Source organism: Larus michahellis, chromosome 4 (genome assembly GCF_964199755.1).
Source record: "Larus michahellis chromosome 4, bLarMic1.1, whole genome shotgun sequence".
NCBI lineage: Eukaryota > Metazoa > Chordata > Aves > Charadriiformes > Laridae > Larus > Larus michahellis.
In genome coordinates this window covers 16745719-16817807 of record NC_133899.1, presented here as the reverse complement: position 1 = coordinate 16817807, position 72089 = coordinate 16745719, and the positions used below count along the sequence as shown (strand labels likewise).

Below are 72089 nucleotides of genomic sequence, written 5' to 3'. Positions count from 1 at the left end.
AGTTAAGAGAGTTGATACAGAAGATATCTAGGCGGTGGCTAGAATATTCCCCTGAGATCTGCAAGTGGGGAGAATGCTGCTACGTCCATGTGTCTGATTAGCCCAGGTTGGACGCCTACTTTTTCACTCAAACCTTACACATTTTTCTTCTGTTCTTGTGCAGGTATAAGGGCAGAACTGGTTGGATTGGGACTCAGGGGATAAGAAGTAGGTGCCGCTCGATTCTGCTTTTTTTAACAGTATCCTAATTGTAAGTACCTTCAAGAGTTGTTATTTCTTGTAATTTTAATATATCAAGTAGCCTTATCTTGTTATGTAATATCACTGCTACAAGAGGGATTGCTTTTTCTTAGGGGTGAACACTCTGGATATAATCCAGATTGCTTAACAGAACACTTTCATTAATGGAAATGGCACATACGAGCCACACTTGAAGTCAAGTTTGTACGTGTTTTCATTATTGTAGCTCTCAAAACGCTTCATGTTTATTCAGGATTCATTCTTTCCCAGTGATACTGGAAGTAGCATGGTTCCCCAAAACACATTTTAGCATTTCTCTTCTGAGTATCTATGAAACACTGAAAACACTGAAATGATAGGTTTTGTATCTCATAGGCCCTGATCCCTCAACTGAAATATTTAATAGGCAGATTTCTGGGAGTGGTGTTTTTTTTAAAAAAGTATTAATGAAGTGTATATCGTCTAGAATGAAGTGTACTATCTCCAGATTCAGTAGGAATCCCAGTGTGACCTGGGGCGCTTTAGCAAAAATTGCAATATAAAGCACTCGGAGAGTAAGGACAAGCTTAAAGTGGATTAAGGTACGCCCATCCCCTGAGGTAAAACCTGTTCATAAATGTTTTTGTTTCCCTTGATGCAAAGAGAAATGCAATATACTTTCCATTGCCATCTGATAGTGAACCATCTTCTGGAACACACCGACAGTTTGATTGTGGGACATTTAGTCCAGGTGGAATTTCTCCAACTTGCTGGAGTTAAATTGTTGCCAGGATTGTGTCCCATATATAAATAGAGGAAAGAGATAGTCCTTCTGGAGACTTGATCCTCAAAAAGCGTTTTTAAACAAATGGCATTTCTGAGAAATTGAACAAAATGTTTCAAGATAAAAGAATGTTAAATATAGCTAGAAATAAGAGAGCCATATGTTCAAAGCACATCAGCTTTGAAACCATGCACTTAACCCTGGGACTCAACAAGATTTCACATTTTAAATAAAAATTTTAACTTCCTGAAAAGATAAAGCTCATTCATCTTGAGGGTAGCCTAGAAAGAAAAGAAGGAAAATATAATCTGTGGAGAAGCCTTTCACTAAGATAAGCATCTTTGACATTAGAAAAAAAGAATATAACATGTAAAAATAAGATGGGTCATATCCCTTCTTAAAGAAGTCTGTTGTTACATTTGTACATCAAAGTAGGAGTAAGGTTATTTTCTGAATGGATTTTTTGGCTAGCAAGTACATTATCTTCCAAAACTGTTGCCAGATTCATAAAATCTTAGTTCAATGGGATAGAAATGCACCGGTTTAGCACTGCTATTTGAAACATTATACAGAGCGCAGGCTGTTCTAAGTTGGATGCAAATGTTACACAAATATACCCATTAGAAATTTGGTCCACTAGAAGGAGTTTATTTGGTTGCTTCTATAAATGGTGCTGATAAATGTCAGCCTTTGTGTGTAACACAGTAGACACGTGTTTGTGCAACAGTCATTTCTGTTAAATTGAATTGATTTTATTTCTTACACAAACTGAGCTTTCATCCTGGAATAAGTTTTCCAGTAACACAAGGGCAGATCAGGAAATGTGTAAAATGGATCAGTGCCCAAAACACTAAGTTATACATCTATTCTTGGAAAAACATGAGAACATATTGTCTTAAAAAGAAAAGTATAAATTACAGAAGAACACAAGTTCATTTGAACTTGCATATTGAGCTCCCCCATCTATACAAATCCTCATTACATTACTAACTGTAGCATGTAGGTTCTTTGTTGAAGGTAGCTACCTAAATATACAGACACGGACACAATTGAATTTCACTTAGTTATCTGAACATATGGGCATATTTATTTTACTATTAAGTCAGCTTTGGCTTTTTGTAATATCCTATTTGTATATTAACGTATAGTTATATTGCCCCACAAGTCAAAAACAGGAATGTGAAATCAAGTGAATTTTTTTTTTAGCTTTGTTTCAAATACATTGAAATGAAGCTTTGGAAAGTCTAAAATACTACACAACCTGATAATTTTCCAGATAGAACTTACTCAAAATTATGTCAGATGAAAGGCATCTGTGAAAAAAGTTTCAACTTACTGAACGACTGTTGTCTTGAATATAAAGTAGACTGCCGTGACTGTATTAATGTGTATCGCAGAATATATGAGGATCTAGTTGAATGGTAAATTTTACCAATGCTCCTTTTGCACTTCTCCATCATTGCACTGTGTCAAACAGACTTTTAGATTTTTTTCTACAGGTAAAAAGTACAATCAGCAATCTCATTAAAAATACAATGCAAAAATAGAAAGTGAGAGAATACGTAACCCTATACTCAATTAAGTGACAAAATAACAATTGAAAAACCAATGGCAATTCTGCAGAGCCATTGAGACTGTATATCAGAAGAAAAACACCCAGACCAAATCCAGAGCATCAAGAACCTGGACACACTCTTTCTGCAGGAGTGTTCCCCTTTGTGTGTAGACATAGCAGAGACCGTTTGCCAGAGAGACATAGAATGAGATGGTAAATAAAAATAGACTATCAGAAAGTTTTCAAACTTTTAGTGCTTATTTAAACTGAGGAACTGCTTCTTTATATAAGCAAAATAGACAAAAGGTTTCAGATGGAACTCTTACATTTGTAAACTGGATTATTTAACATAATTGCCACCAATAGCAATGGACCGGGCTCTTTGCGGAGCAAGTACCTTGTGGTGCTGTGTCTCAAGCCCTGGGTTCCTGTGAATCCTGTTGAGTCCATTTGGGTTCCAGCCATGTCTGCTTCCATCTCCAGCCCTTGAAGACTCTCAGCTTCTCTGCATCCCTGAAGACCTTTCAGGGCCAGTGTGTGCCATTGGAATAGAATAACCATAAAGTGATCATCTTCGCTAGGGATTTTATTGATTTTCACGGAGACCTCAATTAATAGTGTCATAGGTCTCAATGGGTTCACAGAATAGGGTGTTCCTTCTTCAGTGGAGCTTTCTTGCATTCAAGAGGCATCAGTTCTTGTCATTTTGGACTATTCACATAGATAAATGCTTTCCAAGTTGAAGTCAAGCAAGTCTCATTGACTGTGTCTGAACTTGAAAGCCAGTGCCCCCATGATGTACCTTAAAGTCCTGGCCTGTTGACCACACAGGCTGTGATAGCACCACAGCTCTCTCTGCTCAAATGCTTAGGTCACCTTCTAGAGGGAACGCTGGAAGGATGTGTAGCCAGATTCAGACCATGAGAAATGCTTTTGGTTTCCAGCCCTTTAGATGTACCCAGGTAAAACCTGTTGAATTTACATGCCTTATTTCAAAGAACGTTAACAGCCAAGCTCTTGTCATCTTAACTGTGCTTGCATACAAGCTAGTCTGACCTCCTTTTAGAAATCAAGTTTACCTTTTCCCTTTTGTACTTGACGCTTCATAAACCCTGGTAAAATTGCAGTCACAGTGGAGAAACTGCACACGGCGCCATTGATAACGGTCTCTGAGAAATGAGGAAATTAAGGGTACAACAATCCCCAATAAAACCTGCCCAGCTACTTAGTGTCACAAATGTGCCATGATCATTATATACATTAGAAGAGGTGAACACGTTTTGTTTTTCTTAAGAGCAACAGTAGTGTTTTTCAATAATGTACTAAGGCATCGGTTTCAAACTGTTGGATTATCACTGTTTGAATAAATACAATGTGTTTACGTGATGAATGCTTTCTCTAGAGGTTGCCCTACCTTCTGTTGATTGAGTCTAACCCTGTTTAACTACTTTGACAAGATTCTTGCCTGCAGTAACATTTTTAATTAGCATTCTTGTTTGTTTATGTCTAGAGATTAAGGGGGAAAATAACTAAAAGCTTTGGAACAACTATTGAGTCTGCACTTGCTCTAAGATGGAAGAAAATAATTTTTGGTATATGTTTAAAATTATATAACGCGTTTCAGATGTTGGTTCAGATTACTGTTGAAATGGCATTCAAATCTGGGAGTGTTTCTTGCTGGTTTTGTCCTTTTAAAAATTTCCACTGTGCTTTTTTTCATCTTTAATTAAATTTCAATTCATTTTATAATACTAATTAAAGTATTTACAGCAAGAAATTCTATCCATTTGCAAAACTACAATAAATTGTAACGTTTTCACAAACAAGCAAACTTTTTAGAAGTTTTGCAAAATCTTTATCCTGTGTTTGTAAGACATTGAAGCGTAGATCATCAGCTGGTATAAGTCACCGTTATTCACTGGAGTCAGAAGAGCAATTTTGATTTACAACAGTTTAGAATTTGGCCAATAATCTAATTAATATAATCAAAACCATGTACAGACACCAGAATAAACAATACCAAACAGTAAGGCACGTAACCTATCTTACAATGAAAATAAAATGAATGTCCCAGGCTTCTTAAATCACTGTTTCATTACATAGCTTTGCTTTCTATCAGCTTTGATCTCCTTCATTTCATTACAGCAAACTTCTCATTAGAGGCATGAATTTCTTCCTATGAAATTGATCTCACTTTCAGCACTGATATCTAGTGACTTTTTCCAGTTTCAGCTTTAGTCTTTTTATACAGCACTTTAAAAAAAAATCCAAACACAAATTATTACATCATAAGTAGAAGAACATATGGCATGTCCACAAGTGAGTACACAATAAATATGTTTCTAATAAATACTTTGGTGCTGAGTAAATTACAGAAGAGAGAAGACAATAAACTACCATTCTGCTATTAATTCCTTTTCTTAGCATGGTAGCAGTTATTAAATTAGTTTAATCATAGCCAAGCGGTTGAGGTGCAGTAGCCCTGCTTATTACACTAGCCATTATCATCTCACTGTTACCTTGGGCTTTCCTCATCTGTTTTGTATTCACCTTATCTCTCAGATGCATAGCTTGTAGGCTTTCTTCTTTTATATAAAAAATGGGTGTATTTTTCATGTCGGAACTGGGCGTTGATATATGATTCTGGCCTTCAAGTTTTGTCAAAAATAAATACTGATTACAATAATTTCAGAGCAATGGACAAAACTCATTTAGCCTCAGGACAGAACCTTGTGCAAAAATTTCACTTTGTTCAGCTTGCATTGGTTCATAGCTGTATAGAGAAACAGCAGAGGTAGAACTTCGAAGAGTATGCCCACTATGTACCAATTTTGGCCATTGTTGTGCCCAAAGTTAATTCTACAAAGTTAGTGCATTTTTTTCATGAAGTATACGGGTTTATTTTTGGTATTAATGTGTTCTGACTATTTGGACAAATCAGGATATTTTCAGTGGGCTTCCTTGCATGTAATAAAAGTAATGGAAGGCCTGCTTTTTGGCATCTGACAAACTCGGTGTTTAGGGGGGAATTCTTATATCTGTAGGCTGGACAAGCGGGGCTTCTGCAAATACACTGTCCCATTACAGCTTTCTAATTAAAGATCAGCTGCAGGAAACAGTAAATTTAAAATAGTGATGACAATATTAAAACTTCCTGAGGAAGAAGGAGACTATTGAAGATAAGGAGGCAAATATCCTATTAGAAGAAATAGAACGAAATGCTCTGTGGTGACTCTAAAGCATTGTGCAAGTATTCACAGTGGGCTATAGATGAGAATATGAAAAAGATGAGTGTTATAACATCAAGGGGTATGAATGACAAACAGATGCTAAACAGACAAATGAGCTATGGCTGAAGGAGGCCAGTGCTGTTGTATGCTGAGGGAAGAGAGAGGAGAGGAAGAGGTGGATAAAAAAAAAATATAGCCCCAGAGAAAACTGAAAACCATGCTGAGAAGTAGTCTGGAGAAGATCACAGGAAACAGCTTATGGAATTAAAAACATTTGGGAAATTACAGCACTTAGGAGGAATTAAATATAAGAAAGTAATGGTCATCTATGAAAATAGAAACTTCAAAAAGGGAAGGGACTGCAGCACAGAACCTGGAGGAGAAGAGCTAGAAAATCAGTAGATATGATCTCAGCATGAATAGAGAGATGTGTTAAGGACCCCATGCAACATATCAGTCTCTAGGAAGACCTTTTATGAACAGTTAACGATAGACTTTGGCAACAGAGAGCAAGGAAATGTCTCAGAGAGAGAAATATCTGACTGAAGTGATGGTCTTACATCAGTCCCATTATGACTGGGAAGAATGTGTATCAGATATAAATAGCATCTTAACTTAGTTCAAGTGGATATAACTTGCTTTTCACTGATACTCCTTACTGTTAATTTGTTAAAGATGCTGAGATTATATAGATAAATATTAGCATTATTTACAAAGTAATGTAAAATTTCATTGGAAGCCGAAGCACTGAAATAGTGCAAATGTATTTTTTATTTTCCTAATGAAGTAACCATATTGAAAGTATTATTTTCAGGCTTTGATTATCCATGTAAGCTGGTGGAAATATTTGTCAAGTATTCAGATTTAAGAAATGGACCCAAGCATAGATAAGAAAATGAGTTCATAGTGAGAACAGATGCTACAGAGACAAAAGATATCTTCAAAAACTGTATATGGCCTAATCCCATAGCCATTTTCTGTACGTATTCAGAGTCTAACTTTTAAAAGTATTTAACAGTTGTTCTGCTCAGCAGTGTAATTGTGGCTTATGCATACTTAATGCTTACCTCCCTGCTTATGCCAGTCAGGTGTTGTCTTCTGTGTGCTTGCCAAGTCATTTCTGTACCCAAGATGACATGAAGTTGCATGGGAGCCCAAGTTTCATCTCATTTCCTTTGTGTAAATATTTCTGAGCTGCAGACTGTAGGAATTAAAAACTGAAATCTCATTGAATTGAAGAGGAATTAGGCACCTTGGTACCTCCATAGATCTTGGCCTAGCCCATAAACAGGGCTTAGCTCCGTCATTGTTTAATACAGCGCCTTTACCACCATCGATATGGTACCCAGTTTTAAGTGCCTTGATCTTGCTTGTTAATTTGTTAAAAGATCTGTGAGTCGTAATACCAGAGCTGGCTAGGCTAACGTACGGTAGCCTCAGTAGAAGACAATTTTTCCTTCCAAAATTATCCAGAAGGTGGGAAAAGTAGGTTAAAATGACTTCAGGAATGGGTTCCAGCTCCGTCATATGCTGGGCAAAAGAGGTGCAACCCATCAGGGGAAAGGAGGAGTGACCAGCTGTGCTTGGAGGTGCAAGTTTATTCAAACTGTGGGGGTGTAGGGAAAAGAATGCTTTAATTGTGGACTCTGTGAATGATGGTCCAAGTGTGCCCAAGAGCAGAACCTCACATTTCTAGTGGAAATTTTTGTTGAGCCAGTGTGTTTGATCTTCTACATGCTTCTGAGATTGGTTGCCAAGAGAGAACTTTTGAACTTTCAGGTTTGTACTTTCTTACCCGAGACTATGTATAGGTCTTACCATAACATCTTGTTTCAAAGTTACAAAAATCATTAAATGCTTCTGTAATCATCATCATGGTCATATTTTTAGGTGGTATTGCAAAATGGCTTTGTAAACTGAGAATCAGTGTGAAACACGTGAATGAATTCCAGAAATGTAGCAAATGGCACAGTAATGAGAAAATTTGTGGAAAAAAAGAAAATCACATGAGCCACAGAGTTTGGAAATGTGTATTAAATGCAGTTGACAAGTGGAAATTGTAGGGTCAGAATATGAAAGAAGAAACCAGTCAAAGGCTACTCTAAATTCCACATGGCAGCAACAAGTGCAAGGCAAGCTAAGCTTATCTTGCACAACAGTCTCAAGTGTAGAATGCCACGTTAGAGCTAAAAAATAACATTTCTTCCTCATCCACTTTAGCAGAAGTTTAATAACTGTGCAGCTGGAGAAACAAAAGAGCAAAATTTCTCAGAAAAATTTCAAAATAGGATACGTGCGTGCTGATCAGCCAATGTTTATATCCTCCCCCTTTACTTTTCCCTGACCACTTTCCCAAACGAGAAGGATACCCAGCTCTCTCCTAATTCCCCTTCAGGGTTCTGGTAGCAGCAGTACTCAAAGGAAAGGTATAACTGCTTCTACCTACCCTAAGGAAGCTGAAGGTTATTTTACTCCGAGAACACGCTGTTCCACCCTGTGTTTGTTCAGTATTTTTCTTAAACCATTATTACTTGCAACTTTACTTCTGGGTAATAAGAGCTCATTATAGCACTTTTGCCCTGATAATTCAGAAACCTGAAATTAAGATAACTCACACTCTAGCATTTCTACTAGTTGTGCTGTGCTTGCGGTTCTTTTTTCATTCTTAAAGATGTCCTTGAGTCAGCAATACTTAACTAAAATACTCTATGTGTTCCAGTATTGGGAGACCTAAAAGTCATCTTGACCTAGAGCTCTAGAACTGTGAACGCTCTTACCTCTAGTTAACCTGCAAAAATATCAGATATTTCTAGGCAGAGAATACAAGGCCACATGGGCCAGTAACGTGACAAATGGTAAAATATGTTAATTGCATCAGCATAAAACAGTACCATTTTGTTCCTAGGTAGCCTTTTTCATTCTGAGTGCCTCAAGATGTACTCCAAATTTTTATGCAACCTACAGCTTAATTGATAATATTGAAAGCATTGTTTTTACAAATTTTACAGAAAGGTTCACATGTTCTAAACACTTAAGCGCTGTTAAGTAGAAAAGAGGTAAAGGACGAGGATTTCTAAGCTTTTCAAATGAAGCTTGTTTTGATAACTGCATCTAGTTGTGATACTGTTCTGTATGGATTTCATATTATTTAAATACTCCATGGTGATGGATTCTGTGCATGTGATACAGTAATGCTTCTAAAAGTAGTTGTCATTGTGATCCATTAAAGTATGGCGAATGCAATATCTATCCTATAAACTCTGGGATTCATAAGACTACAAAATAATTAAGATAATAATGTAAAAAATGGGCAAAACCACATAATATAACATTAGCTTTGATAAATTTTGTTCCATAAAATTAGTTTTTGAAGTAGAAATTTACTAGGTTGGTCTTATAAGTATCTGTCCTGCAAAAAGTATATTTTCTCAAATTAAAAAATGTCTTTCTTACAGAATTGGCTACAAGTGCCTTTTCTTATCTTTCATGGTTTCCAGTACTATGTAAATTCATAGCTCAGAGGAATGTTGTAACCTCACATAATGAGTTGCGTGATATATTGAGGCAGTTTTAATGTATTTTAGTTTGAGAGAGGATTATATTACTTTTCCCAAATATTATTTTGTTTCTTCAACATTGTCATAAAACCTCATTCAGATAACATTAAATATCTTCTTTAAAGCTTACAGAGGCACCAGGCTGAGGGGATATGGACACAATGCAATCCTTAACTCACCCCTATTGTGCGGGAACAGAGCAGGAGCTTCCAAGCTGCTGGGGGTCTTACATATCTCATATGTGCTGCAACAATGAAACAAATTATGAACAGGGCTTAAGGCTCAACTCTGAATTCTTGCCTTTGTGAGTTCGTGTCTCATGCCTGGAGAGCATGGTGCTCGGAGACGTGGCCTGTCTGTCTGTGAATAGGAGCAGATGGATTATTTTCTGAAGTTTGACATTCAGACAGAGATATCTCCTTTTTTGGTCTGGCGTTTCTATTAAGTTTGCACAAGGAGATTGAGTACTATTAGGGGTTTTCATATATGAATTAATTAATTTCAGTAATAATGTATTGATACTGATAAAAAGGTAGTTGTTAGTCTGACAGAATGCAATGCCATTCTGTTCCGCTTTAAAATATGCTGGTATAGAAAAAGCAGTTTTGTTAATGTGCAGAATCTACCCCCGCTCTAGGCTGTACTGAAGAACCGATCGTGAGGTCAAAGATGCATATTCAAAGCTGTTTCACAAAGAACGTCTGAAGCGGTAGCCAGTTTTGCAAAATGTTTCAAATGTACTGAATTGGCTGGCAAAAGGAATTATTTCACATGACAAGAAACGTGTGAGTTTTCACAGCGCCAGCACTGCAGTCCCGCTAGTCGTATGCAGCCAGGTTACGCTTGCTGCCATTGAGTTGAATCTGCTTTTGGATAACCTCCATGGGTTTACTCCGAGAGGAGAATACCATTCAGTGGAAGAAGCTAAACCTTTAGCTGTTCAGAAAACAAATGCTGTTTTAAGTTTAATTATTTCAGCCGCCTACTGATGATCTGAAAAAAATCTTTTAACAAACCAAGTATTCTTAGCTAGGCTGCTGCCTTGGCTATATGATCTTTCACTGTATAGCTGCGTGGAAGTGCGGTGATCAGAGCTTAAATCCTTCATTCTTTAGGCAGGTAATGAAACATAGAAGCAATTTCTCTTTACCCTCCCACCTTAAATTTTGATTTGGTGACATTATCAGATTTCTAGAGATGAGCTGAATCTGTCTCTGCCAATACAGAGAAGTGAACAGAGGGAGAAGATGGCATTACAAGCAAAAAAGGTCAATAATTATGGACCAAATCCTGCTTTGACTGAAGTGGCACAAATGGCATGAACAGTTGCAAATCACCGATGGTAAAGCCTAATAAAATGTCCTTTGTATTCATAAGGTTGTTCCCAGTTAATATTTGGATTCTGTAAAGCAAACTTGAAAAATCTTTAGAATATAAATATATAAATATAATTTTATAGGAATGGCACACTTTTCAGACTAGAGTGAAGGAAAACATGGTATATGTAAAAGAACAACTGTTGGCATTTCATTAGGTATGTATGTCACACAGGAATATGCATCTTAGCATAAGCATCGACAACTGGATGTTGTTCTTGTAAAAGTCAGTGGAAACCTTATCCCTGATTCATGGTTCTGAGACTTTGAAATGCAAATTTCTTAGAGGGTAAAAAATCAGTGTGGGTGACTTAACCCCTCCTCTTTCTGAACTAGAAAGACTGAGCATCATGAGTTTGATCCTTGAAATGTAGTAAGCATCAATCTTAAAGATACCACAACAGTTCTCCTAAGAAGTAGGTGCAGGACATACCAGCTTATACCTTACTGGGCCGTGCTTTGCTGCCTTTCTGGCCATTCTTCCCGTTAGGGCACATATGTGGAACTCACTTAGAACCTTTCAGAATGTGGGATGTTATTAACTAAATAATCAAATTATTTTCAATATTTAGTATAACTACCGCATTTCAGAAAAACAGAGGAAAGCTTTTAGATTTGCTATAATTACAGCTACGTAGCAACGTTTTCTCAACTTGTTAATAGCGCTCTGCTTGCTTTTTTTTTTTTTTCTTCTTACAAGTGAAACAAAATCACTGGCCTTTTCACAGAAAAAAATTCCTTGGTCTCGAGGCTTTTGTATTCAATAGGGAGGTTGGACTGTGCTCCAACAAACAGAATTATTCAGCAAGTCATTGCCTTCAAGAAGTAATGTGTAACACCTTGTTTTGTTCCTTGGTTCAAAAGGCACTGTCACTGTTGTACACCAGTGTTTTTAAAAAAAAGACTATAATTCATATGCAAACTAAGGGGGGATTCATGATTTCATAATAAAATGTTGAAACGCTTTGATCATGAGCTGGAAGGAGGTGTGAAACACTGCTTCAGAAACAGACAGATATTTGTGTAATCAGCCTTTATGTATTGCCAGTTCAGAATAATAACATATAAAAAGCCCCAACTTACCTCATCTGCCTGGTACAGCCAAGGCATAAATAAAAGAGAACAATGGAATTACTATTACTCACTCACTGAGCCCCAGCTACATCACTGTATTCTTTATAATTGCTGGCAAGAAGATTAATGTTTTGTTAAATATCAGAGTAAGGTCACAAGGGGGCTTGCAGGGCTGTCTAAACATCTAGGCTTTAAACTCCTTCCTTCCTTCCTCCTTCTTTTCCTTTTTTGATATTTTTTTTAAATTCAATTTCACGGAAATGAACTTGTAGCAATTCCTTTAATTACGGTGACTTTTACATTTTTGCATTTGAAAGGCAGCTTCCATTTTTGACAATGCAAAAAATAAACAAAGGCAACAATTGTCGTATGGCTGATAAAGCTTAATCACCATGTTGATAGGAAGATGGTAGGGGTTTTGTGTGTTAGAAATAGACCCCGGTTCCATTTCGTCTGTCATATTTCTGTTCCTTCATGTCTGTTAGTTCTGTATTAAAATTTGGAATTTTTTCTAATCATAGTAATGTCAGTTATCCTAAGTAGTCATATATTCAGTTTAAAAACAGTTTTTGTAAATGTTTATTAACTTACAGCTCATGAACACTAGGACAATAACAGTTCAGGAGAAAACCTCACGAGGAGATTTGTACATCATGTACCTTCAGAGTGTGCGTACCACCAGACTGAGTTTACTAGCTCTGATTTCATATCTTTTGCAGCAAAAAAAATACTGACATTTCTTTGTATAGATAAAACCTTACAGTCATCAGTCTTGCCCATCATTCTTGGCCTAAGTGGGCTAGAGAAATAGTCAAAGAAATAGTCCATTATAAATTAACTTTTTCTTTTAGGGAAACTAAACCAGCTGATACATAGGGTAGAACAGTTTCACTTGGGAATGAATGCTAATGTAGATTTCTGGTAAATATAAACACAGTTGTTTCTGGTGAAGGAGCAAAGAAATTATATAGTCATCTTAATCTCTTGTTTAGACTACTGCCAGTTAGTTGCAAAATGCAAATATCTTCTTCATTTGGCTAAGATTACCCTCCAAATTATACAGTAGCAGTCTGGGCAGCAGCAACCAGTCTCATACAAAATTGGTAAGTATGTTTTACAGGTCCCTATATGTTTTCACTTTTTAGAGGTGACTAGCCCCAGATCCGTCTAGTGTATCTGTACTTTATAGAAGGATTCTCTGAGAAGGTGCTCAGTGTGTGGGCCAACATGACGAGCGCCACAGGAATACGATATGGTCCCTCTTTCCCTCTGCTGGTGCTCAATAAGTTCCCTGAGCAGTCGCTTCTGTGAACGCTGGGTTGGGCATTAATGGGACCAATAAAGCAGAGAAGAGTTTGTATTAAAGAATACTCATTTCTTGGTCTCATTTGCACACTGAAACACCCTTAAGTCAAGAATTGAGAGGGCTTCTTAACAAAATGGTGTCATTAGGATTCCGTTAATGTCTTTTAGTGGAACAGGTCTTTTCTTGAAGACGGGTAGTTTGATGTGGTATTACTGACTTTTATGAACATTATCTTCAGTTATCTAATATTAAACAAAACTAAGGACTTCAAAGAACAACGTATGGACAGCAGTGGTGAAAGTCATACATTTAAATTCTACCATTTTGCATAGAAATAGTAGAGCTGCAGAAGAGCAACGGGTTTATAAGCAGCCCACAATACCTGGGCAGCTCTGAATGGTTTCAGAAAAAAAAGGTTAGTGATCTGCATTAAAGGAGGTAAGAGTTTCAAGAACACCTGTTCTTGATCCAGTTTATGCTATAACTCTTGGAGGAAGTTTTTATTCTGTCTTTACTCAGTTTGCCTCTTAGAAATGAAAAATAATGAAAAATCCATTCCTGTTTTCCTAGAGGTCTGTTGCGAAAATACTGTGTCAGTAGTTACATACCAACAGGTGTTAAAGTGTTGTTATAAGAATCCTATTCTTGACATTCTTGGATGTGGAACTGTGAAAATTGGCTATAGAAAATATGATTTGAGACCTAGATTGACTCATCCTGAAAATATCCTTCAATTTCATCATTTCTTGTTATCGCCATTAAGTGTAGAAGTGGTATTACCACACCACAATCACTGAGTAAGTGCTGGAGTTTTCCCTTATGGTTACAATCCACTAGAGTCCTAAGGAGCAGGAAAGGAGTCTGGAAGGAGTGGGAGTGAATGGGATTTGTTAACATTGAAATTAAAAAAAAAAAAAAAAAGTAAAACCACTTGCAGTTTACTTAGTTTGTAAGAATTCTTTATGAACCATCATAATATTGTGAATGAATTACTCCGTAATTTCAGTTTGTACATGAATACTGGAGACATGAATGCTTTTCCCGTTTATATCAGCTAAGGAGCTGGTGCTGGTGCAGTGTTGTGAAAGGTATGGACGGGAGGACTTGGCAGTCTTGCACCTATGTTTGCAATAGAAAAATTACTAAATATCAATCAATAAATGTTAAACAAAAATCTGTCCCCTCTGACATTGCAGCGTCAGCAGGGCTTGCAAAAAGCCGGAATATCCAATCAGAGAATGTTTTGAGTTTTAACACTGAGGCTTGGTTGATTACTTGGTTCTCTTCACAGAGAACATCTACAGGTTTGCACACTCTGATGTTGCTATTACATATTAGCCCATCTGTTCTCGATATGCTTTATCTAGAGAGTGGAGCTGAAGCCCAAGCCTCTGCAGGGAAAATAAATGAAGTAGGAAAACAGCAGGGGGAATAGTTTTAGGGAGCAGGTCCAGTTCTTTACTTCTTTCTTAGTACTGGAAATGAAGACCTTGCCAAGATTTTCAGTCTACTTTCAGAATGTTCAACTCAGCATCATAAATCTTCTCAAATATGGAGTTTCTTACAGCTTCCTCTCTCAGAGATACCAGGGAGGTTTACTTACCAGCTTTTGTCAGTCCAGGTCACATAAGTCTTAAAACTCCCCATTATTACTTGCACATGCTTGATCATGAAGCTCATCTGTCAAAAGCCCTTTACCTTTCCTCACATTTTCTTCCTTGTGCATGCTTCTTTGGTGATGTTTCTCTAAGAATCATGTCTCTGGAATTGTTAATGAGATTTAAATGAAGAGACAGAACCTAGGTTTTGCCAAAAGTCAGAGTGGTTTTGGGCTAAGCCAACCCCCTGGACAATCAGCTGAGACCTACAATCTGGAGTTATTGCAGTTCTTTTAGTCCTGGCTCTCGTCCAGCTAAATCCTTAACCCAAGCCCTAGAAAACACGCTTCTTAACCATCCTCAATGGCTCTTTTCCATTGTGTGGATAAATTTCTTTTTCACTTCCTCTGGGGTGGCAGGAGGCAAGCCAAGCTGCCGCTGTAATGTGACCGCGCTGAGGGTCCCTGACGGGCAACTTCAGTCCCTCATACAGTGTATCAGAATTAAATATTAAGAAACTTTGAAGGCAAAGGTTTAGCCTGGGTTTTGTTTCATATGGTCAAGATCAGAAAGGAAGCTGGTGGCAAAATCAAGGATGGGAGTTATTTTTCCAGACTCTTGTTTCTCGGCTCTAAACATGGTACATAACAAAACAAAAAACAAACAAACAAACAAAATTTTCTTCATTGTACATGTTACAATGAAAGGAAAGATTATTGTCATTTAGTTGTGAGCATTTTTACATTGTTTTTACAAAACAAGAGAGTTGGTTAAAACTATTGATACATGATCGGTGAATGGAAGTATTAATCAGTGAAATTAAAAAAAAAAAAAAGTAGAACATCTTTCATATAGACAGTCCTTAATAATTTATAGACACAGGCACAGCATTTGTAATAACTGTAAATATGTAGAAGTACATACGGTGTGAATAGGAGAGAAATAAGGTGGAAGAAACAACCCTAGCAGTTATTTATTAAAGACATATGACACGTTAAAACTTGAAAAGTCAAAAGACTGTTGAGGTTAATGACCTATAAAAGGTATTAATGTACAAAAAACAAGAATGTGAAATTAATTAGTCTTGTTTTAAAGGAGAGTTTTCTGGAGACTGGAATTCTTGTGATTTATGTTAGGCAGCTATGGGAAAACGTAGTTCTACTTATTTGTTGATCCATTCAGCTGGACTTACTGTACTTATTTATCACTTTGTTAATTCAGGCAGATGTGATGTCATCTCTCACTGCTCTCATCCAGCCTCTCTCTGCTGCAGTTAAGTTAAATCACTGGAAAAGAGCGGTCAGGAGCATAGAAGGGTGCCATAATTGAAGATAGGTGCATTTTCCAGTTGGACATTCCTGCAATTAGGAACCGAAAACAAAATTGAATATACCGCTTTGTTCCTGGGAGGACAAGAATGGGAATTATGCTTGTTCTAGGGAATTCAAGTCAGTGATCATATTGTAATAAGCACCATCTCGCCATTATCTCCATTACTTTGAAGTACAAAAATATTACTGCGTCAACTTTTTTTCTCAAGTGACTTGTGAACAAATAAGTCATGAAATGCCTAGAAGAGGCAGAGACACTAATAAATATCAAAGGTAAGAATGAGTGAACTCAGAAATACAGTGTGCCGGTGATAAGACTTCAGAATAGAATCTACCAGTTACATCATGGCCTTGTATAAAATATTTTTTTAATCAGAAGACAATATTGGTTTCTGGGATTCTATTTTGCCTATCATTTTGTGATAGCTGCTGCTGTTTGTTAGTAAATATCAAAGAAAACAAGAAAGACATCAACAAACTGGAGTGAGTTCATTGGAGGGCCACCACAATGGTCAGGGCTGGGGAACTCACCATGCAAGGAGCAGCTCAGGGGTTGGGGCTTATCCAGCCTGGAGAAGAGAAGGTTCTGGGGGGACCTCACAGCAGCCCCCAGTGCCTGTGAGGGGTTTAGTGAGGACGTGGAGCCAGACTCTTCACAGTGATGCAGAGTGGGAGGGCAAGAGGCAGCAGGCATAAGTAGAAAAAAGAGAGGTTCAGACTGGAGGTGGAGAGAAGCCTTTCTCCCCCAGGGACAGCCAAGCAGGGGCACAGGTTACCTGGAGAGGTTGTGCAGTCTTCGTTTTTAGATATTTTCAAGACCAAACTGGATAAAGCCCTGACTGGTCTTTACAGACCATAGCTGACCCTGATTTGAGCAGGAGGCAGAACTAGAAACTAGAAACCTCCGAAGGCCCCTTCCAACCGGAATTATGCCATGATCCTAAAAAGAGAATAAAATTATACTGACCTTTCTCATGAGGAAAGAAGATTGAGGTTTTAATATTCTGCAAGCAGATCACAATTCTAGAGTTAAAAGTAAGCTGAGTTTTCATTTGAAAATGTGTTAAGATATGATCAATCAAACAGTTTTCGTTAAAACAGTCAGGGAATTTGGCTCCCTCTTCTGAAATGCCATGTCAGGACATGAATCAGCAAGGAGGCTACTTTGGTTAGAGACAATATTCATGAAAATTGTATAACTGAAAAATATAGCTTTGAAGCTTATGTGCCTGATAATAAACAGTGTTGGTTCTTTATTGATAAATCTAAGTATAAAAAACAGGTTGCAAAACCTGTTAGTTAGCTCCCTGGCACTGTTTTCTTACTATGTATTTTTGCATGATGTTATTGATTTATATAAATCAATATATAGCTGATTTACCTTCAGAGATGCACGTGTCTCTCTCAGATTCACCTGCAGGGACAGATTTAGCTATAAAGTGCGGTCAACACGTTGCACCATCGTTCTTGGTCATGGCATGCCAAAGATACAGATTTCAAAAGCAGCTATATTACTTAAGACTCTGTGTATCAAAACTAATCTATTAGTAAAAATCATATGATATTTCAATCCACATCTTGAAAGACATTGTGTGGTTACTTTGCAGTAAATCATTAGAATTTGGGCTCATAAATATCTTTGAAGATCTGCAGTACTTACTTGAGGGTATGACTGATTTTAGCACATTGGAAAACACTACTGGCAAAATCTGCAGTGATATAAATCAGACGTTTCAATGAGAAGTATACTTTCTTAACTATAAACAAATTTACAATAAAATATTTGATTTCTTGTTAAACCTTAGATCGAAAGAGAAATTCTGAAGTGCAAAAGAGGTACCTAGATATCTTCCACAAAGATGAATATGGCCTGGATTTTTTTGAGTCACAGCTGCCCTTAGAATCTGATGCTGTGAGCAGATTAGTAAGAATAAACTTTAATTTTAGTTGCAAGACGGGTTAGACAGCTTTTATATCTCTGAGGAGCATTCAGAGGGACGCTGTGGCAGGGCCTGAAATACTATAGACCTCCAATGGTCTAGTTTCCAATGGTCATCACATTACTTGTTTCATAAGGTCAAACTTTACAACCTAGTTACTGCCATATATAATTCCTTCAGAGATGTTTTATCTGTTTCATCTTTCCTGTATGTGAATTTGAGAACTACTTTTGCAAAATTACAGTTTGGAAAGACAGACCATATGAAATTCAGTTTCTTAAAATGCCACAAAAATATACTATTACATGTAGGTAGAAATCAATGATAACTGCAAATATTTTATAAAAAAAGCCAACACCACAGTAAAAATAGATAAAAACCAAGCTAACAGTTGAGAGAGAAAGATAAGTATGACTAAGGATGACAAAAGAGAAAAAGAAACAGAAACCCCTGGATTATTAACTGCTCAAGGAGAAACAGTGTCTTGGCGTTCTGAAAATTAAATCTTTTTCCTGTCATTCCATATACTCAAATTCCAAAATAACAAGAAATATCAAAACTATATTGCAGTAAGAAGCACAGGATTGAACTGAAATTAGCTATGTGGGACATAACCTTTTGAATATTACCATACTCTAAATTCACCTATTGTAATGGATATATTCTTTCATATCTGCGGTGAGGAAAAAAAAAAAAAAGACTTTTGTCCCTTTTTCCTCACAAATAACAATAAGGAATTCAAGGATTCAGGGGAGATGCCTGTCTATGTGTGATAAAAGGCTTCAGGCTCTGTGACTCACCATGGTAAAAATTACAAAGTCAAAAGGAAAAGAATCAAGTAAGTTATATCAAGTCAAGGTGGTCTGGGACCAGATCTTTACACACTTCCATCGTTCCTTGAACACCACAATTCAGAATCATGCAGTCCAGGGTTTGTACCAAAACCTCTGCTACTTCGCATCTGATCCATGTTCCTGCTCGGAGGGCTCCAGTCCTTGCGCTAGGAAGCTGACCGAGCAGCAAGGGGTGGGTGTATGTTCCTGGGTGTGCACACTGGAGGGTGCTAGTATTTAGAAAAGAGTATGCTAATTGTGATGGGGTCTTCCACACGGAGGAATCGAAATGGAAGATCTGAGGTTTAGTCATCTAGTTGCTGTAGGAGAGCGAGCTGTGAATGTGTGTCAGTGCCCTGACTTTGCTTATCATCCAGGCTGGACAAACATTGAATAACGGTTTACGCTTATTCAAAAATTTGGAGTCAGATTATAATTTCCATTGCTTACATTACACATTATTAACATACCTTTATGCAAGTCTGTATCTTATATCATTTTCCTATTAGTTTATTTGTCCTTGTTTATATGTGTATTTATTTGTGTTTTCCTCAGGCTATTTTGAATGTCATTGGGGAGTTAAAGATGATGTATGGCATGTTCTAAAGAAATGCAATAAAAGATAATATAGCATATTTCTTCCATGCCTAAGTATATTAATTCTTGCTTACATAAGAAAATACACAAAACAAATTGTAAACAAGGAATCATTTGGAATCAGATTATGCATGAATAATGATCCGCAGTCTCATCTCAGATATAAACAAAAAAAAAAATCTAGTTTAACTGCTAATGGTTTTAGGAAACATTTTTCTTTTTCAAAGGAAATTACTCAATGTGATGAAAACATGGTTTTTAAAATAAATGGATTAATTTACCTTTGGTTTCAAGATAAATGAATAATCATAAATACTGTACTTAGCCCTAAAAGAGATACAACTCTCTCACACACACTTGTCTTGGTGATGGAGTTTGACCTTGGCTTTATGGCACTCACATCTGTTTTCTTTAAAACCTCTTTCTGGCTTATGCGTCTGCTTCTTTGCCTGCAGTTGTGCCGTTCCCTTGGTCGCTCTGCATCTGACTCAAAGCTTATCAATGGGGAAGTCCTTGCTGACTTCACTGGGCTCTTGTATCAGGCTCTATAGGTTTGATCCTTTTGCCAGTAGAATTTATCGCAAAACTTCTACAGACTTCAGTGTCTCTTCCATCTAGGACTTTTGCATGTAATTCCGTGCATATAGTCATACTTCATTTGTTCATTGACTTTTCCAAGCCTGTTGCACCAGAGGGTTTTTTTCCACATAAAGATAATTTTTAAAAAGGTGCAATTTCAAAAAAGCTGGGGAGTTGTTTGCTTCTTTTTTGTGCACTAGGAGTCTTCCTTGACTATATGTTTTTAACTTTAATACCACAGGATAAAAACAAAATAGCATTGTATTTACGTTATAGATTCATTTTAAGCGCATGAGTATAGAAAGAATTTTTTTTTTTCCTCACATGAATAAAGCTCCTTAAGTGTTTGCAGAATTGAGGTTTTAATTTGTAACCCTGATCTGGCTGCACGTACAATTCTAATAAAGTTTAATGAACATTATTAAAAGTTTATATGCAGGCAAATAGGGTTGCACATTTGGAGTAGTCATTACTACCCTCCAAAAGAGAAGTAGCTTGAGGTAGCTCCAATTTTGCACTCACAGAAATAGGGGCATCAGGACAGTAAGAAGGAGAATAGAGTCCCCTTATCTTCCAAACAAAACCCGACAGTATATTGGGTTTTTCAATGGGAACCAGAAGTGCTTCTTTTGCAAAGTAAAATAAAAAAGAACACTTCTATACAATATTAGTTCAGGTTTATACCTGAAATATAATACATGTGCTGTAGTAATGTTCAAATTCAGTAGTTTTAGAGTCCAGATAGAGAGATCTGGCCAGTCGTCCCTAAAGCAACAGCTCGTTAACACTAGTGCACAGTAAGAAGGAACACAGACAAAAGGCAGCTTCCCCCTGTCTTGCACTAAACCCTGTCATGTAGCTGTTTCTCAATCACTGACTAACTTTGCTGCTCCAGTTGCAAAAATATTACAAATACTAGTAAAAGACTTTCGGTGAAGCCAACGTAGCCGTACAAAAACAGTTTAGCTTCATCCCTTTGTTGCTTTGGCTTATCTTTATCATACGTAACTTGGAACAAAATACTACTGTGATATTTGCTCAACGGAAGTTACTGAAACTGAGGTGGTCTACACCTGGGATGGGGTCTACACCTGTGACTTGAGACTGAATGACTGAGAGCAGAGGGTCTGATCTGGAAGAGATAACCATGTCAATAAGTTGATTTTTTAAAAATCTCATTGGTTCCAGAGGAGGTTAGTCCTGCAAACGAAGTTACTCATGTACTTAACTCTTTGCCGGATCAGGTATTGTAAACTCTCTGGGGGAGGACCCGTGTTTTTTTTTATTTGTCTGTAAAGTGCTATGTATACCTATGGCACTGTATAAATAAATAATAATAATAGAAACAATAAAAACCATCTAGGGATTAAGCAGGCCTTTTAAAGAGGCCAAATGTTCTTCACATAAATCTTGGATCTAATTTGAGCTCTAATAAGCTCCATTTCCTGCTTTTCCAATATTTTTAAGCCGCATTGCAACAGCTATCTTTTTTTTTTTTAACAGTTGTTTTAAGAGGGCCCTAAGGCAAGTATCTAATCAACCTAATGGAATTTTCCATGCAGTTAAGTGTTTTATTCAGCTTAAAACGTTGTCTTTGATTAGACTTACCACCTTCCCTTTTGCCCTTTTACATTATTTTGGCAGGCTCTGCAGGTGTAAAAGCTCCATCTCCACGACAGCTCCATCATGTGTGCAATAGCCTCGCCGCGTGTGCCTGCTTGGTTGCCTCTGAGCTGTGGGAGAACACTTCGGAGCCAGCTCTACAGTTCCAGTCCCAGCTTTGGATCTGCCTGTGCTACGTTCTAGACGTATGACAGCCCTTTGTACAAGGTACTCAGGTCAGCTTTTAATTAGCTAACTTGTATCCTGCTAGTGACCACATAGTGCTGAATGCAATCCAGGCTGGCTATCCTACAGTATTTGCCTGGAGTCTGGCATAGACTTTTGTAGTCTTGTTGAATCCTAGTTGCTGTGCTTGTGCTGAGTCTGTATTAGGTTAATTAATGCTAGCTCATGTAGTCTGTGAGAATTGCAGTCCTCTTAAATGGCAGTGTAGGGTTTTTTCTGTAGAACGTGGCCAGCTCAAGTGCTTTAAACAAACCCTTTTAGCCTTCCAACCTTTTTTTTTTCCCTTGGTTTTCTAGAATGACAATTGGTTTAAATCATACGAGGGTATAACTTATTACATTATGCTTAATATTTACCCACCTCATGAGGTATTGTGAGGATTTTAAAAGTAATATTTATACAGCATTTTGAAGATGAAAAGCATCGCATAAGTCATAATTATCTACATTTATTTTCATGCATCAGTTGAAACATCTTTTTCTCTTTGTCCAAGATACTTAATTTTTCTTTTGTTCCTTTTTTAATTACTGTGTTATTTAACTTTATATGGGATTTTGGGATATAGTTTTGGAGAAGAAAGCTGCTGTACAGATTATATTATACTGTGTCAGATGGTTGTTCTCTTTTTTGTTTTTCATACATGATGAACTGATGCTTTCACCAATTCAATTTGCAACCAGAGATTTATTCATGCCAGAACAGAAGAATAGTTTGATTGTTCAGGAAATCGGCCAAGACTGAGAAGGCCTAGATTTTCTCCATTCTGATACAGGTTTCTTGTTCGACATTGGAAAAATCACTTAATTTCTTCATGTCTCAGCTGGCCATCTGTAAAGCAGAAATGGTGTTTCCCTACTGTGTACTTGGGTTATAATATTACTTTTCTATATTGGGCAGTGTTCATAAGTGTGATAGGAGAACCAATATACTTCAAAAGGCATTGTTAATCTCCTGCATGCAGATCACTCATAGGACCCAGTGACCTGCAAAACGGATACGGGGCCTGTATTTTGGAAATACATACTAATTTAACTCTCAATTAACTAGAGAAGATGGTTTCTATCTTCTTTAGAGAGAATCAGTAAACAATCTTTTCAAAATAATTAATAGGCGTATCTCCAAGGTCTCTGACAATGTCTGTTTACAGAAAAGAAGATGGATACAGTACTTATAGTTTGGCCCCCAGAAAAACTGTGATGAAGTTGTTTCTGTGAATTTTACTTTGGATACACATTTCTATGATTTAGTGTCAGATACAAGCAGTCATTTTATTCTGTCATCTGGAGTCGTCTTGTTCTTGCCATGATATGCAAAGGCGTTTCTTCTGGGGAATGGCACGTAATATTGATTGCTACTGATGGTAATCAGATATGGGAACATACGTGTCCATCCACCTTTCTGGGAGGGGACTGGTATAGTCGAGTTATTCCCTATTGTAAGTAGTAGGGGAAAAATATGAAGGCACTGTACAACACAGGATCAGAAAAAAGGTTCTAAACATAAACTCATGCTTTTATTAATTTCTTGATCACCATGCAATGCTGAAAATGTGGGTAAGATGGAGATCAAAATTTATCATATTTTAATTGAATTCAGTTATGCTTTTCAACTGGTTCCTCTATCCCAGTGGGAATGATCCATGGCAAGATAATGTTACTTAATAGTTTTATTTCTAAAATGCACCTTCTTTTCTCTGTGCATGCAAGTGCTTTACAGCTCAATAAAAACCATTGTGAAACAGACACTAAAACATTATCCTAAAAATCATTTCACTTTCTGCCTTAAATGTAGCCATTAAAGTAATAAAAGGAGGTCTACTACACAAGGAAGAAATGAAAAACAGAAAAGTTTATATGTGGGGATAACAGATCATTCTAGTCCTGTTGAAGTTTCTATCAGTTGCAGTTTCACTATCTTAAAATTGTACTAGATAGACTCAGATTCAACATTCCCTGCCGAAATAAGGTTGATTGCTTGAAGAGAAAGACATTTTCTGAATGTGTTACTTTGGAAGAATGAAGTTATAACCTATGAAAGGCTATGAACTCTTTATACTTTGACAGCTATTAATGTTCAAGAAATTAAATTTTTTATTATTAGAAGCTGATCCAGTAGCGTCATTGTATTCCTGTCCAGTTTTGATGGTCTTCCCCTGTGCTTCCAATACTGAAGGTGAAATCTGCTTCAATGTAGTCAAGGGAATTTCCTTACGTGAAGACAGGAATTCATGCTAACTTTTTCAATTTACCATGCTTTTCTAGTTAATATGAGAGATGTAAAGGAGTAATAGAATGTTTTGCTTTTTGTGACCCATTTGTCTTCAGGATCTAAACTGCACTTTTCTGAAACCAGGTTAGCTCTAGGTTGTTTGTTAAGCTCATTCTAGAATAATATCTCAACAGATACTATGCAGTTGTATCTTACTGCCTTAACATGAGGTCCTCTTAACATTTGCTTCGAGGTGTTCCATCTCATGTACAGTATTAATAAGATGTGTTCTGAAGGTTTTATTAAGATTCTTTTAAAAGCTGATGCTTGTTTCCTATCTACCCCCAGACTTTTCAGAGACTGGATGGTACTTGATTAGGCTTGTCACCCCATTCTTTTTTTTAACATGGCTGTGTGTATCCTCAGACACCCCACTCTGATCTGAAACTCCCTCAAAACTGTTATTCTCAAGGTTTCTCAAAGTGTGATGCAAAACTTGTATTTCCTGCAAGTTTGAGATCAGGAAAGCAGAGTTTTCAGAATGCATCTGTGAATCAAAGAATTATTTATTGTGATCATAGTACATGATGTTCTCCCATACAAATATTCTCTTCAGATATGACTACAAATTAGTTTGGCAAGTGTTTTTAACCTTTAGACATAATTTTCTTTGTGTCCGGCTTCCTCCTTTTTTTATTCACTTTCTAACAGTATTTCAGCAGATTTTGGCCACAGCAGCTGCTAAGGTAATGTTGTAGAATGCGTTTTCAACTACGGAACCAAACATGTAGTTACTAAACGTGAAAGTAAATGTTGTCGTGCCAGGTAGGATCCTTGAATTTAAGGGTTGCATGTCGCTGTGGATAGTTTGCAGGAGACAAGATGATGTCAGGAAGTTACTTCCTGTAGGTTAGTGGCCGTGTGGTTAAGTTGCTCGGTTTCAGTACATTGATAAGTATTTGGATGGGTTTGCCATCCATGAGTCCAGAACAGCCGTGTGTGACTCCTGGTAAACAACATTTTGAGCTGAGATCAAGCTAAAGTAATGAATCCACTGAAGGATCGCTTTGGTCCCAGAAGCCCCAGGAGCTGTGTGTAGTCACTGCCTGGAGTGGTACCTCGCTTGAATGGTTCAAAACGAAGAATGCTTTCCTAGTGTGAAAAATCTTCACACATAACCCTAAATTTGTTTTCTCCCCTTCACTGATGGAAGTGTTCCATTAGCTTCCACTCTGTTTGTCACCTTGGCATCACTTGTGCTCATGACATTTTTTTGTACTTCTCCACATATCCTCTTTTTCATTACAGAAATGCATTCTGCTCAAGGAATTCAAGTCAAGTGCTTCCCAAACATTAAAGGTATTTGAAAGGCAAACCCAACTCTGCATCTAAATTTTACAGTGCTTAAAGAGGATAGAAACAAAATGCACGAGTGACACATTGGCTTGGAAGCATGATTAGCAAATTTCTAGTTGAGTTCACAGGGCAGATTTGCATCTGAAATATCAATAGCTCTTAGCCACCAGCAGGTTTTGAAATAAGAACCTGGATGTGAATCCTGCTTTATTAATTTCTGTTGACAAGTGAGTTTAACTTCGCAGAGTGTGTTTTCTGCTTACATTTTATTTAGTTACTGTCCCAACTAAATTTAGCTTTCCTAAAACAATCTGAGAATTTAAATGAGTTTCCTGTCCATGCACATTTGTAATTTTTGTACTACTCATTTCTTTTTTGATAGCACATTGTTTTATTCTTTCAGTCTTAAAAAAAAAAAAAAAGGAGAAAAGAAAAACCTGCCACAAAAGTGAAATTTTTTTTTATTGCATTTCATTTTAAGTCGTCTTTTTAAAGATCTGTCATTTATACAATGACAAGAAAACTTTCTAAATTGGAACTAATTTATGAATTCCTTCTTTTTGGCATAATGTCACTTTGCAAGTTAAAATGATAATGACTGGAAAGATCAAATATGTTTATCTAAAAAAAGAAGAGGGGTTTTAAGAGTTTGCTCTCATTAGAAATCTTTGCAAACTCTGTACACAGCAGGCATTATAGATTCCTTTGAGTGCAAAAATCTTTAGGTTAAGCAAAAGCTGTAGCTGAAAAAAGTGAAGTTTGAAGACAGCTCAGAATCCCTTTGTCTAACAACTGCAGATGGGTGAAATATCTGTTTTTCACTTGTGACTGTTAGAATGAAACTTAATTTTGTTGCCAAACCAACCCTTCAGAGGACTCCGTGTATGTGAGTGGATTCTTCCTACTCACCCTTCCATTCACGTGCAATCCTTTGGTTGAACAAACATTCACAAAACAGTGTGATACCTGGCATTCTACGTGAGAGGTTACAGCACCGAGATGCACAACTGAGTCTTTGAAACCAGTAAAATAACATGTTGCTTTTTAATAATTTCTCCCTTGTAACAGAGTGATTTAGGAATATGCATCTAAATGGTGTACAGTGGAACTTCAGCACACTGGAAAACTTTCTGACCTCTGTCTTTTCATTACAAGGATCGTGATGCTAAGGAAACAACTAAGCTGTAGCAAATGAAGTAGAATTAATACCATTATGCTCACAATATGCCCATTGCCTGGGGGAATGCTGTCAACTGATCTAATAATACCAGAATCGCATCCTCACACCAATGTAAAATGCATCCATATGTTTCTTATCAAGACCACTGGTGGCACAAGTCCTTGATCCAGGCAAGTAATAGTCTTTAAAGCTGTACAGAAGAAAAGTTTCATTTGGTGCTGGTGCTGTGCCCTGTACTATTGCTTCCTCTTACACTTCTGAATTTCTTGTTACTACCAGTAATGTTGGCATTTCACCATCTGTTCTGTCTTACGAGATGTCAGTTTGAGTTTGTATTTTTATCCCGTTTTAATCTCTTGTGATGTGCTCTTCACCAATGAAGTGTTTAAAAGTAGTACAAAGAAGGTATTAGTCTGTGATATAAAAGGGAAGAAATATGTTTCCCCCATTCATTTTCTTTCAGTGAAGGTGTAAGTATTTTTAAAGCAAGTACTTAAAAATAATTATGAAATAATATTGAAAATACTATAAAAATGTCATGTGACATTTTCTAATGCTCTGTCTAGGCACACTGGATTTCAGATTTAAGTGGATAAGGAAACAATTTCTGCCTTATATTACCAAAAATAAATGCTGAATGGGCTTGTAGTTTCAGCCTAATCTCGTTATAACTATAGCTTTCACATGAAAAAAAAAATCTTTCTAATATCTGATGCAAAAGTGTACAAAGGTTTGAAACAAAAATATAAGTATGAATAAGATAAAAAAAAAAGATTCAGACTACCTTGTTTCCTATTTATATCACTCTGAGGATTGTTTTTCTCCTTTGAGACTATGAAGGAAGTTCCTACCCAGGGTTTTCCTTTGACACCACATACAGCTGATCATTGCGTCACTGAGGGAGATCTCACAGTTGAGTGGTGATCTCTGACTGTCTGTCTGTCTCAGAAGCTTCCACTGTCATGTCCTGATTGGGTTTTTTTGTAGTTTTATTGACTAAACACAACTTTTGAGGATTAGTTATTTCGGACATGCTGAAAAAAAATTAGTATCTTATTAACCATATAATCCAGAGTCAAGTAAGTACGCTTGTCTTTTTGTCTTTATAATAATTGGGGGGTTTTTTTCATCATTTATATGCAAAATTTTGAAGACAGTTCAAGGGTGGCATGTGACAAAAGCTTTCCTTTACATGTGGTATACTCATACTACTGAAGCACATAATTCAGTATCGCTCTCCATTTTATACTCAGTGTCTTGAAGACGAAAACATCAATAGGAAGGCTACAATTAAATAACAAGGCCATGAGCTGTTATCCAAAGCTTCAAATCACTAGTGAAATATGAAAAGTGAACACAAGAGCAGGTGCTGCAGCTGGGTGATTCATAGAAAAAGAAATTCCATTTCTGTCACACATTCGAAGCACAAGAAGATGGGAGTGTCTATGATCAACAACGTATTAAAAGCCTTTTCAAAGAAAATAAGTGATCCCAAGCTATCTGGATGCTATCCAGATTTCTTTGGAAGTGCTCTAATGTGAGGATAATTGAAAGCCTATCTCTGGATAAAGATTTAATGTTAATCTTTATTCTGAGATCAGAAATCTATCCTATCGCTGTATGTTAGCTGTCACATTTATAGGTTCATGTCCTTGACTTGTTTGCTTTACTTCCAATTCTTTTATTTCAAAGATAATTTGATAAATGTTGAGATGCACTGAGATGCATGCTACTAAGAATACAGTGTTTGTGCAGCATATTCAGGAAAATTTTCATAAAGCAGAGAGATGGTAAAAGATGATTGTACAAAATATTCCTGAACTAGATCATGTCAGTCCATTATCTGTAGATGTGGGTAAAGATGTTCTTGAAATGAGGTATTTAAAACTATTTAAGTCATTTGCAGATGGCAGTGGGGTAGCATTTAGCTTTTTTATGAAATCCGACAAAAATACAAGTTACACCAGCTATATGAGATAAATATTAACCTTTTTTATTCAATTTTTAAAAATGTGTCAAGCTAGTTAACAACATGACACATAGGGCTGTGAAAATTCAGTTCCAGCTCCACTTTTAGAACCACATCCAGTTCCCATTCCTTTCTGCCTCTCTCCATATTAGAGAGCTGGAGCATTTTTTAAGTAAGAACTGTGCTAGTTACAAGCATTCCGTTTGTAGAGGCGTGACAGGGGGCAAGAAGAATTAGTTCATGGTTGTTTCTCCTTCCTTACTTCTAAGAAGGAAATGTTGTAGAAAAGTAATGTCGCTATTGTAGAAAGATTATCTTGGTGTATTTTTTTTCTGTTTTTCAAGAAGGAGGAGGAGGAATAATGGCAATCTGAAGTCTTGAACAGTTCTTCCTTGCTACAAGAATTACCTTTATGTTTATTACGTTTCCTTCACAGAAAGTCCGGTATCTGACTGTAAGTGAGCACAGAAAAAGGTTTTGTCTGAAGACATACCTGGATATTGCTTGGTGCAAATGTTGAGTCTCTACAATGATGTCAGGGTGGAATCACACCAACATGTCTGAGGAAATGTTTTTGGCCAACTTTTTTCTTTAGATACGTGAGTATAATTTTCAGTGAAAGCTTTAGGACTTTTTATTGTTGTGACCAACCTTTTTACTTTGGATGCAGTGTGTCTGTCAGGCAAGGGTTAAAAAATCGTAATTTTGGAATGTTCTGCCCCCAACTTGTAGTATTGACGTTGTATTGTGGTATTGCCATCTTGTAGTATTGCAGTATTGACCGCTTAACTGTTTTTCCCTCTTTCTTTCTTCTGTTTGAGCTCCTTATTTATCTTGAGAAATCTTTGGGTATGGACACAAAGGGGGAGGCTCCAGATATTATTTTAACATGAATTCTTCAGATTTAGCATGAACACAATTTCATTCTGCAGCATTGGTGTATAAGTGCCTACTATGGTCAAGGGCTGTTTTGACTGGATTTCCAAAGGAAACTCTGCCAGAGTCGTAGCTTGTTGGATGCAGTTATAGTTATTCCAACAGAACTTCCAGTGGAATCACGCAGCTGGTTAAAGAGCCTCAGTCAAGCTGCCAAACCTTGGCACTTAACAGCACAAATTTTTAAGATTCTTTTTCTTCTGTTCCATTTTGCTTTTAAAGAAACGTAACTTAGCTAAAGTCCATCGTAGCCTGGAAGGTTTGTGCAGGCAGAAAGTAGTTAGCAAATGGAATTATGTGCAGAAAGGCTTTAATCCCTGCAGCCCTTATATAGGAACATCTGCTGGAATTACAGGCCATACATAAATTCTGTGTGTGCTTGTTTTTGTTACAGATCCTTCCCCTCCACCCTCTTCTCCCCACATCTTATATGATACAATGCAAAAAAAAAAAAAGCTAATTAGTACTTCCAGCCCCCCCATTAGTGAAACTTGATATGTTTACTAAAAAAATAATTACGACATTCCATTCATAAATCTTTAGCAATGTCAGCATTATACTGATGGAATTATGATGTCCCAGTACAAATTGTCTGACCTGCTTTATGTTCCCCAGCACATAATTAAGGTGGCGGTGTGTTAAAGGAAGTAATTTTGTTCAAAGCTTTGGCACCAGCCGTGCAATGTCTTTTGCTCGTATTACTAACAGTTACCAGTCAATGTAAGGAACCACACCATGTTTGACTCGGAGACTAGGCGTATCCTTGTAGCTCTGAGCACAAGGCTTTGAGCAACACATGTAAAATTAAAAATAATGTTCTGTGCAGTGACTTCGTCAGGATTTGGGTCTTACTCTCTTGAGGATTTGAGTGAGCAAATAAATTAATGAATGATGACAAGAAAAGCTTAAAAACAACAAGCTTTAAATTTTTTTCACAGATATTTTGAAACATATCTTGTTTCCTTTCTTTGTAATCTGTGATCTTTCGTGCTCTGGTCTTTGAAGATAGAAGTTTTAAGAGAGTGTCTAGCAGACTTTTGAAACTGTTAGCAAATTTAATTTTATTGTCATAGTGCATCTTCTGAATTTTGATTCTTAAGAATCATAGTAGTGCACATTTCTGGAGAAAATACCAGTGGCAATTTAGGATCCTGATCCCAGAAACAGCTAAGTATGCGTGCCTCGCTGAAGTTCCTGAGAAGCTGCATTGACATTGAGAAACACAACATTTCTTTACAATTCAGTCATACAAATGTCTTCCTCACTGTTTGCAGTCACTGATGAGGTCTTCAAGTCTGTTGACTGTAAGTTGGGTCTGAGCCTTTGTAGAATCATATTTTATGAGCGTTTCTCACTTCCACGTGCGACTCATATTTGCAAAATTTCCTTGCATGTTAGATTGTAGGATTTGGTTGAGCATTAAGAAGTTGATAAAATGCATAATTACTAACAAGGTAAATGTGATTAAATGTATTTTCTTTATCCCTATGAAGCACTCGGGTTTGGGTGGATGATAGGGAAATTGCTTCTTAACTTCACTGGGCTTTAGAGCATACTTGTAATGAAGACCTCTTTTTTTATTTTTATTTTTATTCAGTAGAAAAAACTTCTGGTTTATTTAATTATTTTTTTTGATATGTCAAATGAAGTGTTATTAATGATGATTACTGTAGAATCAGCAAAATAACTCCAGTGCAAAGGATTAATAATAGTAGCATTGATAAGGCTGATTATAAACTGTGGTAGTTTGTTGCTTAAAAAAACTTTTGGTTTACAATTTTCATAGTTTTATATAGGTTATGTCTTTAAACAGCAACAGATTCCATTTCTGTTTATAAGTCAAAATGACGCACACTCTAATTTCTACTACAGTTAGTACACAGTATAATATTTACATTTGTCGGAAGGAAGTCAGGTATGTGTCTAGAAACATGTGCTCATATTTGAGCATGGCTGAAACTTTCCCCTTAAAGTCAGGAGAACATTTAATCCAGGGCTGGCTTTAAATTATCTTTCCAGCTAGTGACGGAGCCTGAGTGTATACACTCCCATGCCATCATTTATATTGAGCCTGCCATTTTTTAATATAACATTCTCTTAAGATTTCAGTAACGCTTGTAAGATATATTTTGATATCATTGGATCTTCAAGACATTCAAAACAGACTAATAACCTAAAATATACATTTTAAAGCGATTTCCCTGATGTGAGATGGTACAATACTGGCCTTTCTGGTCTGTTCTCTGAATGAAAACACGCTGACTAAAAGACCATAGAGATTCCTTGAAACCTGTGTTGTTTATTTCACTTGATCTGAATGATACAGGCATTTCATTTCAGCATGCTTTTCTACTGTTGATTCAAACCTATAGCAAAGGCTCCTAAATAAATCACACATCTGAATGTGTAGAAACGAATTCTTGAAAATTCTGGATTTTAATCATCTTCTACCAACGTCAACCTGGATTTTAAGCCTGTTGTTTCTGAGGTCTAGGAAATATGTCATTAGATAGTCTTGTGAAGCCAAAATTAGATGTTACTCTTTCCTGTAAAATATTAATTGCTGCATAATTTCCATGCAAATACACTAGCAATTATTAATTGCATTGCAATGATTTTGCTGTTTATAGCCTGTAAATTGAAGCATTAGATGCATATAAATATCTTGACCATAGTGAGAAATGGAAAGACACTGCTTAGTAATAAAAGCTGTCTTATTCAATTAGCAGAATGTTACATATCCTGTTTCCTTCTAAACACCATAGGGTCTCCTAAACATTCACTGCGTTGGTGTTGACTAAGCAGTCGGTTGCATTGCAGATTACAGCAAGCCTTGTACTTAAAATTACCATTTGAAATGAAATAGAACAAAAATTTTACCGAGTATAAACAAAGACGATCAGAGGGCTGGAGCACCTCTCCCATGAAGACAGGCTGAAAGTAGGTTGGGGTTGTTCAGGTGAAGAGCAGGCTCTAGGGAGACCTTATAGCCCCTGCCAGTATCTAAAGGGGGGCCTACAGGAGAGACAGGGAGGGACTCCTTATCAGGGACTGTAGCGGTAAGACAAGGGGTAATGGTTTTTAAACCATTGGAGCTAGACAATCTTCAAGGTCCCTTCCAACCCAAACCATTCCATGATTCTGTGATAAGTAGGGCTGTGGCTAAGCTATTTGAAAATCAAAGCTAAGGGCCGGGGGCGGGGGGTGGGTGGAAATCAGGGTAACATTTATTTCCAAACAAAGAAGTTTCAGAGTGGCTGAAACTATTTGACAAATAGTCTGAGTAGAAACAAAACTGACAAAAACGTTTCAGTGCAATGCTGAAATGCTTCATTTTGAAAATGTCAAAATGAACTGTTTTGACGTTTTGAAATGTTTTAGTTTTGTGCATTGTAGTGGAAGCCAAGGAAATAAAAGGCTAAGATCACAGAACTACTTGAGGGCTGTGTCCTCTTACCAAATAAATGCTGTGAGATGCCTTGGCTCAAGCACATCTCAGTCTTCCTGCCTTCCAGGGCAGTGCCCTCAGCCTTCCATAAGACAATGTGTACTCTGATTCTCATCATCTTGGTGATGATCCACTTTGCATGGTCAACTTGTATATCGCTGAGCAGAAAAGGAATCGTTCTCACATCCTAGTAGTTTGAACATGTGCTAGGAAGACAGAAAAACCTGAATTTCTGCCGGTGCCCTGAATCCAGCAGAGACTGAACTTTAACCAAGGACTCTGATGTCTCAAGGAACTGTACTACCCCCATGGCATCTCATTTTTATGGAATATTTAAATGTTATTTGATGAAGGGAATGAAATTCATTGTAAACTATATTTGGAATATCTTTGGGTAACAATCCTTGAATATCTAATTATTTTTTCCCTTTCTTTTTCTTAGTTTCACCAAATTAAACTTTCTTTAGGAGAAGATTTTTTTATAACTTATTCCACTTTTTTTTTTTTAACTGGTCATTGGACAAGAAAAAAAATCAGTATTTTCACATTTATCTTTATGTCTATTAGGTTGTGATGTCAATAGGTGTAAATCAGCATAACTCCATTCCTGTCAGTAAGGTGTGCTGTTTTATACTAAGCAGGGATTGACTCACTATGTTTTGCCGTACACTGGGTAAATTACAAATAGGTGTGCTAATGGGTTTGCTTTTTCACTACTAATTTTAGCAAATCCTTACATGCCATTATGTATCTGTGTATCTAAAGACACATAACTAGTTTCGTTGATTTAAATGACTAAAATATTCATAACATAAAGTAATTAATTACGTAAGTTTCTGGAAGGCTCAGATCTGTGGTGATAAGTCTAATACATTTTGAGAAATAATAATATCTGTGCTATATATATTTGCGTTTGTGTTGTGTTTGTGTACATATTTAGTTTAAAGAAATGATATTGCTCTCCATTCAAACAGTAGTATAAACCTTTCACGTCACTAGTTCCTGCGGGCATAAGGAAACAGCTGTAAGAATCTTATTTATCGTTTTTCAGAATATTGTTGTCACCTACAACTGCATAACTGAAGATAGAGACTCAAAACTGTTACAGATCAATATTATATGGACTTTATTAAAAACGAGGAGTATACGTATGTAACAGATGATTTCATAATATTGTCAATCTGCCATGTCATCCCATTCTGTTTTTTTAAAAAACTCCCCCACCGCAAAGCACGTTATCGTGACAGTTTTATGAAAACAAGAGAGCATATTTATTTTCCAAAATGTTCAAGAGTTTCATACGGTTACTTCATAAAATGTTAGACTCTACCCTTTGCCTTTTCTTCTCATCATTTCCATCTGCTGAAAAAAATCTGTGTGAAATACAACTAAATCAGGGTTAACATGATGCATACAGCCATGAAGAGCAGGCTTAACCACTTGTATAGTGCTGAGAGTCCTAAATTCTCCTGATTTCCACCCCATGGATGATCGCATTGTACACGTGCCTGATTAAAGTTTAAATGTGTGTCATGGTTCCGAGTAAGATGAAAATGGGCTTTTCTGAATCAGGTCCTCTGAACTGCTCTTCCAAAGTCCAATAAATTCAGGATGTTTTGGGTTGCTTTCACCCAACACAAATGTGTTTAAAGGTCAGGTCTTTTAACGCATGTTTTGGGAAAACTGGTTTTTATTCTAGCCAAAATCATAGAATATGAGACCTTTTTGTACTGAGATAGTCCTGTTATGTCCCATTACAAGGTTACACAGTTAAAGCGCAGGCTCTGACCTCTTTCTGTAATACAAACAGGGAGTCAGATTTAGGGGCGTGAAGATGTGGGTTAGTATTTTCAAGGATTGTCACAGGAAGTGAGTTAAACCCTTCTCAAACATCACTAGATGTGCCTTTTGAGCCTAGATGGTCTTGTAATTTTGGGTCCCACCCTCTATATATCTAGTGAATAAATTAATTTACTCAATAAGATATGTACATATATATCTAGGGCATATATTGTAGATCATACATTTTTCTTAAGCTACAGAAGATTCATGGCAGCATATATATAAAAAAAATTAATGAGTGATCAGTCTAATAAAAACAAATGGGGAACTCCAGCTGATCCCAGTTTGAGGTCCTTTGCTAGTATATTTATAATACCCAGGTGTTTTAATAGAAATTGAGAGATTTATACAGTAAATTATTTCATAGCTTTTTCCTGTTTGACTCAGCACATTTATGCATGAGAAGTTACTTTATGTTCTTAACAAGTTTGCACACATAGAAATACTTTTTGTATATAAAATAAAATGCTTCTTTAAGAAATTAAGTCGAGCCTATACTGCTAGTACAAGTCTTTTTTCCACTCAATTTTGTATTAACTGTAAATATTATGTGTAAATATATAAGCCAATTACGAGATTTTTATGAGAAGATAACTTATGATTCCCAGTCAAAGTATTAATTTAAATTTCTCTTGGTTTTTGTTAATGAATTGCTTGTTCCTTTTTAGTGGGCTTTGTGACAAATGTTTTTTTATATACTTCAAAAATGCCATGTGATTGAAAGCAGCAATACTGTTGAAATGAGGATATATCTAGAGGAGCATGTTATTACATTCATAATATTTCTTCTTCCACTTGAAGTCAGAAGTCAATGTATAAGATATTTTAAGTTTGGGGTTTTTTTTGAGTAAGAGAAAGGCATGTGCCTGGGAGAATTTAATGTACTAAATTAAACAGTAGTCAGGAATATAAGTATATGGAGTTTCCTTCCTTCAAAATATAATGTAAAATAAATACTTAGTTTTGATTCTAAAGAGTGCCACAGTACTGCATAACATGCATGAATAAGATCTGAATTTTCATATCCTAATTTCATCAAAGTGCATTTTATTCAATATTTGACTAGGTATTGCTGCCGCCTACAGTGGTACAGAGCCCACTAAGACCAGTGGAAAGATTTCTATCAACTTCAGGCCAAACCTTACGTTGGCAAAAGTAGTCTGTCACACGCCATTAGCAGTAGTGTTCACACATACGAAATTTTAGGCTATTTTAGTAAGATGTGTTGGGGCTGATGGAAGGCTGATGCCATATTCGGGTTTTGGTATGTGATGGCTCATGTATGGACATTATTTGAAAAGGCAGAACAGACCTCAGTTTCGGCTTTGATACAGATGTGTCCTTGAAAAATACAAATGTCGTGATGCTCATGGCCTGCCCTGACATCCAGTTCTGTGTTATTTTGGGGAGGGGTGAGCTTTTTAATTCTCTTTTCCATGGATTTTTATGTGCTATCTGCTGCCAACTGTTGCCAGCTGCATTGTGAAAACTGAATTCAGCCGAACGGGTGCAGGCAGCATATTGTGAAAAGCCTGTCAGTGGTGGTTCTCGCCAGCCTTTGAGCTGGCCCTGACTTGCGTGCGGTTGTGAGCGCAGACCTGGTGTGAGCTGGGACCGCTGGGGCTGCTGCTGTCTGTAGAGCACTGGGCTGACACTCAGTTCCGCTCGGTTTCATTCCCGGCTCATCCCCTGTGTCCATGGCACATCACTTTGGTAAGCGTGAGACTGCGGCAGGACTTTCCTGTCTCTCAGCAGGGTTGTGAAGACAAAAATCAGTTCATGATAGTAAGATGTTTGATTTCTACCCTGCTGAGGAAGTTAAAAACACTTCACATATGTAACTTCGCCGCCTCTTACCTGTCAAAGGGCAAAGTTGGTGCTTAAACTTCTCCCCTTTTTCTCTGTGTCCAAACTTGGGAAAGTTCAGTAACGGTTTTGTATGTTTAGTCTCAACTTTAGGCCACTGAAACAACACATCAACAGGAGGCTGAGGCCAGCAATATGTCACAAATCCATGTGATTTTTAAAGCAATAACATGGACAAAACAGACAAGGTGTTAAGCTTTATGTAGGCCATTAATGTTTAGTTTTAAGCCATTTCAGATCAATATCTTGTATCGTTTTTTCTGCATATAGGAAGAAATCATATTTTTGTGTGACATCATAAAATAGAAAGCACCTAAGAACTTCTTGGATCTTATAGATCAGTTGGAAAATATCGCAGACAATCAGCAAGCTAACCCAGTGGTTCTGGTAATTTTCTTCTGAATCCATATTTCAGAAAAACCCAGCAAGTGTACATACCACGTATGCATGGGAAAATATTACAAGAGGTTCTTTGGTCTGTGATTTTGGAGGAATGCAGACTAGCTAATGAGCATGGGTCTCTCTGGCATAAAAATCTCTAAAGCTCGTTATAAATTAGCGTGTATACCTTTGAAAAGGCAAGTGCCGGCGTAAGCATCTTTCAGATGCACTTTCCACACAGGACAATTCTGAAATGCGTAAGCACTGGGAGGGCTTGTGCTGTTCCTGTGTCTACCTTCTCTCTGAGGATTTGTCAGCATGGCATTGTCCATAACCACTGACTCTATACACTTTTTGGATAAACTTTAGTCCCACTCCCCCCAGCCCCTGGCCAGGTGCAGAATTTATATCCAACCTCCTGGCCTTGAGGCAGGAATGCTCCCCGGTGAGCTATCCTGACACTGTAGTACATCCTGCCATGAGTTTTAACATCACTAGAGACATTTTTTTTCCCCCAAAGGAAATAATGACTTGCAGTAACACAGCTTGTTGTGAGATCTTGCTGGAAATCCAAACATGTGGCAATTTACGAGTGTCAGCAGATTTTTTCAGACTTGTGTGGCAATACGTGCTGTGCGTTAGATGTTGGAATCTGACCCTTCGGCTTTGCCACAGTGGTGTCCCAGGAAAACCATGTAGAGTTGCTTCTACTCTCTTTTCTATTTACTTTCTTTCCCTTAATATACTGCAGTATAGTTTACCTATAAAGCAATCTGTCTGTGTTCTGCCTGTAGCTTGTTTTTCACAATCTGAAATCCTGCCTAAGGCCTTTTTATCTGATCAATCAATTTTGCTCTATATTTTTTTTTCCAGTCATGCTTTCTTTTTATGACACTCTTGACTAACTCTGAGTTAGAGTGTAAAGAATTAAATAAGAGGCAGAAAATGGTAAAGGACATAAATTTATTTTTTTCTTTCTCCCACCGATCTTGTAATAACTAGTATTTTTTAAGAAGATGAGAATTTCTTTTCCTACAAAAGATGAAACCCAAATTCTGAAACCCAGTTTGAATACCTGCATTCTGCCTAGCTGGAACTGAGAGAAATATAGATCTCATACTGTTTCATGACAAAACAGTCTTTGCATTCATCCTTGAAAAAGTGAAACAGGCTTTTTCTGGTTATTACTATTAAGAACAGCATAAACAAACCTGAGCACACTGCTGTGTAATGTTCAAGTAGAAAATAATCTCGTAACAGACTGCCTTGTCTGAAACGTGGGTTTGGCATGTTTAGCATGTTTTACATCATCAGTTTCTGTTACAGCTGTTGGCACTAGCCTGCAACATGATTGAGAGGTTTTGATGACCTCAGCTTCTGCAGTTTATTAAGTCATTCAAACAAATAAAAAAGCTCTGTCAAGTAGCTCGCTCCCAACATCTGGCTTACCTGTATATTGTTATGGTCTAGTATAATTGCGATTTGGATTTTAAGTATCTATCAGTGAGGGAGGGAGAAGAGAAAGCAACTATTCTGTGTCCGAAATGAAAGAGAAAAAGATAGGGACCTTTACTACTATCTCTACTGAATACACAATGAAGGGCTAAGAAAACAATCTTTTAAGGGCCTTAAGATCTGGTCGTATTAATAAAATAAGCTAGTTTTCATTCTGAAGGTCAGTAGCAATCTATTATTATTACAGGTATTGCTAGAACCGCGTAGAGAAACAGGAACACATCTGTATTGCATCAACTGCAAAATGCAGTGAAAGAGAGAGTAATGTGTTCATCTGAAGGAAGCAGATTGGTTTCTTGAAAGTACATTTCCTTGGGCCAGTGGCATATCTAGTGACTCCTAGTTCTCTACTACCATCCAGATGGTTCTGCGTTGCAGAGAGAACAGTGCCATTTTTAAAACAGTAGATTATTTCTTCAGAATTAGAGATTTTCAGAAAGCTTTTTCGTCAGTTCTGTGTTGAGATAGGACAGATAGGGTTAGGACACATGATAAATGACAAAACTTGAAAATCCAAAAGCTTTATTTTTTCCAAATTAGATGAAATTCTTTGGCTTTTATATGGAAATCCATGTGGTGTGGTGGTTAAACTGATGGTTTAAGCCAGGTTGAAATTAGAGTGAAAACAGCTTTCCCATTGGTATTTCAGAACATCTGTTCAGGCAAGTAGGCTTTGGCACAATGGGAAAAAGAGAATACCAAAGCAACATTAAGCAACTCTGGTGATCCCCAAAACCCTATTAAAGCAGAAGTCAGTAAGATTTACCACAGTGGAAAGTCTGTACCCAGTTTCCATTCCCCCACCCATGTGTTGCTTGGAAGTGACTGTAGGTGGCTGTACCGCCCTGGGATGATCCCCCGTGCCTGGCTCTCAGACCTAACTCTGCCGTTTGGAATTGGACAATGATGAAGATGAGCTTCACTGAGCAGGAAAATATTTGGAGACTATTTTCTTTTTTCTTTGGAAAGTATAATGCCTTGCAGGTGCTAGTACAAGCGGACTCTTACAGTTTCAGAGGAAAAATACCTGAAGTCAGCGGCGAGAACTTCATAAAGCCTATGGAGATGGCGAGTGGAGGCAAAAGCAGGCTAGAACTTAGTACAGCCTCTAACCTTGTGTGACTGCTCTGTGGTAGTGTCACTACCTAAAGGACACAATGTCACATCTTCCTTGGAGAAGGTCATCTAGCTCACCTGGTTTATCTGATGTTGGCCCTAGGAGGCTGTGGTAAATGTGTCTTCCTGGCAAGTACAGCTATGATAAGATACCACAGAGATGAGATGTGGCTAAAGCTAACTAATTTTTTAAACAAAACCTTGTAATCCCTGTGCCATGCATCAGAGTTCATCCAGGGATTTTGCACTTCCTGTGTGTGTAAATCCAAACGGACGATCTCCAATGGGTAGTAAATGACTTTGGGTTTCAGTACCAAAACACACCGTAGGCTTCAGTGAGACTGGATTAGATCACATATGGAAATGCAGCTTGCTGTTTTCTTACAGAGCGAAAGGGAGAGTCAGAGTATTCTGAGTCATGACAGAAAAAGCTCTATTTACTCTTAAGTTAGGAATTTGCTATGTAGTAGTTAGGACTATCCAGTCACCATTAAGAAAATGCTGGCACGGGCCACTGAAATGACAGTCTGTTTGGCTGGGTCTCATTCTGGGGGAGTTTGCAGTAATGCCAACAACTCAGAAGTGCATCAGAAGTTGTTTTAAAGTACTGAAAAGCAACATGTAAACAGTGAGCAAAACATGAGTAAATGGAGAATGAAGTTGTCATCAGCTGTCCTTCTGTGGAAGCAGGAAAGAGTATGTTGTAAGATGTGGCTAAAAGCAGAACTCTTTTTTTTTTTTTTGCTGCCTCAGTGACTTCCCAACTGAGGAAATACAAACCTGATCATTTTCAAATCCACCTGTACAATCTGTCTGCTTAAGCTGCTGCAGGAATAACGCTTATGGAAAATGATGAAAAAAAAGCAGTCATACTGTCCTTCAAGTCAATATTTTTCTTGTGGTTTTAACTCGGGTCCTGGTCAGAAGCTAAGGGGATTTATTTTCCTTTGACTTCCACAGTTTTTGAATCCAGGCTTTAACATGCATGAATTCATGAAAAGCTGGGGAGCATGTTTATTCCCAAAGTGAAGCAGTCTTACAGACATTTCTCTTTTTCTTCTAAGGCTGCCCTTTTCTCTTTGGAATAAAGGTATGGGCAATAGGCCATGCTTCAATGTCTGGGACCATCTGCCAACGCAAACAGAAAAAAATTAATTATGAATGGTGTCTTCCCATGCTAATCATTTATTGTAAAGGAGTTTTTCAGCTTGTTTGTAATGGCTGTAGCCTAAGGGTGCACACTGTATAAATTGCCTGATTACAGGATACAGAACACTTCTTAATAGGCCTCAGATGATTAGGAGAGGGGAAAGAAATTAAAAAGGCTATTTCCCTTTAGGTATGCAAATGGATTGCAGAACAATAGACAAAGATATGATAGACCATGATAAAACATACCCTCTTTTCTTTTACCTTAAATTATGTACTAGGCAAGTAGCAAGCTTCATTACATGTGTCAGCCGAGATGTGAATTGTTTCATAATTGAAACAATGCCGTAGCCAGATAGCGCATGTTAGATTTCAAGATAAACTACCAGGTTTTGTGTCCTCAAGCAATTTGGGGTTTTCTGCCTAAATCTGTCTTAGCAATGGTTACATTCTGACCTTGGTTTAATTTAACTCTGCCTACTTTAGCCTCTTTGAGCTGCCTATTCAAATAGTAAAAACTAAATTTGCTTTTGTCACGCTAGATCCTCCTCTCGATTCATAGTTTACTTGTTTGCATCTCCTAAACAGCTAGTATTTTACTGCCTGTGTGAAAGTCGTAGTGTGTATAAACAGTTAAGTGAACAGCAGGAGCCACGTCCTAGTTGACTGTTGCACTCTTACACGTGGGTGTATGTATGTATTCTTCTTTCCCATACACATCTGTGTGGGTCAAACGTCTGCTGTTTCCTGTGAGCTTGAATATTTGGGGAGATACAAATTCATGTTTCCTGGTGCTAAAGTAACTTGACTGTCTTAATAGTCAAAAGCAGCTCCTAGGGAATTGAAAGGTGAGAGGTGATAGATAATATTGCCTTTAAGGATTGCTCTTCAATGACACATGGGGCTCCTTAGAGTCTAAATCACTACGCAAGTCAGTCAGAAGTGGGTGCTTAACAACTACAACCCTTTGAAAAATCACCCCCCACCCCTCCACCCACCCTGCAATGAAGGAAGGTTGGTAAAGTGCAGTGGAGGTAGCAAGCAAAAGCTCTCGCGTGCTGACAGTAGGACAGTCTGAAGCAAAGTTTCCCCTGATATCTGACTGAAGGGTTGGTTCTGACAGCCACATTGCTGTGTCACCAGTGTTCAGCAGACAGGATGCTGAGAATCACCAAACGGGGTTTAAAAATCATAGATTTTAAAAAATCATAGATTTTTAAAACTATGAAACTTTTTAAATCCTTTTATTTTAATATATAAGCATTGGGGCTTACATACTCAAGATTTTCTTTCCAAGTATGATGTGTCAAAACTAGCAGGGATTAGGACCACAAGTCCAGACTGTGCTGAATTTTTTGAATAGTCAAAGTTGGAATTCTCCCATAATTATAAAAAGCCAGGACCTGAACATAAAATATGAAGCTTGTTCTAAAGCTATCAGATTTGAAAACTGCCTCCAATTTAAACTGCCTGCGTTTTGCGGTATTTCTTACAACAGCACAGAACAGACAGTAAGTCTGCAAGTTTAGCCAGGGGAAGCTTATGAGAGCAGAAAGGACTGAACTGTGTGTTACAGTCATGAGAAGCTCAGCTACGCATGAGGAACAACGATGTTTAAGTGTGTCTCCCAAAATAAATCAGAATCAAGATTCAGGAAGTAATCGGGTCTAAATTTTTTTAGATAAATATTTTGTTTCCCATATGATAAGTAAGCAAACAGGGAAGTGAAAAAATTCTCCAAGGACACAAACTGTGTCCGTATGGCATACTTTCTGACAGTTTAGTCTTCCTTACTTTCTCAACCCAGTCTTTCTGCAGAGAAGAAATGTATTTGCAGGTGCACCTCACGTGTAGAGCGTGACCCTCTGATCCAAGCTCAGGCTGTTAAGTACAGGACTGTCCTTCCTCCCGCCTGGAAACCATTGGGGGTTATGAGATTCCCCTGGTTAGGTAAGGCCACCAGGTCAGCCTTTAGCCCCTGGCAGCACGCAGTTATTCTCTCAATCAGATGCAAGGCAGAAGAGAGTGGAGAGGAGGAGGGTAAGGAGAATTTTATGATACAGTCATCTGGGGCTTCTAAGAGCTGTAAATTGGGATTTAGAGCGATATCCTTGTTCTTTCCTTTATTTCACCAAGTAACAAGGGAAACAGCACTTTGAATGTACTTCTCATGAATAAATAATGTGCTCATTTGAAAGCTGGAGTTGAGAATGAGAAATATATCCAGTATCTTTTAGTGGCCCTGAAGTTCCATCAATGTACCGGATCGTAGAGAGGAGCCACGCGGAGAGGCACACACGGTGCACGTGTGGCCCTGCCCTGGCCAACGGGGAGGCAAGCACATGGTGTTCCTTACATTTCTTTGCTAGGACCTAGGCTCCCCATGCGTTGTTGAAGATTTTTCACTTAACGGATGTGAAAAAAAAAGCGAATGTTAGGTTAAATGTTGTTTGAATCTGTAATTCCGTTTATTTAGCATCCACACCCCTCACCTTCAGACTCAGGCTTGGTTGTATCATGTGAGGTCCGTAGCCTGCTGGAACAAAGCACGGCGAGGGATCATCAATCCTTCTAGGGAAGCTCTAACCACTTCGTTCACTGCTCTGTGACCGTGTCCTTGGACTGTTTGATGAACTTTGTGTTCTGGTAGTTCTGGTCCATTTGTTGTCAACCAGCAGTGCTGTCACTGCAGCAATATGTAAACTTTCTGCGTTAGATGAAACACTACCTGGTCCCTTAAGATATCGAAGATGATCAGAGAGAGAGAAGCACTTTAAAGTTATCTCTTCTCCTAATAATTTCTCATTACTTCACTCTGTGTGTTTTCCTTTGCAGCTCTTTCTAAACAGTCACGCTGTATGGGATTGTGTAGACCTGCTTACAACTGTTCCTTGATTGCGCAGTGGATCCTTTCTATGGTGTTTCTCTCTTGGTTCAATTACAGCAAGAACAAACTTTAATTTGTGGCATTTTAAGATTGGTCCTGCTTGGCAGATCACCTGCTGGAATGAGTGGTTGTGTGTGGATGCAGGCATTTCAGGATCTCTATCATCATTCAGACATAAAAAATTATTTTTAAATGGATAGTAATAGACTATTAATTTTTATAAAACAAATATTTGCAGTTAGCATCAACAAATACATTTCATTTCGTTTGATGTTTGTGTTTTTCCTTGTTCTTAACTATTAGATAGATGAAAAGCTTTGAATCCAGTTTGAAATATGGTATTATATATCCTACATTAGGTATCTTTGAAATAGCATGTGTGGGTGTTTATGACATTTTTGAAGATTGATGATTGACAGTCACTCCCATAAAAAGTAGTAATATGAAGAATCACTTGTTCCAAGAATGCTGAGAACATTCCTTACTTTGATTTTTTTCCCTTCAATTCTGAAACCCGAAAATCAGTTTTATTTTTTAAGAATAAGAAAATATGAACAAAAAGGCACTCTATTAGGCTAATCTACTTTTTTTTATTATTATTATTTGACTGCGCAATCTAAAAAAATCAGCTTATATTCTGCCTCCTAATGTCAGAGTATTTTTTCAGGTCTTGTTGATTTTAAACTCAATACTACATGATCCTTACACTCCACAAAACCTCAGAAAGGAAAAGCAACTAAAAAAAAAAAAGTGAGGAAAAGGTGGTTTTGTGAGGCAATGCCTTCCCCAGTGAGTGTGAAAACCAGCAGAAAATAGCACTATCAGAAGGGAAAACCAGCTTTAGCTTCTAACTGTAGTTCACCATGCTTGGGATAAATGTCAAATAGCATTTGGGCCTCTAAGGAAGCCACACGACCAGAGAAGCTGCCTGGATGGCAGCCTCTTCTTTGAATGCAGCTCTTTGAGCAAAGCTGAGCCCTGCATCCTTCTCTCCCCTTTCGCTTTTCATATGGTCATAAAATGACTCTAGTCGTTATATGGGATTATACAAAGTATCATATTGCAGTGATACTGTTTGAGGTTGATTGGAATCTTAAAATGCCTTTTCATTTATTTAATTTTCAGTTTGTGGCAACAGTTACCCACACACACACACGGAGTTTACTGGTTTGGAAGGTTTCAGGTTTGTAGGCTAGGAGGGAGAGTATAAAGGATCAAAGCAAAAACTGATGATGGGTGCATTAAATTAATTTCATTATCCATTTTTACAGATAAAATGAGTTTTTGTCATAAAATATATATTTCAGTCTCTCTAATGTTTAGACTAAAACTTTTTGTTTACTCCTTAAGTTTCCAGTGGATTCAGCTGGCTTTGATACAAAGCAGTCATTAATTTTATCTTGTCTGTCCCGGGTCCCTCTTCACTCTAGACAGCTTATATATTAACTAGTATTAAATCATGTAACTAAAAAATTGCCATATAACTTATTGAAAATGCTAAATGAAGTGGTTTAATTTATAAAAATAGGTTCCTTTCTTGTGGGCTTTTCTGCCAAAAGGTAAATCGTAGCCATCAGTGTTTCACTTAAATTACGTTGTACCGCATCAGTGGTACTTTAGTTTTTGGATTTTCGACCTGTCTCTTTCCACAGCAATGGTGCAGTACTGTAGTAACTGAAAGAAGTGCCATCTTTGCCTTCAGCATACCAGATTTTAAAAAAGGATCAAGTCAGATTCCAGGGCTTGAAAACTATTCATGAGTGAATCATATACATTCAGCAATTAGAGATCTGCTTATGTTTTTTAAAGATAGTACACTTATATAAATAGATAGAAGACAGTACATTCAGTTTACAAGAAGGGGGAATAGAAACATAGGTAAACTTTTAGCCGTGCCTTTGCCCTGCTAGGTAAACTGCCTAAACTCCAGTGGATCAGCTGGTATTCAACCTTTAAGAGGGGGATTGGAACGTTTACCTTCCTTAGAAAGTGCTTTGACGCCTGATGACAAAAGAGGATCTCTAGGATTAAAAAAAAATGTTATCATAAAAATAACAAAGGTATTTTCTCGTTGTTTTAAAGGACAGATGACTTCTCAAACTATGAGTTCAGGCAGAGAATTAAAGGTTAGATCCCCTTTGTGTATATGTGTTTGTTAACCTAATCTTTTCACATTAAAAATGGTGAGAATAATAACTCTGCAAATAAAATGTTATTTTTAAGGCTTTTTAAGCCCTATTTCTCAATTGTCTTGGACATATATACTTGCTAATTAGAAAGGCTAATGTAAGGCTCCTCACATTAGACAGCATACAAATAATAAATTAGGCTCTGCAGAATTGGAACATTTCTATTCGTTTTGCAATGAAGTAATTGTGCATCTTGCAGTCTGCAGCCCTTTGTGCCTTCTGTATACAATAAAAAGCAATATATATTTCTAGGTTACTAGTACTTTTGCCTATATTTTGTGAACAGGAGCAAAATACCATAATTTCCACTAGCTCCTGGGTGATAGCTCTGTGTTTTAATAGAAAAAAAATATGGTAATCAGTTGAAAGATTGATAAATAACTTGTGAAGAAAGTTAGTTACTGGCATACTCTGATACGCCTGTTGTCCCCCATCACAGTATGAATTCATCACGGCATGAATCACTCGGCAGTCCTGAAGCAACGTATCACAGGTAGCATATACCTTCAGATTCCAGAAGAGTGACAAACATGGTATTGTACAGTGCTGCGGCTGACTGATGATGCAGGAATAAGTAGGAGTAGGAAGTACACTGGAGTTATCAAGAACTCTTTCAAACAAAGCCTAAAAATCAGCCAAGTAGCGAATTTTATTTTGTGATTGTTTTGTGCTTGAGATAAGGGGAGTGAAACCAGGCATAATTTCAGATCCTTTAGCATGATTGTGCTTCCCTGACATGATTGTGCAGGGGGACGTAATCTAATCTTGTTTCTGTATTTGAAAACCGGGGGTTTCCTAGGTTTACCTGGGACATTCTGCATATATTTTTGCAAACCAGTGCCAGTGTAAGGTTTCCTCTTGGAAAGGTTGTTCACTGGTGAGTCTCAGGTTCTGCAGTTTTTTTCCCGTCAGGTTCTGTGGCCTGTTTGTGAATTTAGTGGCATAGGACACACAAAAGTTGCCAGGGAAAAGATAACCTTAGATACGGTTCCACTATTTCTTGTGTAGCACAGCTGATTTAAGAGACTGCCAACCTCACATCTCCCACCGCCAGCGATTCACAACAGCCTTTGAACCCAGATCAGTTTACAACCTACTTTATAGCGTGACTTCATAAACAGTTGGCGTGGTATAACTCAGAATGAAATAAATTGCGGCGGGAGATGGGAACAAGAGTACCAATGCAGGAGACTTCCTTTTGGGAAGCTGAACCGAGGTGTGCTCACACCCATCCTGTTTGTTAACTTCCACCGACAGCAGAAACACATGGGGGCAGGGTGTTGGAGCTGTTTCTGCAGTGTCTGACCGTGGGCTGATGCAGGGGCTAAATATGGTTTGCCTCATGCACATTGATCTTTAGCTGATTTGCTTTAATTTTTTTCTGAGTCTCCCTGCATACCAATCCTAAGTGTGTTAAGAACATTTATGTGTTTGGTAATAGAACCTAAAAATATATATGTATATACAAATAGGTGATCAGATGTTTGCAAAGAGGGAGAGAATCATTGATGCAAGGAAATTCTGCTAGGCACCCTGTTTTAATACTGATTGCTCATGTAAAACATCTCGATCCAATTCCAAGAGAGACATCAGTAAATGCTACCAGCTTAATTTCTTAGACTATTTTACTTGATAAGATAGGCTGAGCATGCTTTGAGACAGAGAGTTTTACTAAAGTAGCCTTTAGGGCTTTGTGTGCATTCAAACTAAAACTAGTTTAGAATTTGGTCAGAAATAAAGTCTTTTGCTGATGCAGTTCTAGGATCGATTTTCTTTGGTGGTGAAGTCAATTTTGGTGGTTCCCACCTTTGCTGTGCTACTACAGATTTTTGTGAGGCCATTTCTGTAGATTTCAGCACAGCAAAGAGGATTATCTGCAGCACAGGAACAGAAATGAACAGTCAGAGGGAAATACAAGAATTTCTCTGCCTTACTGGCAGAGAAAAATGTCAGGCAATTACACCTTGAGCAGCACCAAGATTGTATTTCAGTGATTATTAAGACAACAGATAACTTTTAACTTGTTTCGCAAACATCTCTTGCCTCTGAAAGGGCAAGTTTATTGTCAGATTCACTAATAAATTTAAACATCCTCTATGCTGTTTTATAGATTAGCCATAACTGTAGAAAAGCTGTGACCTGAGCCACTGACCAAGTGTGCGCTTTTTGACTTGGGGATCGCGGGTGTGTGGACAGAGAACTTAAAAATATTTGTGTGTGAGAGCTAAGGAAGAGGCAGGGTTGGAAGGTCGGTAGGGGAATTTTGGAGCTTTGTGGCATGTTTGGTGCTGTGGGCAAGTGTTTAGGGGCCTGTGCTTCGGAGAAATCACTCACGGAAACACAGTGACCAATGCACAAGTGTGCCTGTAACACATAAGCTATCTTTGGAGTGCTTTAAGGGTTTTGGCTTGGGGTAGGGGGGCGGGTTTGTGGGGTTTTTTTTGCTAACAAGCATCCAGTTCAAGGTAATGAGTCTGAGCTAAAATGTCTTGTGACTGTGCAATGATTTTTTCCTCTAAAAAAAAAAGGAAGACCCAAATCCTGGAGTCTCTTAGGAGTCAGAAAACACAATTGATACCTACTAGTGGCTGTTATGATCACTCTTTTTAAATAAATTAAGCAAACAAAACATTTTTCCTCCCTTTTAGCTTGAAAGTTCTGGCATCAGCATGGCTAAGTAACACTCACAAACTATAGCAAATGAATTCTTAGGAACTGCCCTTTTTTCATTTATATGTATGTATATATGCACTGCTGTAGCTTGGCTTTCAAGCATCATGTGTTTGTTTAAAAGAAAAGGACACACACCTTGAATGTCAGTTGTCAAACAAAGTGCTTGAATTCCAGCTGAGCAGGATTCCCAAAAGAGCAATCCTTGCCAGTTTGTATTATGGAAAAGCCTAATACCGACACGCTGTTCTGTGGAGCCTTGTCCACGCACTAAAGCAGCCAGAATTAATTCTCATGTTAGAGTCAATCAGCTTGAGAGTTTTCCTGAAGGCAGGTGTTTCAAAGTGCATGCGGTTTTAATGAAAAGCGAAGATAGCTGTTCTCAAGCATGTAGACCTAGAAAGAGAATTTCCCAGAGGTTGCTGTAGATATACCAACCCATTAACGGTTAAACAAGTAAGATTCTCTCCAGTGTCAAGCATGTCTGGTAAACCAGCTGTGCAAAGGCAAGAAGCTTGTCTCTCTTCTTAGATCTCTTTTCCCCTTTGTCTGCTGCTGTTATGCAGGCCCAATACTAGAATATCGTACTTTGTGGTTTTGCTGTGACAGCATTTATCATTTTGCTGTTATCTTGTTATTCCTTGACTCCTTGTTCTCAGTGAAAGTTGTTTCTTATTGTGATTCTTCTTCATTAAGAAATTAGGAAAGAATTTTAATGGTATTAGACTGCCAACCATAAAACACAGAATTTTCAAGTCCTAGAAACTTGGTATACAAGAGATGAAGGTTTGCTGACACTGAGCATTAGTATCTGCATTGTGCTTGTTTAACTGAGACAGCCAGGAGGAAATGTTAAGAGACGTGCGCTTATGTGGGGACAGATTGTTCTTAGACTGTTTATATTTATTTAGTTAATGAACTCACATAGTAAATTAATTTCAGTCTATATAAACTGTTTCCAAAAATTATTTTAAGAATATCCACGTAAGGTGAATTTGGGTGTAGATGGGGACAAATCAGTATCTCAAGTGTGCCGTCTATATTCTAAGATTAATAGGAAGATCTTTCAGTGTGGTCCGATTGCATCATCAATGCACCCTCCCTATTGAGGCAACTTGCTTTTGCAGCTGTTTGATATAAATTCCTCGCATATGTCTTCGTCCAGTTGGTTTATTTTTATAAACAATAAATAGCCCAACATTCCTGCAGTGTTTCCCTTCCCTCGGACAATCTCATGGAGCCATTTGCCATGAAGACGGTGGCTGAGATTAGTGGCGTTTGCACAGATGGCGGCCATCATTTTGGAAATCTCATAAATAGTGGAACACGTGGACTTTTTCCTCCCCCTTCAACATGATCACAATAGATTATCAAGGCCTACAAATCACTACCAGATGATATTAAGTTGCTTTGATAACACTCTGGGTCCCTTCCGGTGTGATATTTTTCTTCATTAGAAAGGATAGCTCAAGCACACCAAATCCTCTTACTCTTTTCTCAAAATTTATAGATCTCAGTCTCTAAACTAATTGTTAGTTGCACAGCATGCCTTAAGCTGTGCCCAGACAGAGCAATTACATCCCCCGGCCCTGATTAAAGGCACAGAGGAAACAGAAGTGCAAAGAAAATGAAACACTCTTGGCTGTTTGGGCAGGATGTCATTGCTGTTGTTTGCCTTTTTTGACATTTGTTGATAAAAGTGAGAAAGGAGGTCAGTTATCCATCACTGACCCTTGTTCAAAGCCAAAGATGTGACAGGCTTGTCTCAGGCTACTGACTCCGTTTATGAAATTATAAACAAAAAGAGGTTTCTAGGCCAATGTGCTGCTTTTCTATTAGCAGCTCAAGAATTTCTTCATTTTCCCCCTGCTAAATTATATTGCTTTCTACGTCTTTTAAACTCATTTACTTCCCTGTGTATGCCTAAAACCACAAAATGTCTTTGTTCATGGATGGCCAGAGCTGTACTATCATATAAGCTCTGCAAATTACCTGGAACAAGGCAAAACTGATATACAGATGTTTCTGCATATTCAGGCATTTCTTATTGAATGTTTCTCACCTGTAAACTGCAGCTTTCTAAAAGATATGTTTTCCTTTTGTGATTTACGGTAACTTTATGGCTGAGTATTCATACACTTTAACAGTCAAGATCAAGTTTTTCAAAGAAAAATGGGAAAGCACTATTTGCTTTCACCCAATATCTTTCTGAAATCATCATGTCTAAGTTTGTAAATTTGAAGCAGAAGGACTTATTTTTAAAGCACCAATGTGGCTTAAAAGTCAGTTATATACAAGCATTTAAAAATTAGATGACGGAGAGCATTGAATCTAAGCTTATGTTTTCAGTGACATCTCTGCTAATGTTTCCACTCTACTGGGAACTATCTATTCCCTAGAGTAGTTTGTCGAAAAGGCAGAGTGCACTGTATTGTATTTTAAATATTTTAGACAGGACATTTTGAAGTCTTTGTTTAATAAGTTTCTCTAATTGCTTTACATGCTACACTAACACTGCTTCATACTAAACAGATGGGTTGTACAAAGGATCAAACCTGTAATCTCATGGTGTCTATAATGAGGCAGAAACAAACAGCTTAAATATTTTTGAAAGTAATAATAGAGTTATGTCCCTAATGTTTTTCACTTCTTCATATTCTGTTTTCTCACTTTTTAAGACGCAGAGAGATTTTCTATTAAATGACCACACCCAGTCCCGATGTTTAAAATGTCTGATAAACTCAGATGTACATGATAGTCGTTAACTAATAGTGGTAGCTGTTGATCTCCTTTGTGTCATTTGCACCAGGACTGTACAGAAGGGAAGTTTTCAGCAGTCACTGTCTCTTAAAATGACCAAACATCAAAGAAGTTCAGTGAACTTGAAATTATATCAGGAAGTAGATCAGACAAAACCTTACTTGGGTACATCTGTAGTTTCCCCAGTTTTGTGCTTTTAAGTGGATTTAGTTTCAGATATTCCGTCTATGGAAACTGTACACTTGCAAAACTAGAGGTCACTCCCCCGTGCGCCTTGGTCCCATGGACAGTTTTATTATTGCTGTTGAAGGCTGACTGATCTGGTATTAGTAGAATAATACAGTAAACAAATGGCATGTAATAAATTAGAGCTTCACACTTTGAAGTCTTTGTTTAACCAGTTTTTTAACGGCTTTATGTGATACACTAACACAGACTCCTCCATGGTAGAAAGATTGGTTGCACCATGGATCAAATCTATAATCTCATGGTGTCTGTAAAAAAAACCCACACCACCAACCAAACAAAACCAACCAAACACACTCTTAGACAAAATGCTTATGGCCCCACAAAAGTGCTGTAACTAATGACAGAACATTGTCAGTATGGGAGTCAGTGTGTTAAGACTCTACAGATGAAAGAAAGCATGAAACCTTCTGTTACGTTTCCACAAGAAGCAGTAATGAATAAAAACCTATTTCCAGGTGCAGTGAGTTTCTATCCTTCTGAGATAATCAGAGGTACAAAGACTGACTTCAGATCATATTTGCTAGATGCAAATTGCCTCATGCTTGAGGCGATCCTTCAGCTAGATCCCTTGCAGAAAAGTTATGTCCCCTGTCCCACCACCTTTTTACCAGTCTTCCTGTAGAGCATAACCAGTGTTGCCAGAGAAGCCCTGCAAAAAATTCTAGTAGCCTTACTTCCAACAGATACAGCTGACACATAGAGCTGTTGAGACATACTTCTGGTGAAGGGGTGATTCCTCTTTTCTTGACAAAAGCCAACATAGATTTTCCTTGTATTCCTTTTTATAGCATGCTTATTTAGGGATTTATCTGTGCAATTCAGAAATCGGAGGAAGAGTCAGCTAGGGGTTTTTTGGGTGGAAGACGAGGGATTGAAAAAACTCTGTTTTTTCTGTTTCATTGTTATTTAAGAACCTTGCAAGGAAAAGGAAATCCGCTCTGGTATTCTGTTTTCAAGCTATCTATAAATTATTTTCTGATATGTTCTCTGAAATAAACAGAACGCACAAGATCTGCCAGTTCTACTCATGTGCTTTTGGTGCAATGGCTGAATATAACCACTGTTCCTGTAAGACAAGGCAAAAGTGAGACATTACATGCCATGTGGGAGAGGCCGTTAACAAATTGGTGGAAATGGTTACGGTTTTCAACTTGTCAAGCATCATTTTCTTAGCTTGATGACACCTTGTAAGACCAATAAATAATTTATGGGGTATCTAAATGTTTCAAATAGGAGTTTAAGGACTGGAGGAAAGAGGTCTAGGGTCTCATAGTTAATCCTATTCGAGCAGCTTCTTATTAAAACAGCCCTCCACAAATTGATTACAGCTGCAATCCCTTTTAAGAAGGATTATTTAAAAATCCCAATTATAAAGACTATTTGTAAAGAGCAAAATACTTAGTGTCAGTTTTGCATGGAGACTGTGGCTTGACTCAGTTGGCAGAAGTGGGTTATCCTTTTCCTGCCGTTCTGTTCAGGAGAATCTGCTCTTAGTGATCATTTCAAACAGTGGCTTTAACACAGTCGCTGCAAAGGAGGTTAGCTTCTTTTCTTGTCATTTATATTCCTTGGCTACCTCTGCTAGCCCCTGGGTCGACCTTTGCCTCCTTTTGGCCCTTCCCCTCAAATTCATCTGGCGTAAAGAACTGATATTTAAAGTCCAGCGTAATTCAGGATTTGGTCCTGAGGTCCTTTAACAGTGTTTCCCCAAAAGGGCACCTCTGCCATTCTTACAATTCATATGTACAGCCTACAGTAAAGGGGAGTGAATGTGACAGAAAGAGGAGGCTAGGGTAGCAACGTTTTGCCTCCTTTTACGTGCCGAAGACGACCTTTAAAAGGCTTCTTTGGGCCATTCTGGTGACATAAGCGGTAATAAACTGGCTGATGAGGACAGTTTTACAACTGTTTTATATCACTGGTGCCATGCAAAAGAACCGGGGCAGGCCAGTGGGTTCGATTCTGTGGTCTTTATCCAGAAACATTGCTAACAATCTGATTGGTTTTGCCATTATATTTTAAAATATTCTAGTGAGCTCAGAGGGATTCGTATGATACACTTTTACTCCTCTAAGGAATAGTTTTCTTACAGCTAAGCAATATAATATATCATGTTTGCATTTTCAAATAAGACGACCTCAGTTGTGCTCACTGAAACAAGTAACGCACCTTCTAAAACTTCAGTCACTGGAGACTGTTGCTTGAACTGCTGTGACAAAGCTTATTTTCTTATGGCAGGAATGTTTGAAATAGTGCATATTAAATAAATATTGAAGAACAGTCTTAGAAAGAGAGTTGGAAATTTGTAAACATGAATACTTAATCAAGAAACCGAACACTTAGAGATTCTGTCAGGGACCGAAACATACCCTATAGCCATTATCTAATCAAAATTAACCAAGTACTTAAAGAGTGTACGCTTGTAATGAGCTGCTTGTGAATAAGCTGGCAACCACCAATAATTCTCTGAATACAAATACACTTTCAAGGAAAAGCTAAACTGCTTCTGAGCAGTTAGTGAATAGAAAAACAAAAAACAGGTGGCATTTACCAAATAAATTATGTGTTTCACACAGTTTTGCCAACCATGACAGGAGTGATAAAGACAAACAGTACTTTCTTTCATAGATAAAGAAAAAGGATAGCTGAGTAAGAAAGATGGTAGGTTGGGTAATTTTTATTCAGGTCTCTATTTAATCTCATGCTCACCATTTTGTTCTAGTCTCACTGCTTTACCCCCTCATGTTTTATTCTGAGTACTTAGGGTCACATTTTTCAAGACTGAAACCAGCTCCAGTTAATTTTAGCAAGAGTTAAATGCAGGCCTTAGCATTCCTGTGTCTGCTTATATATACACGTTTGTTAATGTACATAGTAGCAGTTCCCTACTTCAGCTAGGCATTGGGAGGGTACGTGTATTGATGGTAGTGAAGCATGTGAGTAAAGTGTTTAAGATATCTGGCTAGATAGGCTGGTGTCATGGGGTATAAACATCTCTCCTACTAGGCATGCACGATAAGTAAGTACTGGATCAGGTCATTCATGCATGTGTTTATGCTCTCACTTATGTTTAATGACTGCATGAATACAGCAACATCTTTCTCTTCAAACTATAAAAAGTTCTGAGTATTGGAAGTCTTTTGAAGTGTGCATTTTACTTTGCTATCATTTTCCAAGCAGGGTTAATGGAAGGAACCCATTAAAAAGGTTATTTGTATTTATATTTTTTCCTGAGTTTTTTTCTGTTAGTTTATGAGAAGACAGACTGCTAAAAAAGCTTTTAGTCTAGTATCTCACCCCTGTGTGGGTTGCTCTGTGGGCTTCTTTCTACGTAGACATATACATATCTGCGCACGTGCATGTATCTATTTCACAGGAGTATCTAGTCATCATTCCTTTTACAGTAGTTTTAACTTTCTGCTACATGTGCTGAGCTGCAAAGTATTAAGCCTTATAATCCCTCAACTCCTTAGATGTGGTTTGCTGGCGGGGGGGAGGGCTGTAAATCCATGGTGGCAAACAAGAAAAGCCTGAAGCTGTGAGCAAACAGGAAACAAATGATCTCAATCCCAGAATGTAAACTGCCATTGACAGAGATGCATGAAAGAATCATAACAGGGAAACCTGCTGCAATTTTTCATCCAGTTACCAGCTGAATCACTGCCATTACACTGAAGAAGCAAGCTGCCAGCCCAACACTGACATGGCAGAGTCCGTTAGATGTTGTGTGCACAAAGCAACCATATACCCTGACTGGCATTTACTCCTTTTCATGCTTGCAGACTGATAATTATTGTGCACTGCCTCAAGCTTGCAATTAGAGGCCACCAAGAAACAAAAAATAGCTGAATTTCAAGATTAAGCCTTTTCCATGACTAGTCATATTTTCCCAGCAGGGAATATGTTGTTGCCAGTAAAAACAGAAATCACCTATGCCGTACTGTTACCAGATTAAGCGGCATATTAGCTGTAGGAACAAATGGAGAATTTACATATAATAAAAAGTAATAATAACTGTCATTGTTACTGGTGGCACAATTAGAGTTGATACTGACTCTGGTGTCACAATGCAGCTTTTAAGGGGGTTGAGATAAAACACTGAGCTCCTGAGGACTTGTAATTATATATTCTATAGTAATTTTGCAGTATGGGTATTCACTCTGTTTTGAGCATATTCTGGTTCCACTTTCCCAGCCTCCTCTCCAGTCTCCCAAAGCTTTCCAGTTTAAGTTGATAGAAGATATTTCACTTCCTTTATTGCATAAAAAATGTGCCCTGCTAAGCTCTTGCCCTGTTTGGCTCAGTTTCAGTGGTAGGCAGAGTGTATAAAGTTAGTAAAGCATTAGAGAAACACTTAGGCCAAAGTGGAATACGTAAAGAAGAAGTTGTCAATGAGGAATGTTAAAGAAAGGGGTTTGAGTTTCTTTTTTACTTTCTCATTTTATGACTTTTTCTATGTTGTATAGTGATGACTAAGATAAGTTGCTTTGGAAAATCAGAACTGCTCTGCAATAATAAGCAAATTGGTCTATATATGGATGTGTTTAGTGGAATGTTTATTGTAAAAATACATTGGTTCCACTTAGTGGAGGATTTGGGGGGGAAAGTAGGAGGGGAAGTGTCGAATGGCCCCAGTTGAAACCTCTCAGCACACCATTGAGAGAACCATTTAGGAAAGTTCTGTCAACTCTGAAGGTTCCCCTTCAAGCCATTTGAACCAGAGCAGAAGTCCCACAAACACGGTAGGGGGAAAAGTTTTCAAAGGATGATCTGTTGACAGATGGGATTTTGTGGTTCAGGAGAATCTGACCGAGGTAGAACTACTGTCTGGGAAGAATCGGAGGAAGCAGCCCTGCTGAGGCTGCCAGAAATGACTGGCCTTAGGTGAGAGCAAATATCTAATTACTATTAATAAATAATACTTTTGTTTTCAGAAGGCTGTGTGATCACCCTTCATTGCTGGACACAGTCTGAAAAGATGAATTATGACTACCTGGGCTCACTGGACCCGCTGAACAAGAGAGGTAGATTTTTGGACTTTGATATAGGTCTAGTTCCAGTCTGAGGGTGTTGTTTCTGCCTTGTGGATCATTTACAGAAATTAATAGCTTGCAGAAAACTAAACCATGTTATTGAGAGGTTTGATTAAGTGTCTGAGCTAATGCTCAGGTGAGATCAGTTAGGTGGGATGGAGGAGAAACAAGAGTGAGACAACTCTTCTGATGTTGGTAACTATTACGTTAGTTCAGCTGCCTTGCAAAACCTTCCGAGAGTGAAGGGAGCTGCAAAGAGTAAAGAACGAAGTTCTGAAACTTAAGAAGCTCCATAAAGATATTTTTACTGCAGTTGCTTCTGCGACTGTGGGTTTAACATAGCACAGAAATCACCATCAGCCAACCACAGGACCGTTACCCAGGTTTTCAGATGGGTTTTGTAGCTACTCTGAAGGTCCGCGAGGGATAAACGTAGGGTTCAATCACAATGTGGATACTACCAAGAAACTAGATAGAGGCAAAAATACCTGTGCGCTGTGATATTTGTTCCCTGCGTCTTTCTGTCGTACTTGCTTTAATGATTTTATGAGAGTACTCACACATCACACATCTTATGAATGGGAAAATAGCTATGCATGGTCAATTTGGAATTTGAGGTGGGGGGGAAATGTGTGTGTGTGTGTGTAGATAGGTGCGTATGAAAGGAGGCAGAGTTTGGTCCTCAAGGATAACCTTAACTCTACCATGTCTACACACTAAGCCTTGTAGGATACCTTTAGTTATTTAGAGAGCTTATACATGTATCTTTTGTCTATCATTTGGTATTTTAATATGTGATTATTAAAACATTTAGAAAAGCAGATATATCTGGGGAAAAGTAGACAATGATGCACTTCAGCTGAAGCAACTGTTGCATGTCTGCAGAGTCCTCACTTTCCACTCACCGATGACTTACATTCTCCTTGCATCATCAAATGCTACTTTTCCCATTTGATTGCAGGAATACAACCAGGCATTGTCCTTTAAGATACCAGCTTGGGAGAGGGTTTGTCTACTCTCTTGGCTCAATAGGAATGCCTCACGTTAAACTTGATGAAGTTTTTTGCCCTGTTCCCCAGGGACAGCAGAGTGCTCAATTTCCTTCAAGGTCATTCTCTGTGCTCAGTGAAAAGTTTTGCTGCTCCTCATCTTCAATTTGGTATATTATTACTTATTTTAAACTCATTGAAGTTACCTTTGCAGTCATGATTTTGAGTCATGTACAATTCATTGTAATGCTTGACATCGTTTGCCATAAAATCCATAAGTGCACTTAGTACATCTAAATGTACTCGATAATAAAAAGCCTGACATGGAGTATGATCAGATGGACATATAAGGCAGGATTAATTCCTTGCATAGCTACCTATACACATGAAGGTGTGCAATAATATGTACCTATATAAACATACACATTATTCACAAATAATCCTAGACTCGAAGCATGAATATAATAGCTCAAAGAAAGTTTTTTTGTATAGATTTTCTCTTTGGCTCTCAAAATATTCAGCAAGCTTTTCCCAGAGCTTCTTCCTATCTCTTGCGAGGTGCTTTTTGCTCATCTCCTGTTCTCACGAAGATAGTGTATAGCAGAGTCAGCTATTACCAGACTCATCAGCTTCCTGTCTCGACATCAGGCTTTTCCTTCTCCCTTTAGTCTTAAAAATGCACATTTCACTGTCATCCTGAAACTGCTTAGGGTATGGTCACACTTATAGCATCATAGCACTCAGCAGCAGATGGGAAACTGTCTCTCAGAGTGAGGAAAATCCAGCAGATTTTCTATATGGAAGAGACATGTGAGTAAAATTGCCATTTCCCACTTGAGAGAGCTGTCCGCGAGATCCTGCTGTTGTGAGTCTTCCAAAATCAGGTGATGGCCTTTCTTCGAAGATCCTGTAGTGTACCCTGGAAAAAAAACACCTCTTTTTCTTGATGGACTCAGAGGTCTGCTGTGAGAGAAAACAGGACATGGCTCCTAGTCATGACCTGTATTGTATAAGCAATTTGGGAAGCCAGTGGTGTAAAACCAGTAATGCAGGCCTGCGTGCGGCTCAGCAGACTTCTCAGCAGCATCAAATGGCGGAACTCCCAGCTTTGAGTTGGTTGATGAAATGATATCCATTAGAGTAGCAACTTTTCAGGTGGCAGTGACCACACACTTTTCCAAGTTGGGAAGAATTCATGCTGAGGATTCCTTGCTGCCCCTCACAGATGCCCGTGCTTCATGACTGCAGTTCACATTACTAGCAGCGTTGTGTGCAACCCCGGCTGAGCCGTGTAACAGGTTCACAGAAAAAGCACAAGTTTCAAGCTTTAAGGAGAGATGAGAATGATGGTAGCACAACACTTTGCTTTGAGGTGCTTGAATGGAAGTGGTACAGATCACAATAAAAACGTTCAGAGTATTACTCCTCAATGTATTTATTACGTTAAGAATAGTAGTTTATAAGGTAGCAAATGGATTCGACTCTGTCCTCCCTCCACTCCACAAGTAGTGACTGATGCATTGTTTGTCATTAATGCTAAATTTAGTGAATAAAAAATATTTTAAGCTGTGGTCCCGAAAGGAACTAAAGGAATCCATTTGTAATTCAATATCTGTGCAAATAAAAATATAGATTTGTATATATTTACACACATGGAGACCTAATTTTCATTTCAATTTATATTAAGATAGGTCCCACTGGAGCTGTAAAATGAAGTTGGTTTGGGCCTGAATGCTCACTGGAAAAAATCCATTTTATGTGAGAGCCTGGTCTTATTGCAGTTCAGTGGGATTTTGCATGTGATTTTAATAGGATTAAAATTTCACCCATGTCACAATGTAAAATGGCTTTGGTATGAAAAAGAATCAGGCATATACAGTTATTTGTGTATGTACTTGTGTTGTCAGACTTACCTTTGGCATAATATTTCACTTCTACCAATTTTGAATTGCTGTATCTCTAAACTGATTTTTTGCATACTGTTTGGAGTAAATTGCAAGGTTCTTATCCATGGCGCTGACTTTATTGTTCTGCCAGGGTGTCTTCTTTTGTCATAAAAACAATAACTTAGTGTAAGTAGTACTTTTTAGGTTTACGAATCAGACAGACTAATTGTATCTTTTAATCTGGGTCAATCTGCTCTTGCTTATTATAATTTGGCTCCAAGTCCCCCCAAAAGAGGAACATTTGCAAATAATTTAGTGGCAGAATCACCCTCATATAAATACCACAAGAAATACTGAAAGGCCCAACAAAAACTCTCTAGAATTTTGAATCCAAGTGTCCAATATATTTCCTAAAAGGAATATACTGCTTTTCTTAAACGTTGGAGTGAACTTGAATGTCTTCATGGAGTGAAGACATAAAAGGACTGGATAAACAGTTAGGGAATGGGGGCTTTCCTTTATTTACAAAGCTGAGACTGTCTAGACAGGGCACTTTTCCTGATTCAACCTACCAACTAAACTTAGAAACACCATACTAATATTCAGTTTTACCTTAGTCACCATGTCTATACAATCCCTGCTTAGATTGCTAACCAGGGTGATTATTGCTGACTGAAACTGTTAATGTTTTGGTTGGATGTTTGTCTTCTCGAAAATGGACTGAAAGATTTTTCCCTATAGGCTACTGAATTTTCATTGCATGTTAACTGTTTAGGTTATTTTCCAACTCACCACAATCCAGGAGTGAGAGAAAGTAGCTACCACAGGAAAAAAAGAATATTCGAATTTGTCATGGAAACTTTGAAATCAAGTTGGTACCTAGAGTTGGTTTTTTTCACATACTCATAGTGGGGCACTTTGTTTATATCTTTGGGTCTGAAACTGGATATTCATTATGACCAATACACGACAGCTGCCCTCAGGAAGCAGTAACTTTGTAGTATCAACATAAGAAAGCTTCAAAATAAGTTTGTAAAAGTATCTGCTCTTCTCACCTGTTTGGAAGTGCAATCATACCTGCATGAAGTAATTTTTTTTCTTCCGGTTGAAGGGTGTTTTTACTGTCTGCCTCCATAAAGAAGTGCCTTAGAAACACAGACTAGACTGTCTGTTATCAAGAAGGCAAAAAACAGTCCAAAATGCCCACAGTTTCATGTATGTCCTCTCAGTAAGGGAAGGTCTTGAGAAAGTGCTTTACCATAAATTATGCCTTCGTGGGGGAAAAGAATATTGAAAGGGGATTTTTTGACAACTACAATATAAGAGATTAGTTTGAGTAGAGTGAGTGCTTAAAAATGCAGCTGCATGCAGATTTCTTAAGAAACTACAACTGACAATTGAAGAGAAAACCTAAAACAAGATTACAAAAATTAATCAGATGGCACAGAATGGTTGACATTAATGTGTGTACTTCTTTGTTTTGAAACTAGACTGTGGAGGAGTTTTCTTATACGGAAAATTTCATCTACTTGTACTTGTCTCCTCACATAGTCAAATATTTTGTGAGACAGATCAAAAACCCTCTTTGACAAGCTCATTCCCACGCTTCTCCTTTTTAACCTGCTTTTTTTATTGGGTTTCTCCTCTCTTCCTGGAGGCTTGTTCAGATAAAGAAAACTTTGCTTGAAATCTATTTCAGTAGCATGTATCTCTTGGGCAATCAGTGTTTAAATTAAATATGGAAATGGAGTTAAGAAAATAAAAAGGGATGGAATAAGGCGAGTTCCACTAGCTTGTCAAATAAGTTTGGGAGCGTGGAAAGAATGTTGGGTTTGGGTGAAGCAGTCGGGAGAAGGAGGTTCTTCGATGAACTGTTGCTGTATAAACTCTGAGCTGTACCCTGTAATGCTATGAGTGATTTCTCTCATGCTCCAAGTTCTCTTTTTTTTTTTTTTGGAAAAACCTTTGGGCACTGTACAAAAAATGTAATGCGACTGGATGTGCTGTAATTTTCCTCCCACAAGAGAATGAGAAGAAATGGTATGATCAAGCGTAAAATTTGAATGGATAGGCATGATTTCACTATCTGTGTGTATAGACCCAAATGATGTGTTGTTATGTCTAGAGTAAGAATTTTTCCCTTAGAAAGTAATAATCTTCATCATGTCTTACTGTCATAAAGCAGTTATGCTGTAAAAATGTTCTGCTTTCTGACATATTTTTTCATTACCCTGGTAATGAGGCAGTAATTGAACATGCTTATAAACTGAGTCCTGAAATAATGTCACAGTCGGCATGCTCTGTGGAAAACCCCTATGATCAGAGGTGGAGCATTTGGAACATGGTAGGAGAATGAAAGTATACTGTTTAGCTGTTCATAATGAAGTTGATAGCAAATTAGGTACCAAATTCAGTAGTGACTATTAAGGCCTGTTTATCCCAAGAGCACTATCCATGCCAAGACTTGTTTCAGAAGGGGAGAGGAGATATCAAGTCCCTCTACCAACACAGACAAATTCATAAATGATAAGTGTGAATAAAAAGAAGTGCATGACAAAGTAAAGGAACGTAATTTAGACTGGAGGATTGCTACACCAGTTTGCCTTTCTTTTTCTGCTTTCCTCCTTGCAATTTATGCGTCTCCACAGGTGATATTAATTTGGATATCCAAGACATCACTTATATGTCACATCTCTGTGTTCTGTGGCAGAGAATCTGGGGACTGCAAACGCGTAATAGTGTGAGTACAACTTAGGACAGGTCAGACAGGAGCTTTGTTAACTATGAGCACAGCGAGAGGACACATGGACGGCATCTCCCCCTCTGCTCCCCTGTTCTCTGCCAAGGGATTGCCCAGGCTCAGCCCAGATACCGTTTCAGAAAAACAGGAAAGAGGTGAGGAAAAACAATCATTTCAATGTTAACAAAGCTGGAAGGAATGGACTTCTTAAGTAGCTTGCTAACTGCCATAATACTAAGGAATCAAACAGTAAATAACATGACAATATGGAGAGACAGCATTTGGTGGAGCCTATAGAGGTATCCTGGCTCAGAAGTCAGGAGTTGGAAACAATCACAGACTACTAGCTTTTAGTTGGAAGGGTTATTCTTCTGGTAAAGATTACTTCTTAGACACACCTTTTAATGTTAAATGTTAATAATTTTACCACCACATCAGTAAGTCTTCTCTTTGACATGTGCACACGCCTGTGATTTTCCTCTTTACACTTACAGAAGAAATAGCAGCTTGTTACAATTAAATGTGGTAACTTGAATGTGCTGATCACTTTCCTTCATGGGGAATGTTTGCCCTCTCTAAAGATTAGCCATTTCCACACCACTTCCATTCATGCCCTTCAAAGGCTCATGTATCAGAGAATATCTGTTCTTTCCTTCTACTGAACTATTCCTCTATAATCTGAATTTAGATAATATTTAGAAAATTTCAGCAGATTCTGCTTTTTTGTCACTGCATAAACAAATATCCAACTTAAATGGCCATTAGATATTATCATCATACATTTTACAAATATTTCTTTTTCCGTGTAAGTGCACATAACGCAAATAGTGTAGAGACACTAGACTATATGGAAAGCTGTGCAAGTGGCTAGCATGCTGTCTGCTTTATAAAGTAATTGACAATAGTCAAATATAAAGGGCGCAGGGAGTTGCATTAATTAATTAACACGCAGTGTGTGCAGCACCCCTCGCTCAGGGATGATTATTTGTGAAGTTTTCTTTGCGTTTTTTGGGGGTTGGTTTGGGGATTTTTTTAATACACCTCTGCGTTTACAGAGTTTGTTTTATCCAGTGATCTCAAGGAAATTGTTCTGATGCCCTTACTCAGACTGACTTGTGTGCACTGTAAGTAGTACACTTGCAGTTAACAGGTGAAGCGTCACTAGGTGTGAATATTTGTGCCCACTGATCAGCCCACAGGATTACGTTCAAAATAACCTGTAATGTAAGTGCAATCAGTCTGATTTCACTGATGAAGGAAACTGAGACTCAGAACAATTGATTGACTTGTTCATCTCTTCCAAAACATGTTGGAATTTGTAAAATAACACTGGTTTCTCCTCTCCTGCTTCGTTCTCCTGTCCCAGCCTCAAGCTCTAGCTCATCTGTTGTCACTTCTCTTACGCGGTCACAAAAAATTATGCCACCCTATTTGTTGTAAACATATTGACAAACACTGTTATTTTACAGAATAGCTTGAATTGTCCTGCTTTGTTGCTAATGGTGTTTAAACAAGTTAGAAAACACCGAGTTTATGAGCTTGGTTTGATATATTCCATAAAGCTGAGCATGCTGCATCTTTTAATTTATGCATCTGCACTATGTAAACGTCCATTTTGTAAAGAGGTAAATATATACGGTATATGTATACACATGTTCTTTTGGAAGAGTCTTATCAGTAAAGTCATGGCCTCATTTTGAAAATAAACACCTGGTTTATCATGAGCACTTATTAAAAACTAGTTATTTGAGACAGAAAACTATTTATATCGTAACCAGAGGCTGCTGTAGTTTTTAAACAAAAATCCCATTGATTTCTGTGGAGTTCCACATTTTAAAATGTCGTTTTATGTCCCATCATGGTTATTTATTGTCCTTAGGAACTCAGAAGGATGAAAACAAGTGATTCAAAGTAAAATCAGATAAATATTGCATAGAAAATGCTTCTAAACCGTAAAGAATTTCTTTAAAAATATGCCTTGTCTATTTGACTTTCAAAATAGCAAATATAATATTATAAAATTATAATCCTGTTACAGATTTCTATAGTTTGAATTTATATGTACATTTTGAAAGTGCCTATTGCTAGCGAGGTAACAATACTTGCTATTACCTGCTTTTAAAAAATCGGGCCTTTAATAATTATCTGAGTATCAGTACGTTGGACAGGAAAACCCTGCTAATATCTTGCTCGCAATAGCATGGTGTAATAAGACCAGCTGGATCGCTTCTGCGTATGATTAGGATCATTTTTCTACCCAGAGGAATCTCATTCCAGTTACTGTATTTCCTCTATTCAAATTACATCTCTATGATCTATAGAGGTGTCATTTTGTTCCGCCTGGGCCGTACTCTTGAATTTGCTTCTTAATTATAGATATAATCAATCCAATGCAACTTCTGAGTCATTTCTGAAGTATGTTGGCTCTTTGTGATGTCCTGACATCTCTGTCTCTCACCCAAAACTTTGGCCTTCGGCGTGTAACATGCCGCAGCTGGGACTGTCAGGAGGTTTGGAGGCTGCGCTGGATTATGATCATTTCTTCATGGTGGAGAACAGTCTTTGTGGCAAAGGTCTTACCTGTTCTGAACAGCAGCAGGTGAGTTCCTCTCTTCTCTTTGCATGATTAAAATTATTTTTACTGAAGCTGAGTACTCTTGAATATTCCAGGTTTCTTTTCAGTTGATAACTTTCATGATTCCAAAATACTTGTGAAGTATGTCCCAGTTACATCAAATGTATTGCTGGATACTTTGTGCAATGTATTTCTTTGCCCAAAAAATTCTAGAAAGGGTATATGAACTTTTTGAAACATACCTTCTGGAAGGGCCTATTCAAAAGGATCCGTTGCCTTTCTTCTGTTCAGACCTCTGTGAATGTACTGAAAACGTTATAAGGCTTATCACTTACAGCAGTCAATGGTGATTCAAAGGAAGGTACACATTTCGTTGCAGTTCCTTCCAGGAGTGTCATCTTAGAACAATGAAACAAATTTCTTAGCTAGTGCACCCATTTTCGGACTTGCCCCAAATACCTCCTCTTGAATTAGGTGTTAAATTCTTTGCCTGTTGTTTGACAAACGTACCCATTATAGATACAGCATCTGCTATAACTGCGAGAGGAAGAGTGTTTCTGAGGAGTTCATGAGCTTGGCTTTAGAACGAACAAAGTTGAAATTAAAAAAAGCTAACTAAAATCGTTCCTTTCTAGGTATGTTTTGAATTGATTCTGTAATTCCTTTGAGGCTAGGCATGAGTGAATATAAAGTTCAGACAGAAGACACAGTCCTCTTCACTGATCCAATTTCAAACTCTCTGCCTAACCGGTCTTTTATCCACAAGCACACGTATTGAAAAGCGGCGTAATGTGGATGGGAAAGGCTGAAGTGAGCTACGCATCATAGTGATGAGGTATGCCTTTTCCTCTGGAGCCTTTTTTTTCTGCTAAGGGGCAAAATACTCTGGTGATTACACAATGATGTCGTCTTCAACATAGGATTGTTTTTTCCTCTTGTGATCCTGTTCATCTTTTTTTTTTTTTTTTTTAACTTTCTATCTACGCATGCAGCACTGTGGACCTGTGTTTTTCATCCCAGAGTATTATTCTCATTTGCTTTTAAGATAAGGAAATCTGGGTTTCTTTACAGCGAAGTTTATACTGATAGAATCTCAGGATGGCGTAAATCTGCCAGTTGTATCAGCTCCTCTTACAATAGTACAGTGTGTATAAAGCAAATACAGAAGTTGCACATTTTTCATCAAAGCTTGTAGAAAAAATATTCTTAGGATCTTTAATTTCTGTATGTCTCCCACCTAACATCTCCTCCAGAGGTTTGATTATTGCACTGTGATAGACGCCTTAGAAAAACCCAAGACAGATAAGATAGATCTAATTTCTAACCCTGACATCTCTGCCACCCATTCATTACTCTTTTTTAGAGTTCTTGCCATGCCCTGTGAAAGCAAATGTGTCAGTTACATCTGCAATTTCTATCAGAGGGGGAAAAACTGTTGTCTATTAACATCAGAGCTATTAAAAAGTGGAGCAAATTGTGTACAGTTCAGAATCTCCTCACTTCGGGTGAATAATCAGTCTGGCAGGAGAGGATCATTCTACCTGTTTGTCAGCGAGTGCGGGCTTTGTTAAGTAACATTTTTCACTGCAGAACAATCAGCCTTGGATCAATAAACCCCAGAATGGATTTACAATATCCACTTGGAATAGATTTGGCTGCATCTGTTCTTGGTGTCTCAGTTACAGTCACATATCCACATAGCCATCTCCTTAGTTACTAATCAAGTCGTTTCTCCTTCCCTGGTTCTTTTTCTTTCATCAACTTTCTACCGTAAAGTTAATTTTACAAAAGAAAGAAGAGTGATATCTGTTGCACTGCCGTTGTTTGTTTTAAATGCCTGTTTCATAACTAACACACATAACCTGTGTGAAACTAACACACACAACCTGCATCCTTCGCCTCTTTGGCTAGCTTAGGGAATGTTTGAAATCAAGCAACGTTTGTTTTATAATACAAAAACTGTGTGTCCCTGTGCTTTTGCACCGCTCCTGATCTCCACAGTGACTCTCAGTGGGTAACTTATAAATGTACAAGAACGTCTCAAAACACATTTTGAAGAAAGAAGGGAGCAAGAGAGCGAGAGAGAGAGAAGAGAGAGAGCGACTCATCTAAAGTTACACCATCATCTTTAACAGCTGTGCACATATTAAAGGAAGTAATGGGGGAGTGAAGGTACTGCATATTTCAAAGCTGAACTGTTGCAGTAACAATAAGAAAGGGGGGATGTTGTGCAGAGTTAGCCAAGTGTTTGAAGTACATTACCGTAAGCCAAACCAATGAAGTGGACAAGATTTCTAGCATGCTGCAGTGGTGCCTCTGCGTACTTAATAACAGATGTTTGGTCTCTCTAGGCAGATAATTGTCCTGCTGTAAGGTTGGCTTGACCTGTGTGAGCAATACTGTGTACAGCACTGAAGCAGTAACAAATGATCATAGCTTTTCTCTTTTTACTGGTAGAATGCTTAGCCACGCTTCCTTTTAAGCACATAATTACTCCAAAGCAACTGGAGCCCATACATCCTCCTTGCCTAATGGCTCTGAAGCCATTTTGCTATAATTTATGGGGACAGGGTTCAAAGTTTTAATAATATTTGGATAATATCATTGCCAAAATGTCTTTGAGCTGTGATGAATAGAATGAGAGTGGGCACATTTCGATTCTGTGCATGACAGCGCGAGTGTTAACAGCACCATACTTTGTTCAACCTTTATGGAAACATTCACTAGCCGGTTTGCTCATGAATTATAGATATGAGCATGAAGAATTATAAACAGCAGTGGAAAACATACAGGGTTGCTTGTTCATAAGGCACTGTCCTGTTAGTGGCTCTTCTTTATGCAGATAAATGAATTGCAGGGAATACAAAAATGGTTTAAATAAACCCTTAGCAGATAATGTATTAGCACATCAACATAAAATACGCATGCACTGTGGCATGCTTTTGGATATTTATGTTTATACTCTCTGCTCAAGTGGCTCACTGATTTTTTGGCTTCCTATCATTCACCTAATAATTTCAGCATCCTAACTGCACCTCTGGGTATGTTTATCTGACAATCCAAGCTGTTCTTTGCTTTATGTTGCTTGCTGAAATTGGCTTACCAATTTGCTCTGCAAGTCGCTTCAGTGTATGATAGGTTAATGATGTTAATCAAAGCTAAATAAGAGTAGACGTGATCCTTTCATTGAAGACATAGACCAGCCTAGGCCAGAAAGCGCTAGCATTGATGGAGCAAACAAGCCCATTGGGTAGGTGGTACGAGATCCCAAAAATAACGTCAAAATAATGTGTCACTAAAGCTAATGTACACCTAGAGCTTCATCCAAAGCCTGCTGAAGTCCGTAGGAGTCTCTACTGATTTCAGTAAGATTTAGACCAGGCACATAAAATTCTGCATCACTTGGCTATGAATATTTTTTTTCCAGTTTGCTTGATAGGATACGAAACTTATCGTGAGCAAACTGTGGCTAAATTCTGTAGATAATTCATCAGTGAGAGGTTAAGGATTTGTTAAGCAAAGAGTATTTTTTAAGTATAAAAGAGTATTTGTTTAAGCACAAGTATTTTTCATTACAGAAATGGCATAGAAACGCTGACTTTCTCCACGCATGACAGCTGCTCTCAATGATAAAAAAAAAGAAATACAAATATGAACAAGAATTATTTAAAATGTTCCCAACAGTGATGGTGGCTAGAAACAATTTAATAAATACTCTCTGTTTAATTCTATTCAATGATATTCAAGCGATGCTTCATTTAATCAAAGGGGCGTTTGATTACAGAAATAATCAGCTGACAGAGTCCCAATTCACTCTGGCCTCTAAGTATGCACATAGATAGCTAGATCTGACATATGTGAGGTTTGGCAATTATTTCTGAAAACCTATTAGGATGGCCTTAATTACAGTGGTCTGATTTTATATTCGATAGCCTTACTTTAAAATCTTAATCTTTATTATGAAATTTTAATATTCATTTCTTGAAGATTCTTTTACATATAAGCCTTAATTGGCTTGTTGTGTAAACAGGTTTTTTTTCTCAGTGGGTTGAACAGTGTTCACCAGCTAAAATTATTTCCTCTCATTATGCTGAGGCCTGAAGACACCATGAACTTTTAAAAAAAATAACAAAAAAAAAAAAGAACTAATATATGTGGGATTCAATTAATCTTCCAGTCTTCAAAAAATATCATGTAATCATATAAAAAATTGATTGGTAACTGCTATGATTATCTTAAAACAATACATGGACTATTTTAATTCTGTATTAAGTTGTTGACTAAGTCTTTAAAAATAGGTATATTTCTGTATTGGGTTATCACTAGAAGATGAAATATATACTTTATTCTTCCTCCTCCTAATTCTTTTCCTCCTTCGACTACAAAGAGAGTCTGGGAACCTTGAGCCTCAGAAGTTAAAAATACAACCTCTCTCTTTTTCTTAATTGATTTCTGGAAAAACTATGATCTCTAAGAATGAATTGAGAGACAGGAGTGATAAAGGCAGAAGTAGTTTTACATTTTGAACAATTCCAACAAGGGGCTGAATATTCAACATCTGATAGGCCAAATAACAAGTTGTTAACTTCACAATGCGCAGTCACAGAGTACATATGTGTCACTTTGAGCAAAGATTGAAAAGACATTAGAATTAGAGATTTAACAGCCAGCTTTGATTAAATCAAAACAATCAGAGTAGTTGCATTTGCAACAGAATTAGGTTTAAAAAATCCAGACTTGGAATACTTTGCCAGACCTTGCAGTGCAAGCTTATTCAAGGATAAATTTTTCAGGTGATACCTTTGAAAAATATATATTGCAGAATACTTAAGGACTCTTCTGGGAAATGATGATGTATGTTCAATTATTTTGCCTCCTGTCCATGACTTAGAATAGTCAAAAGAGCCACGTAAGTGCTGCTCTTTGCTTTGTTGTAGAGAGAATTCCATCATATTTAAAGTCAAGTCATAGGAAATTCTGATTTTTTAAGACATGTTTGATGGTTGTGCTCAAAGGAATAAAAGGAACACAGATAAAGCCATATTATCCATTTCTATAAACTGAAAATATTGAAATAAAGAGAAACCAGCTCCAGATCTTTCTCTTTTTCTCCCTTTTTATAAATTCACATACAGTTTGTCAGTACTTACTTTGATCAAAAATGTCCACTCCTCACATACGCCACAAAACACAGCGATCCATCCCAGGACAGTGTATCACAAATAGAGGACGTGTCAGTATAGAAGACTGAAAGTCTCAAAAATTGCATTATGCCACAGGAAGAGAACAGGCTTATGCCCAAACAACGATGTCATTTCTACCTATAGTTGGAGAGTGACACTTCTAATTTATCTGCAGCCCTTTTATCCTTGGAACAATTGTATTATCGGTCTTTGGAGAACTGCTGATCTCTGTTTTCAAATCACATCTTGTTGAACCGTCCCAGTGATGTCCTTTGATATCATCACATTAAGAGAAATTAACTCAGGCACAGATACAATACCAACCCTTTGTTCTTCAATCTGTGTTGTTCTATGAAGGAAAGGTGCACTCCGCACACCGTAGAGGGATTTCTTAGTACCTATGTTAAATAGAAAGCCTGAGGGAAGTCACCAGAGTGCACAAGATGTGGTCCATAAGCTTCCATGAAAGATGTAGCTACTAATTTAACTCTGGAGCTCATGTAACTCAGTACTCAGTAACTTTGGCTTACGGGTCAAAGTGTATCCTCCCCCGCCACCTGCCTAGAAGACAAGCGTATGCTGCCATCCCCAGATCCCACAGGCTTTAGGGAAAGCTAATGAAGAATGGAGAATGCCTAGCAAACCCTCAAGAGCTCTGTGGATCATGGTATGTGACACTTTTGGATTCACATGCAATTTTATTCAAAACCTCCACGCGCCCAAGGAAATTTGGCTTGAAATCTTAAGGCAATGGTCATTCCTATAAAGTTTGAGAAACCTGCTAGTTCTGATTTGATGGGAAATGCACCTAAATACAGCCACGTTGAATGATTCTTAGTAATATCCCTCATTGGGAAGGATCCTGGCATATGTGACAGGCTGAAAGTTCTACAGAGCCAAACTTCTTCCCATGGTTAAAAGTATTTATGACATGGCAATCTAATTTGACAGTGTGTCATGAAGATTATTGCAGAACAACGCACAAAAAATGTTCAAGGTGATTTTTTTTCATTCATTCCCTTTTATCTCTCTTCATCCTCCCATTGTGCTACACTTCTACCCCTGAAAATCGGTGCTGTAAGTTCATGGCAAAAGATCTCCAGAGATCTCCATTGTTTAGTGCTGGCAGGTGTTGAACCTTTGGGAAGACTACAAAGTATTTTCATTTAGCCTTAGTTAAAATTAGTCTCTTGTGCCTACTTCTAAATGATACACCTCTCCAGGTATACTTCGATTCCTGATTATCACCTCCTTGTGCAGCGGAATTTGAAGCGACCTGCTTCCTCTAATTGAATGGGAGCTCTATTCGATCACCCTGTCCTTTAATTTAGCTCTCCCACCTAGAACAATGGGTGATTAACACAAGTCAAAACAAGCGCAGAAAGGAAAAAGGCAGCACAGCCCGCCTTGGTGCAGCTGCTCAACTCCAATGGTTGCCTGCTGTGTAGCAGCATGTTACGGTCACTGCCAAGCCTTGATCTTCTCTCTCTCTGTGTCAGTACTCCAAGGATCCATCCTTTAAGCAGCACAGATCACACAATTACACATTGTTGGAGAACTTCAGTGTCGCTTCTAAGCAGTACAGATTCTGCATCTTGAAACAAAAGTGAATTAAACAGAAACACATAAATGATGCTTAAAGTATTGTTGCTTTTATTTTTTATTCATACTGCTGCTTCTGTTACCACCAATGCTCTTTTTTCCCCTAAGTTATTGAAATGCTCATCCGCCTAGTTGTCAGACATTTCAGTTTTAAGGCTTTGGGTTTTTTCATTTTCATCTTGATCCTAATGCCAGCATAATATCTTATCAAACCATACCTTTCTTAGATCAGAATGTGTTTGAATTCTTGCTTTAAGAGAGTTGCACTTTGATTTTGGAAATTATCCCATACTTGTCAGCATATAATTCCTAGAAAGTTGTTTCGATGCAGTTCATTTTGATGCTGGCCCAAAGGCATATAATAACAATGAAATGAAACTCAATGATTTAAATTACATTGAATCAGGCTTAGGAAAGTGCATGTGAAATATTAGCATTGATAGTGACCTTTTCAAAACCAAGTGGAAAAAAATACATGATTTAAGAGGGGTGAAGCCATTAAGCTGTGTAGAATTTACTTCTAAAAACTTATA

The 72089-nt window shown here is 37.7% G+C and overlaps 1 long non-coding RNA gene across 1 annotated transcript; it reads left to right on the top strand.

Annotated features, from left to right (window-relative positions):
* Window positions 1-29024: 29024 nt before the first annotated feature.
* LOC141743151 (uncharacterized) lies at window positions 29025-66157 on the top strand. The gene is made up of 3 exons (XR_012586968.1): window positions 29025-29139; window positions 64691-64795; window positions 65407-66157. It is a non-coding gene; the product is annotated as an uncharacterized LOC141743151 (long non-coding RNA).
* The last annotated feature ends 5932 nt before the right edge of the window (window positions 66158-72089 follow it).